Below are 71,086 nucleotides of genomic sequence, written 5' to 3' on the forward strand. Positions count from 1 at the left end.
GACAATTAAGGTTTAAACTTGCAGGTGTTATAGACAATTTGGCATCAACTGTAACTATATAAACATCATGTGAAAAAAAAAAAAGAGAAAATGATCTCCATAATGAAAATACGTACAACAGCATCCAAGTTTTCAAGCATTTATTGTCTAGGTTCCGGATTCAAGTATAGACATGTTGGAGTAGTTCAGTGAGGACTGTTTGTGAAATCTTTTACTTTATCTTTGAGGGAGTAATCCAGATTATATCATGAAAAGGTACCAATGGGTGACTGACAACAGTTGGTTAGCAGCTTAGCTTCAACGAATTAAGGTGACTTTAGCATTATTTTGACTAGTGTTGACTTAAATTCCTTCTAGGATCAAATCAGAGTTATACAAACTAGATTTTTTTGTCTTTGTTTTTTCTTTTTCAAAAAAATTGATGATAGATTTTCTTTGGCTGATCAGCCTGATATCTACCTATAAGGAACCTTTGTAATTATGTTGGCTGGTTGCTTAGGGGATAAATCATAGTTGAACCAGGATTTGTCTAGAAAAAACTGTGAAAATTTTGGCCAGATGATTGAAGGTCTGACTGATTCTTTTTAAAACCATTGGGAGTCCTTAATGGACCCATTAAGTGGGACCAATAGCTCTATGGATTATTCAATTTGAATGGGGAAATAGGTGTACACAGCCTGCTGTTATTTTATTTGATACACTATTTTTCTGAAATAATACAAGATTTTTTGGGCTTGTTTCTTCTTCTACCATCTTATCCAACTAATCAAAGAATGTTGTTATTAGAGGCAAAATTGGTAACTTCCCTTAGAACATGGAAGGTACTATACAAATGGTTTGTAGAGAACCATGTCTAGTATTATTGAAGTGTCCAACAGTGGCTAGTTAAAGTTCTTTACCAGTTTAGACAAGTTTTAAGTCAGTATTTTGAGAGTACTGTTTTTGGCTTTTATTCTTGTATTTGAATACCTTTTATTCTTGAATTTTTAAAAACTTGAAGAAACACTTCTGCATATTTTACATGCTGTAAGCGAGCTAGCAAGTTCTGTAGGCAACTTTTCTTGGTAGATTCTTGTTCAACTGGAGGAGACAACAAAAATTTGGACTTAAAATTGGACTATCTAAGTTGGTGCGTGGACAATCCCTACTTTATTTTGTTTAGGGCTCTTTCAGTGACATATTATTAGCCCTTTAAACTATCATCTTAGTGGTATAAATTCTCTACATTTTTTACTTCCTTCCCTTTTTAGATATTTTAAAAATCAGGATTCTTCGATAGTTGAATAGGTGGTGAACTTATTAAGAAATTTTGGGTGGTATAGGAATCTTGACTATTACATATCCTATTTTATGGGTGAAGTTATCATGTACTTTGTGTTGTTTAAAAAGAGGTTTATTTTTCTAAGATTTCATTAATGGAATTATGTGTAGGAGATGGTGTGGAAAAAGATTGTAATGGGTGGATAGCATCTAGAAAAACTTTTCATGTGCATGTATAAATATACATATTGTAAAACTTTTCATAGCATCATAGTTAAAAGTATTATATCTTGGCAAAAAGGTTTTAAGTCATTGCTTGTTGTATCAGAGAACTATTTACAATTATGCACAAAGTCAAAAGGACATAGCCCTTTGAGATGCTTCATCATGCCCTTTGTTTTGTCTTGCTTGGGATGTATTGGTTATTGCTTGCAAGGTTTTCAATCTCGGGATTGGTACATCTACTGATAGCTTACTGATACCGGTCCGTGTCGGTATAATACACCTTATACCAACCTGGTAGTATAGGCAAGAAAATAGCTATACGATTGTCTATAATGTAGCATATTGAGCCCTCTTACTGAATCAGCTCCTTATTGGGTTGGTATGGTATGCTAAGTATCAGCTGCTGCAAGTCGGTAGGAAAAACCTTGATTGCTTGTATCATTTTTGACTTTGGTTTTCTAAAGGTGGTTTTGCTCTTGCGACTTTAACTTCGGAATATATCTTCTTCTAGAGTCGTTGGGAAAGGTCTCCTACCCTAGGTGTAAAGCCAAATAGACCTTCCCTTACTCTGGTTGGACCCCATTATTTCTTCTAGATAGTTTGACTTCACATGTTCTATTTCTATGTAGAGCATATTTCTTCCTAGATCAATACATATGTAGGCACTATTCTGTCAACGTCCTTCCCATGTTGGATGGCTTCAATTGGAGGAGTTGCTAGGTCCACAGCATCCGGGTTTGCAACAACTACAGTGATTTTGCCAATTGTTGGAGGTTTGCTAGTGATCACTTGACCACCAGTGAAGTCATCACATCTCCTAGGAAAGGATTCTAGCACATTTGTGCCCTCATTTCCATCTCTCAAGGTTACTCAAAAGATGTCTTTATTCACACTAAGCTCCCCAACAATAATGAATAAATACAAGATAGTAGGTTTAGTTTCAGGAGAAATACAGTTAAAATCTCTAGTTCGGGGCAACTAACTATGATCACTTTTTGACTATGATTAAACCCAAAATAAAACAAAATGACCTTAACAAACTCAAGTGGGGCGCTCTTTGTTTTTTGTTCCTCACACCTGTCATAGGTTTTAAGCTCTCAACTAGGGTGCTTTCATCGTTTCTTCCACTTATCTGTCATAGGACATGAGGACTTACAATAGAAATGGGCTGCGTGAAATAAATTTGGAGTACAAGAACTTTTAGAACTGGCAACATGTGGATGAAAACAATTATGTAAGAGAAAAATTGCTTTCGTGACATGCTATTGGTGGGACTAGCTATTTGTCTGCCGTGAATTGGTAGGCTGGTAAAACTCATTGGTGGATCCTTACATGAAAAACAGGATAAACCACTCTATGTAAAACAACCTGATCATGTATGAGAACAAGGCATACCACTTTGTGCCAATGGTATGGTACTTATGATGAAACAAAATGACCTTACAAACTCAACCAAGGCTCTCTTTGTTGTTTGTTCTGCACACCCATCATAGGTTTTAAGCTCTCAACTATAGCGCTTTTCATTGTTCTCATCTGTCATAAGACTCTGAGGACACACAACAGGAATGGGCCGCATGAAATAAATTTGGAGTACGGGAACTTTAGAACTGGCAAGATGTGGATGAGTTCAATTATGCAACAGAAAAATTGGTTTTGTGACATGCTATTGGTGGGACTGGCCATTTGTCTGTCATGAATTGGCAGGCTAGTAAAACCTATTGGTGGATCCTTACATGAAAAACAGGATAAACCACTCTATGTAACACAATCTGATCATGTATCAGGACAAGGCAGACTACTTTTGCTAATGGTAGGATACTTAATGATTTTCTTGAATTATCAAAGTGGCCCATATTTTGGGTTCTACACATGAATTGTAGGGGAAAGGCTCTATCTACAATCAAAAAATATCAGAAAACTGCAATGTTGCATCAAATAAATGAGGATTAGGCTTATTAATGACTAGTGGGGACTCATTGAGGGTCAACCTGAAGGGATTGGAAGATTATCAGTGAGGTGGACTCCTTTACCTGAACTCTGGTGTTCACCTCGAAGAATCTGTGTCTATCATGGATTTTTGAGTTGTGCCAAACTCTTAAATAATCATTAAATTCTTTGCTGGAACTTTTAGAGATCAATGGAGATTTGATCTTTCTACAGCAGGTTTGATCCAACAGTGACATTTGAATAGGCTTCTGCCATTTTAGGAGCTAGGATAAGGATGTGCAGAAAAAAAAATTGCAAGATGTCATGATTCTTGTGTCCATGTGCTATATATGGAGTTTGGTTGAGGATCATGCATATTAGAACTATTTGACGACTAATATGTTTTAGTGATTTCTATTATACAATTTATAATCCCTGAATATATAATTTAGTCAAAATTGGTTTTATCAAAGCTTAGTAGGTCTAGAGGGGCCTTTCTTGTTGTTGTTGGATTCAGATATGGTGGGTTGGAGAAGTATTAAAAGCAAAGTCTGGTGCATTATTTACCGATGACCAAAAATCTTTCAAGGCATCCTTTCAATAGTTGGATGCAAATCTTGAATGCCTTCATATAACCACATGTACAGCCCCCCTTCTTTTGCTCAATCGTGATGACTTGTTCGCATTAAGTTGTGGCCAAGTTTGCTGATTATAGTGAGAGACAGCTAAACTTAGGAGGTCTGATGATGGCATTATTCCAATTCAATTCAAAAACCACATCAGCCAAATGATTAGTGGAATTTCGTTATTGGTCTCTAAAGCATCCTGAGAGTATTATATATATAGTGTATAAGACCATATGAGTCAATTCTTGTAATGAGTGCAAGTATATCAGTAGGGCATGAAACCAATAAAAGAAAAATAAATCAGTAGGGCATGAAACCAATATTTACATTTAAAACATACGTCTAGATCTGCATGACATTGAAGTAGGGGTGCAAGGTTAAAGATACAATTCTCTCCAGACTTGTAGAGAATGAAAGAATATATGTCTCATTTGTGGATAACGTAAATTGCATGGTTATTTTGTCATTTCTATACATGTATTTGGCTGCTTTTCATACGTAATAGAGAAACACAGTAGTTTTGATTTCCTAGGAGGTTGTATGAATTACATATGGATGTTTGCGGTTCTGGGTTGTGTAGTAGTAGTTGCTTGTCAGTGAAACTACAGAGAATATGCTGTCATTGGGCACTAACATAACTAAAACCTCGATAACATTAGCTACTAATTTGATTGCTTATGTTATTTGGATTTGGTTGTAGTGGTAGAAAATTAGAAGTGGTGCATGCAAACAATATAACTGGCAAATACAAGGATGTTGAGGCGGCTGTGGGGCAAAATTAAGAATGGTGAAGCTAGAAACTGTTGCATCTTAGAAAGCTTACTAGCTGGCCTACTAGAAGAAAGAGCTAACATGAAATCATTTTCTTCTTCTTCTTTTTTTTCTTTTCATTGGTAGTGTTTTTTTGGGGTGGGCGGGTTTTTGTTTGGGGTGTGCGCTAAGTTTACAGAATTCTAAATATTACGGCACCTCATAAGGTTTTAGCAAGGTCACTATTATAAACTGTCGTGTTATCCATTTGTTTCTTGGTAAGCTGATTTATCTGTGGGGCTGGCTGTATAAAAATGTGAGCTGATATCACCACATGGCTGTTACTCTTTGTATGTTACATGCTGAGTAGATAATCTTCTTGCTGAATGCGTGAACAAATTTCAAGCTCTGGAAAGTCATATTTGAGGGAATAGATGCAGGTTAAAGTGTTTGTACTTTATAAAACAGTGCCTGCGGTTGGGGCTTATGCCGAATTATAGCACCACCAATCAATTATTAATTGTTCGGTACTGATTCCGCGGGCAGTTTGTACAATTGCTGTATGGGGAAATTCCTATGATGAGGTTATCCAGTTTACAAAGGTGGTGAACTGGGTCATCTTTACTACAGATTGCAGCGAGCTGAATCATTTATCTGTGAGAGAGTGCTGCAATTCTGATCAAGAGGGAATAGATCTGAAACTTTTGACAGCACTTGAATAAATTCTTGGATTTTGAGTACTGAAATTACTTTAGTTTTTCCTGATCCACCAATTGCCCCAGTGAGGAACAAGAATTCCATTTAGGCATTATTCAATACTGGATGCATGAAGAGCAAAAGCGGTAGTGATATTTATTACATGTTAATAGTCAAAGATCTGGAGTATTTCAGATTACCATGAGAAGCCACACGCACAGAAGACACAGGAAAAGATGTTTGTTCTTTACTGTTGTTGTATACGTGGCGGCCGTGCGCCTTGAGGCACCATACAGGATGTGGGCCCCGGTGAGTACATGGATAGCGTTCAATCCAACTGGACCTAAGTTCTAGGGACTTGAAACCGAGGCGTCATGCATCAGGACCTCATGCCACCTCTTGAAATTTACAGCAAAGTAATATTAGTCCAACATGTAAAGTTTTTGGACTGGCAGCCTGCTGCCATTTCGTGCTGAAACCTTACTGACCTTGTGCCATTTGCATCATTGAGGCAATGAGCTCCGGGGGCTTGGACTATGAAAGTTCAAATCATGGCTTTCTGGATAGGAGAGCTGCTATGAGCTAAGCTTCTTTACGTGCCACCATGCAAATTTGATTAATATTTTTTTTAATTAAATTTTTTCCCTTCTTTTGAGACTGGGCTAGGACGTTCCTGCTCGTATTTGGGTTAAATCTTGCAACACTCCAGACTCCCTGGACTTCAATTGATATACGAAGGGAATGATAACTGAGCTGATCTTATCATGATGAGTTTGATATAGGCTGTTGCGATGATTTCAGTGTCCCAGATAGAATGGAAATTTAAAAAACGATATTGTCGGATATGTAGATCTCTCCCTCTTGGGAAAAAGGCAGTTTCAAAGTAAAAATATCGGAGGAAATAGAATGGATTGATTTTTTGTACGAGTATCGCTAAGCAAATGGTCATTGATGGCCAATGGTGGGCCAAATATTATTGTTGACCAGCTTCATGCTACAGTTTTCTCAGCTCATATAATCTAATAAATGGGTACATTTGCATGCTAATTATGAGCTAGATGAAGAGAAATTCTTTGTGGACCCTCGTGAGGAGCATATGCACTAGTGCGTTTAATGCTTTCCAATATCGGACCATGGTCCAGAGAATTACTAATCGAGGGAATAATTTTGGTCAAGTACTATGAGGGTCCTTATAGGCACATATTTAGGTGTATATTATTTATACACTTGAAAGATTTTGGATATTTATACAATTCCGAAGAACTCAAATAACATCTTCAAACTAGTATTTTTGGATGAGATTTTGGATTGTTGTAAACAAATGTGGACATCAACATTTAAAAGTTAGAAAGCCCCAACCTAATTAGTAAATTAGTGTTTAGTAAGATTTGTATTAAGGGCTCAAGTAACTTACTTGCACCGTACCAAACTAGGCTGAAACTGATATATCCCTAATGTGGGCCTTGGCCTAATGTTGTAAGTAACCAAATGCAGAAAAATATTGGTTAGGTAAGTGGGCAAACAGGTCCGTGTTGGTTTAATTGATTGGGTTGGGTATGAATTGACTTGTAGTCTAGTAATGTGATCAATTCCGTTCTGATTTGTGCAGCTATTTATTTCATCAACCTTTGAATTTGAAATCTAATGGCCTAAAATTATGTTAAGCAACAAACAATATAGAATATATACAATACATTAAAGTTGAGATCAGAGCCTCCTCAATACGACAAATGTCAGCTATCCACGAGAGACAGATGGTGTGCATCCAGCATGTAAGAAAGAGGACTGATGGCGTGTATCCAACATGTAGGAAAAAAGTGATGCTTCATCTGAAAAAGAAGATAGCCATCTGGATTGGACGGATCGGAGATGCTCCTAGCGGCTGAGCAAATCGGCTCTGCTCTGGCTCTCCTCTCCCATACTATTCCCTGTCACAAGAGAGGTGCATGCAGAAAAAAAAAAGAGAAGAATGGGATGGAGCTCTGTGTGCAGTGGCTCTCCTTTACCATGCCATTCCTTGTCACCAAAGAGGTGCACACAAGAAAAAAAATAAGCGAGGAATGGGGCGGATGAAAAAAAATTCCAGAGAGAAGATTTTTAAGAAAAAAATAGAAAATATTGATGGCAAAGCATGAATTATCTTATCAGTTTCTTTCCGTGCTTTAACCTATATATACTGAATAGAAAAAGTGAGGTGGGGAGTATTTTTTTTAGTAGGTCTGTTTCTGATTGCTGCTTTTTTTATTTTTCATCAGACTTATTGAGGAAAGATCAAAAAGGATGGCAGCAGGCAAGAAAAATCGAGTAAAGGGAGCTAGAGAAATTGAGTTTAAAGACTTTTGTTTATTTTTTGAGTTTGCTTTTATCAAATATTTGTAATTTTCATTTCCTTATTAGTTAAATTTTTCTTTCACCATAATATCAGAAACAACATTCTATTTCTTATTAGGAATGCAGGGGGTTGCTACCTACATTTTGGCAGCCTTCCACTCCTTTATTTACAAATATCATGTGAGGAAAGAGAGGGACAAAGGGTTGCTATCATGCTATGGTAGCCTTCCTCAATGTCCACATTAAAAAAAAAAATGCCATGGTTGCTGTTAAGATTCGACAACTTTCCAGTGAACAGAAAGAGAAAGGAGCAGAGGTTTGCTGTGAAGCCTTATTTTTGATGAACAAAAGAAAAACATATATGAGTTTTGATGGATCGGGTTAGGGTTCGGTGAACAAGAAAAAGTAGATGGATTAAGAGGGGGAAAAGAAGATACGGTTTAATGGGTTTAGGGATGGATCGCTACTGGATCCATACAAATCAGCTAATAGGCACGTTAAATGGGTCATAGGCCATTCGCTAATAGGTTAACGGATTCAATTATGGTTACGGTTATGATATAGAATCCAATTAGGGTTAGCTATCCGATTAGGGTTAGGGTTAGGCTAAGGGGCTGATTCAGGTTGGGACTAGGTTTAAGTTAGGTTCTGCTGGGGGTTAGGGTTAGGGTTAGGGGTTGAGGCTCGGGTTAGCATTAGGGTTAGGGTTAGGGTTAGGGTAGGGATGCAAAGAAGGTTGGATTGGAGAAGAGAATCCCAAAAAAAATGGAAATATACGATCGAAAAGAGGAAATGAAGAATATGGTTTGAATCAGAACAAAAAGAAAAAAATAAAAAATAATAATAATAAGTGCGAGATTACGGTCAGGGTAGGGTTGTAGAGAAAATTGGATCGGAGAAGAGAACAGAAAAAAACAAAAATGGACGGTGGAGAAGACAAAGAGAGGAATAGGATTTGGGTTTGGAATGAAAAGAAAAAAATAGAAAAAAAATAATAAGCAATAGAATTCGAAGATGGTTAGAAATAATAGATCTTAGAAATGAGGTTTACCTTGGTTCGTTCGGAGATGAGAATGCTGGCATGGGTCAGAGAAAGGTGCAAAGCATCTTCGCCACTCGCCTTAGGGTCTTTGGGGACATCGTCTCAACTGCTCATCTTCGAAGATGAAAGGCAAAAAGGAATAAAATCTAAAATCGACGTCGGAATCAAAAAAATACAAGACCGCCTGTGTCGCTCTCTCTTTCATCCTCTCGATCATGAAATGGCCACTGATAGAGAAAATCCGATGAAGAAAGGCGACAGCGGTGGTCAGGTGAAAGCAGAGGAGTAGAAGAGGATTTGGAAGTAGCGACAATGGTGGGTAGGTGAGGAAGGATTAGGATTAAAAGAAAAATAAATAGATGCATAATAATTCTATGAGTTTATGGTGCATAGAAAGAAAAAAAATTAAATATATGAGGGCATCCTCATAAAAATTGTATAGAAAAGCTATTTTTAAATTAATAGAGTGCATAAAAATTTTATGAGGGTGGCAACACAAAATTTTTTTTAGATATGTCATGCAGATGGTCCTATAATTTTTCTATAAATGAACTAACTATATTTCTGAATTTTTTTTTCTTTAAATTTTTTTATTCAATTTTTAAAAAATAATGTATACAATTTGATTTCTTGCATTTCTATAACTGAATCGGCATAGTTCTTTTTTTCTATTTAAACGAATTTCTCCATTTTTATATTTTTGTTGTTTAATTTCTCGCATGGGGCATAAAAATTTTATTTCTTTCATTTAAAATTTTTTTCTAATGAACATCAATTTGTAATTAAAATTGTGGATCAATCATTTCTTAACCCTCTCTTTTATGAAGATTCTTTTATGAAAAGATATTTCTTAAATTAACTAATCATGGTGCTTATGGAGTAAAGAAACTATAACTCTTCTATTTATTATTTAATCTTCAATTCTTCCAACTATGTATTTGGATTAGGGAACATCAATTAAAAAGATATTTTTCAATTCTTTGATAAATATTTATAATTTATGAATATTTTTATAATTCAAGCACACAATCATTATTTTATGTAATATTTTTTAACAAATATTTTGAAGGTATCAAAAATTGAGAATTTTTTTACTCTGCCTTCCATTTATTAAGCCTTGTAGCATAGTGCGGATTCCATGCTAGTGTTTCATAAACCCTTAACTTTTCATGAACCATGTACCCATTAACGTATGAACTAGCTTTTGAATAAATGAGGTGGGGAGGAGTAAGGGTATCAATTAGCCGGGCCAGGCCAGTCCAAAGTGGTTTGAAGTCCCATATAAGGAAATAGACCTTGTCCTAAAGTTGTATTTGGTGCATTGCCAGATAATCTTGGAAGGTAATCTAGATTGCCTTCAAGATAGATTGTCACTATTAAATTATCAATAATATTGATTACAGTATTTGGTACATATAAGTAATGTTATAATAAAATTATTAAAAATCTTGATTGACATATTTGGTATGACAATCAGATTATCGATAATATAAAATCAAAATTTTAAAATACCTCTTTAACTTATAATAATAATAATAATATTATTATTATTATATATAATAATATTTATATAATTATTATATTATGATATTATAATAAACTATTATAATATAATATATTATTTTAATCATATAATAATATATTATATTATATTATATATTATCTTATTAATAAAAGATATTATTATAATATATTATAATGTTAATATATTACAATATATAATAATATAATAATATAATAATATATTTTTATACAAAATAATATTTATATAATATATATTACAATAATTTATATAATATATAATATTACATGATAATATAATAAATTAATATAATATAATATACTATGTTATTATATATAATAAGATTATATTATATACTATATTATATTAATATAATATAACATATATTATTATAATATATTATAATAATAATATAATAATATATAGTAATATTATAATATAATATAATTTATTGTTATATATAATAAGATTTGTATAATATATATTAAATATATTATCATATACTATATTATTGTAATATAATATAGTAACTATAAAAGTATAATAATAATATAATAATAGCATATTATATTATAATATATTATTTCATATTATTATATATATTAAGGGGAGGGTGAGAGCCATTGAGGGAGGGGGGTGGAGGGATGGATTTTATGTGATTTTTTTTTAGAGATAATTTTGTCTAAAATTTTTTTTGCAACATTGCCAAATAAGTGATAAACTGAATTGTCATATCTCCTCAAAGCAATCTAGATTACCTCTTGAGAGGTAATCTGGATTGTCAAAGCAATCTGAATAAATTGTCAGCTACCAAATGCAACTTAAATTTTAAGCAAGCCCTCTACGTGAGAAGCCTGAAACTATGGAAGCTCTTTTATTATTTTCAAATCTTTGTTGCTGTTATTTTTTGTTCTGATTTTTCTTTTTTGGTAGAAGGGGCGCCCTAAGCAATGAGCATGTAATGCAAGGTACCCCTCTGCCATGTACTCCGACTTCTCTAAATCTTAATGAATGGGCCTCAAATTAAGCCAGCATAGAATTAAAATACTTATATTGGGATAAGGCTGAAGGCTAAAAGCCTATGCTTAAACTCGAGCTCTCAACTTGGACTCATGCTCGATTTATTCCATTGGCATCCCTCACACCTATGAAGGAGCCACTAACTTAATAAGCCCGAGATGATAGGAATCTTACCCCTTCAGACTATACTTCCAAGTATTATGGCAACAATGGACAATACTAAAGACGTTTAATTAGAAGGAGACTTTCTTACTACCATTTTTTGAATCTCTAATTTATAAATTTCAAACTCTTTTCACTATGAATAAAATTGGAGTGCTTTAAAATCTATATAATAGATAATTCAATAAAAAATAAAAATGTCAATTTTTTTTTGTGCAAAAAATACAATCCAGATCCACAGATTCATAGAGTATAATCAGGACCATTGAGGGGAGGGATCTCGTCAGAGGTTCCAAAATTGTTGGTTTTTGTGGTTGGTAATCCTCTTTTTGTTTTTGGTTTTCCCTCCTTGCAAGGGAAAAATAACACTCAAACGAGCATCTAATGCCTTTTTTTTTTTTTTTTTTTTTTTTTTTTTTTTTTTTTTTTTTTTTTTTTTTTTTTTTTTGTGCAAGGAAAAAGAACACTTAAACAAGCAATCTAATGCCCTTATATTTTTTTATATTTTTGTATTTTTTTTTCACATAAAAAGGAAACACTTCCCTCCCATTCGTCCCCACTTCCCCCATCCCCCCCCCTCCCCCCCCCCCCCCCTCCCATTCCCATCTTCCAAAACCCTAGCCCCAGCTTCCATCGAAATCCCGACCTCAATCCAATGCTTACCCTGTTCTGCGAATTTTCGCAGTAGATAGAACACGAATCCACCCCCTGCGCTTCGGAGTAGAAGCGATGTCAGTCGCCACTGCCGCTATCTCGGCTCAAAATTCATCAACAGTTCCTCATCCGGACCGGCTTTACCCCCTGCCCATTCGGAGGAATCCCGTAAAAATCCTTCCTTTCTCCAATTTTTCCCCTTCTCCAGCTCTTTTGTCGCAGGCGAGGTGGTTTGTGTTCACCCAGAGGAGAGCCGTCCCCTGCTGGAAGGCGTCTCGGTGGCAAACTGGTGTCTGGTTATCAGGTCATAGGAAAGCCCTAACTTAATTTTTCTTCATAAAGAAGCAGCAGAGAAAAAGGCTCAAAAATTTATCTTTTTAGGTGAGAGCGTTGATGAGAGTCCACAGAGAGATGTGCCGGGCCAGTTGAGCTTGAATAAACTCCTTTCAGTTGCTGAAGTGCTCTGCATTGTCCCGCCTGCCATCTATTCGATCGGTTGTCTCGTTGGTTCGGTGCTCCCAGGAGTGGCCAAACCATTTCAGGTGTCATTGGGGAACAGGTTTTTTGTCTGTCAGTATTTTCTCTTGGTTAGTGCCTTGGTGATTGGAAGTTTGATACGCTGGAGACAGTGGCAGAGGCTGTATAGGGTGAATGAGAATGGGGTGAATGCTGATTTGGTGCGAAGAGTCGAGAAGGTGGAGCAGGACCTACAGAGCTCAGTGACGATGGTTCGGGTGCTCTCAAGGCAGCTTGAGAAGCTTGGGATTAGGTTAAGAGTCACAAGGAAGGCCTTGAAGGAGCCAATTAATGAAGTAATTTTTTTTCTGTCCACTAAATTGTATGTGGATATATTTGGTCTTCAAATGCAGGTGTTTCATTGCTCTTGCTTTTTGTGGGATAAATCTGTCACACTTTTCAGTGCCAAACATCCTACCACTTCTTCCTTCTGTTCTAAATAGAACTCCTCACCTGACAGTTGTCGGGCTAATGAATTCTTTATACTCTTATCTTAGCTCTGCTGATTACATAGATGCTTATCCTGCAAAGAAATTCTTCCTAATTCTAGTTTAGCATTTAGCCTTATCCTTTTCTCATCATCTAACAAGATATCATCTAGAAACTGCATATACCATGGTACCTACTGTGGGTCAGCGGTGAGTTCAATTGTGATGGGTGAAGACATGCAGGCCAAAGCTGACTGTTGGTGTAGGCCTGTAGTGATTGGAAAGTCTCTTTTCACCACTATCACTTATAATTCCTCATAACTCCTTTATGCATGTTCCAGTTATTTAAACCAGTGTTTTCTGTCTTGATAAACCCTGTATTGGTAGCTTATCAGCACAGACAGTTTGGTATGATAGACCATTGTATCAACCCATGATACATGACTGGAGGTGAGACAGTAAATGTACAGTCTTTCCTGGTCTTTAAAATTAATAGATCTCAATACAGGTAATAAAACATTATTGACGTTCCTAATTGGAAATTTGGAATCCTGTAAAATGATAAGGATGACGTTCTCAATGGTGATATAGTATTTGAATTAAAATGGATTGCAACATTGATTTGAGATTATGGCATCCTGTGCTTTACAGTATCAATGTTTTCACTTCCTGTTTCTTTTCGTTTGAAAGAATTATCTCTGCTAGCTAATGGTGCCAAATCATAATTCTGTAGGTGTCTGAAAATGTATATTGTCCTTGCAGCTCCTTGCATACAAGCCGATTGTATCTTTAACGCTTTGTTATACATTATGCTTGTGATCCTTTGATCACTTTTTTTGTTTTCACCTAATTAGAACATCAACATATGTGAATGACCACTGAATGCACTAACTCTTGGTTTCCCTATATCAATCTTCTCAGGAATTAAATTATACATGTTTTCTAATCTACATTTGCATTCTTCTTTTTTGCATTCTTCTTTTCGTACTAATTAGTTGGACATCTGTGCCTAGGGAAGAAGATTAGAAGTTGTTGTCTCCTCATTCTAGCAGACTTCCATTGTATGATTTTGTCTTTGTTTTACTAGCAAATGTGTGGCTTTATGGAGGTCATGGGTTCCGTAGGGCATTGTGTATATCTATATATTTTGATGGGAACATATGTGGCATAAAAGTGTTATGCCTATTGAATTGCATACCTTGATAGCATTTGTCCTTATAATAGTTACATGGTATGGCAACATGCATTTTATTACTTTAGGCTGTAATGGTGCTGCTTTAGGAGAAAAATCTCAGAACTGGATTACTACTATAATTAGATAAGATCTTCATTCAGGTTTAGAGGACTATTATGCAGTTATGGTCCTGGCAATGGCCCTGGGAGGGGTGGACTGGGATAGAGCTAAGCTTTGGCATTTTTTGCACAAAGTGGCTGCCCCACGACTTGAACCCAGGCCATTGGCCTTTGTCAGCCCTAGCCTTTTACCATTGCACCAAGCAATGGTCCTAAATTATTCAAGTTTAATTTCTTCAAATTTTATTTACTGTCTATATTTAAGAGGGCAAAAATAAGTAATTGTAGTTACAAATTATTGATTTAAAATTGATCATGGTGGTTGTTGTGGTAGCAGTACCTAGGGGGATCAGCAATGTAAAGGTGGAAGCATATGAAAGTTAATAAAGTGGGAGTGAGCTTTTGTAGAGGATACAACACCTAGCTTAGTGGCGTTTTGCATCCTAAAATGTCCAAAATCTGATATGTAGATGCTTTTGCCAACCAATAACAAAAAAGAAAATGATGAAATCATGGACTGTCAGATACTTGTTTTGCTTTTGCCTCGTGCACAAAGGACCCATTATACCCGAGTTTCATCACCATTTTCATGTAGGTCTTCTCCCATTTAATATGGAATGTGTTATGGAGCAAAACTCCACGTCAAGAAGGCTTTGTGGAATGGTGAAGCAAAATTTCTATTGGCGGTTAACTTGGCATTTGCTCTCTAGAAATTGATGCTGAGTTTCTAGCGAAGGCAACTTTAGGCAAAAGAGTGGCCTTCCATGAAATCTATACTTTAATGATCGTAGTTTAAGCTTATGCAACCAAGGGGCAAAGCAGCAAACCTTCAACATTACACTGCACTTGGAAAGAATCTGGATGCAAGGGGAGGATAATAAATTTTGATTTTGGGAACTACAATCATCTCTAAGGCACAGATAAAACCTGAACTTCAATACCTCTATGTTCTTCATTAACTCTACCATGCTATGTTCTGCAAATTCTAATATCATTTGGCATCATTATTTTTTTATCACAAAATTTTTTTCAGAAGCATAAACAAAGTAGCAAGTGGTCATTGAAGGAATGCTGTGGATCCTGCATTCTTGCTGTAAACATTAGACTTCTATGATATTAAATGTGAGAAGTCTTTTTTATTCTCACAGTTGAAGTATAATTGATGCATGCAGACTGCTGCTTTGGCACAGAAGAACTCTGAGGCTACCCGAGCACTTGCATTGCAAGAAGACATTCTTGAAAGGGAGCTTGGTGAAATCCAGAAGGTCTTGTTGGCAATGCAGGTAAGTCTTCCCTGAGCACATACCTTTCTTACAGGTACCTTTATCCCCCAAGTATTTTATGCATTCTTGAGTAATATAATTGTATCCTGCCAACTTACATCCCTCCTGTATCTTTATGTATTTTAAATGTCATGACATTTATCATTCAATTATTCTTATATTTTGGTGGTTTTATGGAAGATTTTCGGATATTGCTCCTTTATTTGGAAAAATTATCAAATAATTCTATGAGAAGGAACCTAGTGTTGGTGGGTCTATATTAAATTTTCAACTGAGTGAGTAATGTTCTTCCCAAGGTCCGGACACCAGTACTGGGAACTGTACTGGTATGTTCCCAGTTCAGTATCATACGATTGGCACAATATAGTATACATCCTATATTGAGATAGGTTCCCAATAAATTTTTCTTGCTCTCAACTATGGTGTTGCTTGAACCCAGGCAGTACAGGTTGGTGCTAGGTGGTTCTGCTCGGATTACACTGGTTTGGCTCATGTACTAGACCGAACATCAGTATTTGTACCAATGCTTTACTGGCATGGTACAGTATGGTCAGTATAAGGCAGTACAAGTTGGTAAGGAAGACCTTGGTTTTTCCATTTGTAAAATCTTCCTACTTATGATATCCTGTTAACAATGGTTGCCTGCTTTTAGTATCATCTAGGAAATCATTGGTAGTGCTACCACATGATTACAATGGCATAGTTCAGTTTCTATGTGATTCTATGCCTTCTGTTTTCAGGAATAACTCAACTAAACCTATAAGAAGGGCAATATTATCAATATAAATGATACTAAATGAAGGCTGTATTTGCTGGACTGGCGTATCCTTGTTAAATAATGGATTTATGGAGCTTCATGAATGTACATGCAATGAATGTATGAAGCTCATGTTTGAGTTTGAAGGCCAGGAAGATAGCATGTCATTTGTGGGAACATTTGAAAATGTTTGCAATGAAGAAGCAGCTTTGATAAGACAGAATGGGGAAGAAGGGTTCTTTATGCTGTCCCTAAATAATTTAAACTAGTCTTGATGGTTGGGGTTATAGTTAGCAAAAAGTCTTTGTGATTAATGGCAGATTACCTAAATAATTATCACATAATAAATCAGTTTTCAAGAGTCTGATTCTTTATCTGTAGTATTTTAATCCATCTGGAATATATCACTAGAAAAATCTTGGACCATATCTGCTCTACTAGATCTGACTTGTGCTACTTGTCACTATCTTTTATGTGGGTAAAGATTATTATATACATCCAATGACACATTATTTTTGCAAATATCCAGTAAAATGATCTTTTGTGGGTCTTATTGCTATCTTCAAATATGCAGCCTATGAACTTGTCTCTGCAGCTTAATTCAATTTTTTTTTTTTTTATTTGAACCTGTAGTATGTAAATTTACTATAATATTTAAGCTAGCTGGGATCAAAATCCACTCTAGAATATTAACTTGGAACTTCAGCTTGAATACCTTTCATCTTCTCTGCTTTGAGTTAACTTTTCTGCATGCTGATGACTGCTATATTTTTACATTCTTTCCCTTGACATTTTTCCACGTTGAGCAATTTCTGTAGGAACAACAACAAAAGCAGCTTGAGTTGATCCTTGCAATTGGGAAAACCGGGAGACTATTAGATAGTAAGCGGGGCTCTGTATCGGAGCAAGACGGCATCGGAACAAGAAATTCGGTTCCAGAGAAGGAAGAAGCAAAAGAGCTGGAATTTCAGGCATGCAGTTATGGAGGAAACAATGACAAAGCCTAGTTTAACTACTCAGCTTGTACCTTTTCCTCTCCAAAGACCTCAAGAAGCCATTTCTGTTTGATGTAACATTGAAAGCAGTGCATCGGTGTTGTTATAAAGAAATAAGGATGTAAACACGGTTCCAATTTGATCTAAATTGCAAGAATCATGACTGAAGATAGTATTTTGAGGGGAAAAAAAATGATGCTAAGAACATTGGAAGGCTCCAAGCTGGAATAAGCTATTCAAACAATATGCAATATTCACTCTTAACTTTTGCTACCTCTGAGCTGGAATGAGCATCCATGGAACGAGGTATCCAGATTACGATGTGGATGCATATGGCGAGCATAGTTACTAGTCTCAAGACTATCTGACCAATTTATTTTTGGTAAATCTCTCTTGGCAAGAGAACGAGGTGACTTTTCGGAGGATAAGATTGAGTTTTTGTTCTAAAATGGAATATTCTTGGCTTTGATTTTAACCAGCTCCATTCCCAAATCATCTAATACGGTGAGCTGCCATTATTCCTCATGATAAAAGCTTTTGGATCAGCTATTGCATGTTGTAAAACTGATACTCCAGTAATTTTTGGACAATCTATTGGCAGTCTTTTTGCATAATTCAGTTGTGGTGTTTTCTCAGAAAACATGGTTGTGTTTAAAAATACTTCCATCCCTTATTGATAATTTTTTTCAATTTTTTTTCAAGTTTGGGCAATTACTCAACAGGCCATGATCTAATCCTGTTCCCAGTATGAAGCTATGGAAGGCATGTATCTTTTTGTTTAGGAGAAATTTTTTGTGCACCACAGATAGTGTAAAAAATTTGATATGGAGTGTATCATTTTATGTGATTGATTGATGTAACCATCGTTTTGTAGTTTTATTTTTTTATTTAAAAATTTTATATGATAAAAATATTTTTATTTTTTAAAAAAAATTATTATATTTTGTGGCATATTATGATTTTTTATACGTAGGATATCAAGTTTAGAAAATTATGATATTTTATGATATATTATGACATTTTGTATCAAATTATAATATGGTTCAAGATATCATAATATAGAAAGAGTATTTTTGTTTAATTATTTTTGAACATATATTTAATGTCTGTAATTTTATTTTTCGTTTGAAAATTTTAGATGATAAAATTATTTTTATTTTTTAAGATATTATGATATCATATATTAAAATTATAATTTTATACACGTAGGATATCTGGATATATCATAATTTTTTTTAAAATAAAAATATTTTTATCATTCAAAATTTTTAAATAAAAAAATAAAATTATATTAAATATATATTAAAAAATAATAACATCAATTACATAAAATACTACGTTCCACGTTAGGTTTTCTATGCGGCCCGCGATGCAAAAAAAATTTCCCTTTGTTTAGACCATCACTACTATCTCCTGATAGAATTGTCTAGACTCCCCCCCCAGTATACATCGCTTTGCCAAAAACACAAAAACTAATCCTTTATTGTAAATCTGATAATGAAGTGAATTTTTTTTTTTTTTTGCAAATCCGCTGTTCGCCAGTCAATATGCCATGAAGCTTATATAAAAGGAAAAGAACAGAAGACTCTAGCATCGTGGCCTTCTTCGATCTCTCTCCGTCGGACGCCAATGGAAGCTCTGCGGAAGCTTGAGAGGGTTCAGAGGATGCTGTCGTTCATGGAGGCTCGAGGGCTCTCCTTCAACGATCAGTTCTCCGACCGCTTCCTCGCTCATTTCCTTCTCTTCCTGGTACTCCAAATCTCTCCTGTCATTCCTTTCTTTTTTTTTGTTTCCCTGCCCCACTTGTGCTTTTTTACTCCAACCATCGGTTGGGAACGCAAAACCCAGAAACCGAAACCTCGACTTGAATCGATACCGTGATCGTTGAAGTGCGAAATGATTAGGGCTTGATTTGGTTTATGCGATCATTTGCGAGGAATGATTGGAGAGGTTGAAATACCGAGTTCGTAGCATTAGATATGTGTTTTTCTAAACCTAATTCGTCAATTATGTCCGGTCATTCCAGTTTTCGTGGAGAAAATATAAGAAAAAGAAGAAACTTTTGAACAGTTAATCGCAAATCAAAATGTAGAAGGTTGAATCATGGTAAATTAATATATGTTTCTTCATGGATTTTCTTTTCTATACGAGCACTACTGAATAAGTTCGACCATTAACTGACCATTAACAGAAAATAATGTAGGAAGGGCAAGGTAAAGGATATGAATGTTTTGCTTGGGCTGTATTACCATATCAAACTCTGGCAGGCAAGTCTTGATGCAGTTTTCTTGCAATGTGCACATTTCTCGAGTTAAAACTAAAAGTGACCTCTTCCTGATTTGCACTTATTTTTCTATGATGTTTTGCTAAGCTTGAAGTCTTTGGTTTATAATCTGTCATAAGAAGTGTTTGTGTTTGACTCTATACCCAATCGAATTTTGTAAAATGAAATGATAGATCCATTTCTTCACTTAGTAATGGAAACAATGTAAGCCTACCATGTATTGGTCTTACGGAAGATGCAAATGAGGCACAAGCCGTGCTTCTTGTGTATGCCTCTTTATGTTATTGTGTGCCTGACTTAGATGGGCTCAGCCATAAGCCTCAGGGTGTTTCATAAGAGCTTGGTCTCAAGGAATGGCATTAGTTAAGCCAGCCATTAACCATACGAGAAAAAACTTTGGTAAAAAATTGTTAAGCAGTGGTTAAATTCAGGATGTTGCAAGAGTGTGCTTAATCTTGTGAGGACAGTGTGATTAAGTTAAATATCTTATACTTTGAGGCAGTTCAGTGATTCTTACAAAATTCTATGTCAGGCTTCAGCATACTGATTTAGGTCCGAGTTTTCTTGTTAAATGAATTTAAAAACTTAACCTCCTTTCTGAAACACAAATCAGAGAGATTTAGTTGATGCATGGATGTTAATACGTTGGACTTGGACCAAGGCTCTCGCAAGTCAGATTCAAAGAGCTGGGTTGCTCCAATTCTAGGCTATGATTTATGAGAGGCACCTCATATGCGAAGGTAAAAATGGCATGAGTGGTGTGCTGGGGGGAATACAAGCATAGCATTCGAATTAGAATTGGAGTCTCCAACTGCTTGATATAATGCACATAAAGGGTGATTTGCTGCATTAGCAACATCCCAACAATTGAGCGATTGAGGGATTAAACCTCTCCAACATTTTATACTTCTTGTTTCCTTCATTTCATTCTCTAACTTGGATAAAGGCCTTCATGTTATAACTTTTCCTCCATGTACCGTAGCCAATCTTCAAGCACCCATAAGGCTGCAGATGCATTTCCAGAAATGACTCGGGCTTAGGCCTGGACCTTGGAAAAACCACTATGGGTGGGCTTGCACCTAGAACATATTATTTGATTTGGGCTCGGGTTGGACATAAACTCACCCTATGTAAGTAACTGACTTGGAGCAGTCTGACTGAAGCCTGTAAAGTTAGTTGCTCTAAATCCATCTTCCTTTTCTTACTTCCTTGCATTCTTGTGACTCATCAAGTGCGTTTTAGTCTATGGATTGCACCCTTAATGAATCATTTTGGCCTTTAAAAACTTCTAACTAGTGAATAATGGAAATTTAAAGAAGTTATTTACTTAAAATTTACTTACCAATTATCGTTCTACATAGAGACAATCGGCACTAGGATTATCTTTCTTTTTTTTTCTCGATTTTCACTAATTTCACATTAATTGTACTATCAGTTCTGGAATTACCTTAATAAAAAGCATTGCGTCCTTAATAGAAGGCATGGCAACACAGGGAAGATCAAGCTAATGATATGTTAAGAGTTAAACTGTGCCTCATGTTCTTCGGCATGTTTTTGGGATGAAAATATTGTTAAAAATCTTCCCTCAAGAAGGATACTTTTTATTATTAAAAAGCAATTTCCAGGCAGACCTGGAAGTTATAGGATCACTTCATGCTTCTTGAAGAACTTGGCATGATATGTTTGCATTCTTGCTCTACAGTTGGTTTAAACTTTAAACTGAGACTTTAGCTTGCTTTTTTTTTTTTTTTTTTAATCCATCAATCATATGTAAATATATTTTGCCTAATTAGAAGTTGATTCCACAAAGGTGCAACCATGTGGTATGGTTAGCTTGGAGAAGAGGTGCGATCTGATATCTGAGCTTCTTCAGAAGGTAAATCAGTTTGCAGGTTGACTTTCTTGTTTTGTTACTATATCTATTAATGAGATTTATTCAGCTGATAAGTATGATGCCTTTGTTTAGCAGATCTCAGCTAAAATGCTGGAAGAAGCACTGTTCTTTGTCACTGGGGAAGGTAATTATATGTTAGAGAACAAACTCAACCATGAGGTGCACCTAAACCTGGTTGTTTTGTTCTATTATCACTGCTGCTACCAAGTGTTGATGGTTCATATGAGTAAGATAAAGTTGCCTGCCCTTGAAATCAAGGTTTTAAATCCTGTGGGATGGGGCTGTCTCGGTTTTCCAATGGAACGGACGTGCCGCCGTCCCGCCTCGTCTGACTTACATTCTTTGTCAATGACTAAAGAAGTCTTGATTCCCCAACTCTTGCTACTAATGTTCGGTTGACTAATAGAAAGGATGTGAGTCTTTACAAATGGTGATGATTTTCTACAAAGGAAGAACATGATTATTGACATTACGTTATCTAGACTTTGTGGGGTTGTTCACTCTAATGGTGTGCAGATGACCAATAATAGAAGACATGATCATTGACATTACATTATCTTAGACTTTGTGGGCTTGCTTTTAAAATGACAGTGGCTGACTGACATTCTTTGTCAATGACTAACGAAGTCTTGATTCTTCAACTCTTGCTGCTAATGTTCAATTGACTAATAGAAAGGATGTGAGTTTTTGCAAATGGTGATGATTAAATACAAAGGAAGAACATGATCATTGTTACATTATCTGGACTTTGTGGGGTTGTTCGCTCTAATAGCATGCAGATGACCAATAAAAGAAGACAGGTGCATTTTGGAAGGTTGTTGGTCAGTTGTTTCTTCTATTTGAGTTGTTTATTTCACTACTGCAACGTAGGTACATCCGATGGTTTATTTTACAGTGGCAGCTGCCTTGTTTTCTACTTGGAATTCACCTATTCTCTCATTCTGGATATATTGACAGATACAATGTCAAAATTTTTAAGAGTTTGGTGTCACTTCTTTGTTTTTGCTTGTTGCTTCCTACTGGTTTTAGTAGAAGATAGCAAACAAAATAGTGAATTATAACTGTATGAATTTAAAACTTCATTATTTATTATTTTACTTATGACTTTCTAAGATTTCCATTTGTTGGTGTTTCAGAGTGAACATTTTTTTTTGTTGGTTACAATTTAAAATTATAGTTCACATCATCTATTGAAGTGGTACTTGTTTCATTCCATAAGTTTCTCAAAGGAAGTCTGGTTGAAATGCAGATAGCCAGCAGATTTATGTTGAGCTTCCATCCCAGTCTTACCTTGAAAATGAAATAAAATTTCATCAATCAGAAGCTGAAGATATACCTATGATTGGACTTGATGCAATGCAACGAGCAAATTCTACCCTTGAAGATTTTGTAAGTAATTCATTATCCTTGAATTTGCATGCTCAAATACATTTGAAAATAATAACGGTAATCTTTCTATGCAACCTCTTTGGTTTGCTTGTGCAGATATTTTCAAGATTTCGTTTAGTTTCCAGATAAATATTGAATTCACACAAGCTTGACTTGGGAAAACTATCTCATTTATCTTAAGGATTTTATTTGCATATTCTCAGATATTATGAAGATTTTTGGTTGTTGAAAAATGCATATCAGAATTCCTTAGTCTTGACTGACACAATTTTCTCATTCCCCACAAAGTTTAGTTCCTTTTAACTTGATGCTTTTCTTTCTCATGTTGTTGGTGCCACCTGTGGTTGGCACTGCAGTAGCTAAACAAACAATGAAAACTCTTGTCTGCAACAACTGAATATAGGGAATGATTCATAGGTTAGATTGTGGTTGGAATATCTTATGTGATGATGAATAGTTCTTTAGCACAGGTAAGGAAAAGAAACAAATTAGTCTAGCATCTTCATGACTGTGTACGTGTTGCCTACAGAAAATCAAAACAAATGTAACTCTACTCTGGATGTTTCATAACATACTCTTGTCGTTTTTCCCTCAGATCGCTCTTATGCATAAATGTGTTCTAAAGCTCCATCAAATAGCTTGATTTTTCTTTTTGTCCCTTGTTATTGGTCATTGTTGATATGATGTTTGGTCTTTGTGGGAGCTAACATAAGAAATTAGGAGATCCAACAAAGGGAAAGTAGTGGATCATAAATTAACATCATAGGTCTTATAACACTCATAGCATGAAATATCTGTTACCATTTTCTGGTTTAAAACCCTAATCTAAAACCTAAGCCATCTAATCTCATTTCAATGTTATAGTTACAGCTGCTGTTACTGGAATTATAACCGCACAGAGTAGAAACAAGGTAATGATTTTGGTGCTAGTTTGAGTATTGGTGCACTTGTTTCATGAAAACTTTTGGTAGTCTTAATAATATGTATGATGTTGGGCGTGGCAATGCACTATTAAATTGGTGCTACTTTGCCATTTATATGGTGCTGAATAAATAATAATATGACAGCATATTATGTTGCTACTCAACATGGCATGTGGGCCCAAAAGTAATCTGCACTCAGAGCCACATTCCTGGGCAGCAGGCCCTCCAATCAGAAATTTTCATTGCAATATTGAAGGATAGCAATGGATAGCATTCTTGATGGCATTGGTACAATATTGTTATAAATTCTGACAGATGTTAGTAAATTGTCGTTCTTATTTTGCTCAAAAGATACTGACCAAGTGGGAACCAAAAATGGTTAGTTGCATTCTGTTACTTCACATTTTAGTCTATTATGTTGAATGTATGTTGTAGAATTTTGAAATCTAATGACTTGCTCGGCCTGTTTACTGAAATTGTTTTCAACTTTCAATATCATTTCTATTTTCTCCCTTATGTGAAAACATTGATAATGTCCAATCTTTTTGATAGACAATCATTCTAACAAGTAATTCATTCGTTTATCTTTTGAATGTTTGTATCCTTTCAGTAATTTTTCATGTAGTTAAATTTGTTGGTGACGAGAACATGCTATTCGCTTTAAATTTTCTGTTACTGATCCTAGAAACATTTTATAATTATTTCAGTCTACTGGATGTTTGGTCAAATAACAGTGCAGGTCTTATTTCATGTTTCATGAGATGGATGTAAACAAACCACAATCTATTTTTAAGTTCCTCCCTGTTCTTTCTTTTACAGAGAGCTACATCTATCAGGTACATTTAGATAATTTTTTTCATGATTTTTTCCCTCTCTGTATCTAGGACAAATTCATGTGCTAACTGATGACCTTTATTTTTCTTGCAACAGCTAGACACACTAAATGAAAAGGATTTGCGTTTGTCATCGCAGGATTTAATTTCTTCAGAAAGCAGATATGATAATTTGGGTTGTATATTGAAGGGAGTAAGCTTAAACACATTCAATCTATTATATTTTTGGATGAGAAATTTATGGCAGATATCCCCTCTACCCATTGTAACTCTTGAATCGACATGTAACTGGTGTTCAATATCACCTGGTGCAGGTTTCTGATCAAAGTGTGTCCAATGATCTTAATGAAGCTTCCAGACCTGATCCATTCGATCCTCTTGTCCATCTTCTTCAATGCCAAGGGCTACTGACAGAGCGGTCTGACATCTTGCCTTCTCAGTATTCATTTAACGTTTGATTAGAGGGAAATATCATTCTAACTCTTGCTTTTGCCTTATTTTTATCTAGAATAAGAACTGAACTCAGATCAGGTGCTGAATATTGGGCTCTTGAGAGGAAGCTTTGTCACTTGTTGATGAGAAAAAGGAAGGTGCCTCTGATATTCCCCTTGATTTCTATGCTTGTTCCCACAGTTGGCTCTGTTCTGCTTAGTAGCTAGATACTCTTAACCAAGAAAACATTCCTACTTTGGAAACTCTTTGGTCTGGCTACTGGCTTGAAGACTCAGGCCAAAAATTTTTAGTCTTGGGCTTCAGTCGTGGAGTGGCAGTTGGGCTTGCGTCTAAAGTGTTTGGCCCAATAATAAATTTGGGCTTGGCCTAAGACTGTTTTCAGATTTTGAGCCTTGATATTAATACTTTTTGATGAATTGCTATTGTCGGATCAGTAAGCTATAACACCTATCTTTTGAGAGTTCAAATGAATCTATGAAAAACCTCTATGGGCCTGTTGAGCAGGTTATGTATGCTGAATATTTTGAACAATAATAAAGTGGTATCTTTGTCCAGATTTGGCCTCCTATCCCTTTCTCTGGTGTTCTTCTTTCTTCTCTCTATTTCCTTTCCCTTTCTTTTCTGATTTAACATTTACTTTTAATTGTTGAATACATGAAAATATTTTCTTGTAATTTAATTTGCAATCTGATTTAAAATATCTCATATTTAATTTGTCAAAATCAGCTCTTGTAATCCTTGAAATTGCATAAAAATTTTTACAGTTTCCTGAAATTTAAGTTTGGGTCAGTATCAAGCTTTTTCTAAAAGCTTCAAAGCCTCTAGATCTAACTTTCTCATGCTAGTCCCCTTACCCATCATCTAAATCTGTAGGCAGACCTAAAAGCTTCCTTATTTTCTTTAATCTGCAAAAATGCTCTCTTTTTTCCCCATGTTTTCTGAAAACTAGAAAACAAGTATTAAAAGTGAGCAAAACATTAAATTCCCTAACCTGTTGGGTCAACCGATGCATATGGAGTCCATCCCCATGTGATTTTACATCACCTAGTCTCCTCTCTGTGCACATGCGAGCAGCATTTGGCAGATTTTTGTTTTATCCAGTCATTCTATTCATATTCTTTCTCATGACAATAAATTAGCCACATTCTTCCCAATAAAAGTCCTACATCCATAGGCACCCTCACTTCTTGCTCTTGTTTGCTACATCTTTATCATCTTGATTTACAAATCTCTGATGTGCATAGTAGTTGTCATTTATAACCATTTGTTGCTTACATAAAGAACTCCCTAGCTCTCTTTTTTTTCTCTTTGGGTATTGATTGGTTTGATTATTGGTGGTATTAAGGTTTGGATGAGCCACAATTTAGGCTAGTGGATTTAGCAGGGGTTGGTGAGTTAAGGAGGGAGATGTGAAGGATAAGAATGGAGAAAGGGCCGGCATGGAGATTTTGACTACAGAATGGGTTAGGATTTAGTGGCTGCTATAATGACACAATTTTAGGATTTAGTGGCAGCTATAATGACACAATGTATTTAGAATGGGCCTCTGGTTAGACATCATTTCGATTCCAAGTATCGACTATTTTAGGGTAGTTCATTATAAATGAGATTCTGGAATGGCCGAATATCAAGAATCAAGATACTTGTAATATTATATATTTGAAGTGCACTTTGTTCTGGTATTGATTTTGTCATCTATGCCACTGTCTATATTCTCGTTTCCCATTCCAAGAATTATATCAGTGAAATGATACATAACCCTATACATTTGAAATTGGTTTTCCCGTTTGTGCTTGTATTCTTCTCTTGTAAAGATTCAGCCTGACATTTAACTTTGGTTCAGATATTAATTGAAGATGTGATGAGAGCAATTCATCTCAAATCTTTTGATTATCGAGTATTGAATCTCTTGTTGTATCAGTTACGAGGTCAAGAGGTAAATGCTTCTCAGTCAGCTCAAGTTTGTTGTGGTTACTGTATGTGACTAGATTTTATTCCATGAATCAAGGTCTTGTATTTTGGTGTTACATGATTAATTTCTATACCTACCTGAAGCTTAGCGCATCATGCACAACAATATTACTGGTATTTCAGAACCTAGCAGTGTGTTTCTTTTTTTTTTTCTTTTTCCAGTCAGTAATTGAAGACCTTTCACTCTGCAATCAAAATGTGAGGAGTCTTGAAGGAAATATTAAATCTTGTTGTTCTTAGATTAAAGTGACATAGGGAATGGAAGTAGGTTTGGAAGCATGGATTTTTAGTGATACTTGTTTCTGTGGTTAGGACATCCAGAAACTTTGCTTGAGCTGCCCGAGTTAAAGGTCTGTCACTGTTGGAAAGCGTAGTGTTCCAAGGGCCCCATGGGAAACTGATATTTAGGAGGATAAATGAGTGTAAAAATGTGATGGAACTGCCTATTTGGTGTGAGGCTGGCGGAAAGTTTAAGAACGGTGAAGCACATAATTTAAGGCACACATTTTCCTTATGAATGGCATATTTCCGTCAACAGGTAGTTGACAATAGTTGCAGAAAGAACATGTAACCCTCTAGTCTGGGGTGGATAATTCCACCAACATTCTGGTAGGATGGTTTAAAATCACTTATTTGTTCATTTCTTGTGCATAATTAGATATGGATAGTGTGCTTCCATTTTTCGTCATATGAGCATTCAGTCGATGAAAGAAATGGAACCATTTTTCATCATTATTGAGTGGATTGGTTCACCATCTCCCACGATCCATTGTTTTGCTAATGGAGAGCAGGCATGGATGATGTTAGGAAATTTTATAGGTTTGAAACAATGAAGTCTTGTTCATTCCTTTGAGCAATATTTTTTATGCAAAAAATAGCCACTGCACGTTGCTATTCTTAAAACTTAGAAGGCACATGCTGTTTTACTGCAGATGCATGCTAATTGTTTCAAGTTTGTTCTGGCCATGATCACAAATATTTTGTAGGATATTGACTGTTGCATGGTCTATTAGGTGCATCTCTTAGCCTATTAGCTTGTTCATAGAACAAGGCATGCCCATGGCTCCAATTTGTGGATAATTCTTATGGAGGCCATGGTCATGTGCAATTGATAGGAAACACTTACCCTCTTTGCAGCCTCACATTACCGCCCAAATATGCATGGAACATCATGACATGAAGAGCATCGTAATTTCTTAAACTATCATTATCTTTATTTGAGCCTCGTGTTGAATTTTATGTATATTTCAACTCAGTGAATCCGTAGGTGCCATGTTTGGGATTTGTTAGAAATATTCAATACTGATATTTGGATTTGACAAAAGTTATTGTGCTTGCCAAAAATTTGATGGTGCAATAAACCCACCTGCTTTATATTGATGAGGTCCATCAAGGTCACTCTGATAATCAGCATGTGATTGTCAACATATTGTTTTATATGGATTAATGTGAACTGGCGATTTATTTTGTATCTTTAAAAGTCATCAGAATATTTACTGCGATGTATGTCTATTGGAAAAATATGTTGACAAGGTATAAAATTTGTATGCTGGCACACATTACCCTATGAGATCCGTTGTTGCCTTGGACCAATTAATAGCTATATCTCTCAATATAGTAATGTCATGGTAATTAACCTAATGTGCCATCACTTGATTTGCATGAGATGAAAGCATGAAAAAGAAGGTTGAGAAGATAGTAATCGTTTTTGAGGAAGTGACAGGATAGTAATCCTGCCAAAGCAACAATGCAGTGATAGAAGCATTTGCACTAGATTGGAGGACTTATTGGTGTATGGAATGCTTGGCAAAATGGATGGAAGAAAATCGATCATTATTTTGCCATAACCTAGTCAGACAACTAAAGATTTTTGCATGATATTCTCCACTTCTGCTAGTTATCAATCTCTAGCTAGAATAGAGTAAGAGTTCACCAAAAAGAATAAGATGATAAGTGCAGTTTGTCATCACACATACCAAAATTGTTCTCATGACTTTCTAGGAGATCTCTCCAAACATAGGAGACATTTATGAGCAGATAATGAATGAAATTTGTATTTGTCAACATGGGCCAAGTTATTTTGCAATAGTATTTGTTCTTTGTTAAGAACTTCCACCCTTCAGACTGTTCAAATGATGATTTTCTTAAACAGATTAGCTATTCATTTGTATAATGGGAAATTTGTCTTTTATGTTAATTAATTCCTCTACACACTTTAATATCTTCCTATTTGCCAAGTTGTTTTGAAGGTCAATGAGTTGCATATGGAATTCCTATCAGTATCAGAATTCCTGGTTGAGGTATCAGATGACTTGTAAGTGCATTCCTTTCTTTTTTTGGTGCAAGTAAATTCCTTTCTTTGATGTAACTGAGCATATCTACCATGTGACATAAATCTACTTCTAAATATTCATCCCTTGTTTGACACTATCAATGCCCCAGCTGTTGAGAGACCTAAATTAGTCTTGAATCATTTGAATACACCTGGTGGAAATGTTCAGAATGCAGTTTTATTTTATTGGTTAGTGCACTCACGTGTCTAGAATGTTGGAATGCATGCTTATGGCTGGAAATAAGATGGTGCTTGTGCATGTTTGGCATAAGACTAGTGGTTGAGTTTTCATACCCAAGGTGACTGCTGCCAATTGGCATTTTGACCACCTATGATCAAAGCTGGATAATACAAACCCTCACTTGACTGCTTGCTTTTCAACTTCAATTTGTGTATTATTTTTCTGGTAAGATATTGTTTTTCTGAGTGAGTGACGTGGTTTCATTTTTCTGTAGGTATGATTATGAGGTGTGCTTCTCTTCATAAGATTGCCTTTAAGTCACAACAACATTGAGAAGTGTCTTTATAACTTGGATTTTGTTTATGTTTGGATGTCATTTCACCTGTATATTGTAGGATGATGTTATAGAGAATAGCTTCAACATATTGCGAATGTTTGTCGGGATATATGGAGCTTCAGCAGCACCAAGAATGTTGGTGAGTTTACTTGAGGCGTATAAGATGTTAGAGCTTCTATACAATGTGCTACTGCCTCCAGATGAATAAACAGCATCTCTTAGAGAGCAAAATTTCGTAGTTTGGTTTAGACATTACCAATTGCAACTGATGTTGGTTTATCCATTGCATATGTTTGGCTGCGTCACGAAGTGAGTTTATACATCTTTAATCCTTAACCATTCATCCCCTGTTTTTCCAGGCGAAATGCATTACCGAGGCTGAAGAGAAGTATGAGCAATTATCAAAGTGTTTGGATCCCGAATTATCATTAAAATACTGGAGAAGATGTGAAGAAGCTACAATGGAAGGTGGATACTAATTCCCATCCTGTTTCAAATCATGCTATGAATAATCGTGATTTAGTACCTTCTACATTGCCAATTAATCCTCATCATCCTTTTGTTCTGTAGGAGGGGCAACTTCGGGTCATGCCTTTGGAACATGGAGTATACCTCCTATAATTGTGGATGAGGAATCCATCCGATTGCAAACTGTAAATAAGAAACCAACCGCACATACTAGTTGAATGGAAATAGGCAAACCAGAAGCATGAAACTTTATCTATTATTAGAAGGAATTTATTTTTAGAAGGAAATAGTATCACTGGCACGAGGCATATTGCAAATAATTTACTGTAGAACTGCAAGCAAATCAATTCAGGTTCAAAGGTATGCCATGATCCACACACAAACTGAATTCAGATCTGACCAATGTGTGTTTCATTTGCATAACCAAGTGGATCTGGTTCGCACGGGCCTAGAGTTCTTTAAAGGCATCGTGCAGTCGGTTAGAACAATTATTTTCAGTAAAAATATATTTAAACTTACACCATTAGACTGGATATTCTACTTGCCAACTTGAAAGAGGAATCTTCGATCTTTTTTTATTGGGGATGTTTAGTCAGGACATCATCTTCACAGGATTTTTTTAATATCACGCGTCGTAGTAGAAAGAAAAAAGAAACAAAACAGAAACACAATCAAATATGTAAATCAGTCAAAAAGTTCATCTTCATAAAGCATGCAAGCTTTATTATGAAAAAGAGAAAATTATTAGAGGAGATCGTATCTTCAATTTTTATACATCCAATCTCTCTTCACAAGAAGCTCTCTTTAGGAAGATTTTTTGAACTTTTGAAGTGGTCGCTGTTGACAGTTTGTGTGAAGTCTTTGCTCCTGTTCTCTGTCGACATCTCTTTAGAATATGTTACTATTCTGGGTCCTCGATCGAACACACCACATTGTGCTCTCCTTTGTTCGTTGCTGCAGATCTGAATTTGAGTTTTGATCGGATATGCACTCCGATTATCATCCGAACATGCCTCTGAACCGATTAAGATTGGCTTGTCCCTGGTCGTTCGATCGTGTTTTATTGCATGCTGTACGTCCGCTGATCTTTTTGGAACCTTCAATAATCGTTCAATCGCGATCGAAATCATCTGTCGCCATTCGATTGTGCATCAGTCCACAAGAACCCATCTTGGATCGTGAGAATCGCCTTCGAAATACGTTCGGTCCATGATGGATTGCAAGAGATCGGATGAAAAATGCTCGATTGGTCCACAGTAGTCCCCATGGACCGTCGGTCCACACATCGCATGTGGATCGAGTGAGGATCTGCGTGGGCCGCGCCCGCACGTCAAGCCACATGCTTGCGGCCAGCCAACGTGTTGCTGCGTGTGCTCGCTCTTTCGCAGCCTCCACCAGCTCGCCATCGACTTTCATCGCTTCGATCTTCGTGCAGCTTCTCTCGCACGTAATTTCACCGTCTGAATTTTGTTTAGACTGTTCTTGAGCTCGTTGGACTTCGTTCGTCATCTTGGATCTCGCTGTGAGCTCAGTGTGGATTGAATCTTGCGGCATCAAATCCTAATAATCTTCACCTCGACTCGACATTCGATCTCCTTCTAGCTCTTAGAGCTTCTAGATCTCCTCACCCCCATATCTTAGGACAATCGTCTACTGATCATGGATGGACAAACATGGGAGTCGAGCCAGGTCGTTTGATCCCATCTCCGTCGTATGCTGTGCTCCTCTTGATTTGAGACCTGTTCGGGATATCCTCCTACAGTAATAGGAATCTCATTCTGTGATATCACTTCTCACCTCCTGAGTCTCGCATCTCGTGCTCGATTCACCTTCACCTGGAGCTCCATCTCATTCGGGACTCCTTCTGGCTCTTGAAGCTCTACCTCTCATTAGACTCCCCGTTAGGTAGTAATATCCTCTCGTCCTTTTTTTCTTTCCAGAATAATCTTATCGTCGTACGTGACCTTCAGGATTCCTCCACCAGGTACGTCTTGTAGCCTTTCAAATCCAGTCTGCTCAGTGAGATAAGATTATGTCTGAAATTGGATATGTATCGGATCTCCCCAATCTCCTCACTGCATCATCATGTGTCCTCCAGCTGACCGTCCCGATGCTTCTGATCGCACAACTTGATCCATCCGGTAGATAAACAGTATCCTCACTGCTTTTCAGGGAGTCAAACTGCTCCTCTCTGCAACATACATGATAGGTGCATGTAGAATCCAAAATCTACTACTGGGAAGAAGTAGATATCTCGTCAGATATCTCCAAGACATCATCTTTTGACTCGCTACTAACCGTCGCTGTAGTAGCCCTTGTTTGATCCCTGAGTTGAGAGCAATCTCTAGCTAAATATCCCAACTCGTCACACCAGTAACATCTGGTTTTGCTCAAGTCCCTCGTCCTGGACTTGGACCGCTCTCGTCACGATCTTCTGTCGCTCCATCTACCGTCTCCTACTCCTCCAAAAATCGTCAAAGCTGAGCTGCCGCCGTCTGAGCTCGAAGCTAGGTTCTCCCTCCTAAAAATCTCGTTCTGGAGAATCGCTGCGGTGATCTTGTCCATCTTGATGATTCTCTTCTCCACTAGAAGAGCGGTCATCAAGGACTCATACGAAGGGAGAAGCGATGCTAGCAAGATCAGCACCCTGATTTTCTTCTCAACTTTCTCGCCAACATGAAGAGGTCGGTGAGGATCTTCTGAAAGTGATTGAGATGCTCCTGCACATTCTGTCCCTCAGTCATCTGCAGCTGGTAGAACTTCCTCCAGAGGAAGAAAGTACTAGTAAGAGACTTTGCTATGTACAACTCTTTGAGTTTCGATCACAGCATCGTCGGAGAAAACTCACCAAGCATATGGATCACCACCTCATCCACTAGATACAAGTGGATCATACTCACCACCTGCATCTGAAGCTGCCTCTAATCCTACACTTCTATGGTAGTCAGCTTCTCCTCACATAAGAGAGCATCGATCAACTCTTGCTGGATGAGCATGTTCTTCATCCTTGCTGTCACAAGAAAAAATTACTCTTTTCTATCGAACCTGTTGATCTCTATCTTGATTGAGCCTATTTTCTCCATCTTCAATCTTGCTCACCGCCGCCGCAACCTGTGTTTCGGTACCGCCTCACTCTGATACCACTTGTTGGGAATGTCTGGTCAGGACACCACCTCCACAGAACTTTTTCGATACCATGCATCGCAGCAGGAAGAAAGAAGAAACAAAACAGAAATATAATCAAATACGTGGATCGGCCAAAAAGTTCGTCTCTACAAGGCATGCAAGCTTTACTATAAAAAAGAAAAAATTACAAGAGGAGATCACGCCTTCAATCCTCGTACACCCAATCTCTCTCACACAAGAAGCTCTCTCTCACAAAAGCTCTCTCTAAGAAGATCCTTTGAACCTTTGAAGTGGCCGCTGTCTGTTGCCTAACAGTCTACCTGAAGCTCTTGCTTCTGCTCTCTATCGGCACCTCTCTAGGGTCTGTTGCTGCTTCGGATCCTCGACCGAACACACCACGCCGTACTCCCCTCTGTTCACTATTACAGACCTGAATCCGAGCTCTGATCGGATATGCACTCCGATTATCACCCGAACATGCCTTTAAACTGTCAGATCTCGATCGGCTCATCTCTGAGCCGTTCGATCGCACCTCATCGCATGCTGCACGCCCGCTGATCTTCTTGAAACCACTAACAACCGTCCGATCGTGACCAGAATCATCCGTAGCCACCCGATCGCACATCGATCTATGAGAATCCATCATAGACCGCGAGAATCACCTCCGAAACGTGTCCGATCCATGGTGGACCGCAAGAAATTGGACAGAAAATGCCTGGTCTGTCCACAGCAGTCCCCATGGACCATCGGTCCATGCACCGTGCGTGGACTGAGTGAGGATTCGTGCGAGCCGCGCCCGCCTGGGCCTGGGTCGCACCCGCATGTGCGCTTGCCTGGGCCATGCACCGCGTGCCCGCACATCCGATGTGGGGCGGCGTGCGCTCACTCCGCCGTGACCTTCGCCGCTCCGATCTCCATGTAGCTTCTCTCGTGCGTAACTTTACCGTCTAGATTTTATTTGGATTATTTTTGGATTTGTTGGATTTCATTCGTCATCCTGAATTTCACTATGAGCTCAGTATGAAACGAATCTCGAGATATCAAATCTTAATATTTTCAAAAAAGATGCAGCATTCTGTATTGATGTACCGAACTCTTATGAATTTGTAAGGCGGTTGAGGCCACGTTTGCAGCTTGGCTCGATGACAAGCTTGTCGGAGCTTTTTCAATTAGAAAAACAAGCCGAGTTCAGGCTCCATTCAAGGCTCAACTCATAAATAAGTCAAGCCTGACACTCTGAAACACAAAAGAAGAAGCAAAGTCCCTGCACAACAGGCACATTCAACCCTGTTTGCCAAAAAAATTGCCAAGCTTGAAAATTGTGCTTATGTTTGGCTCGAGATGGAACACCCATTTCATTTAAACAAGCCAAGTCTGCTGAGCATTCCAAACCTCTACTTGGGTTAGTCGGTTTGCAGGACCAACCATTCATCGATTTCAATTAGATAAGAGACAGGATTTTAAATCCTGCTCTTATCTACGAGAAAGTCCTGCCAAAAGCAATAAGAACTGGATTTAAATCCACATCAATTTAATTAACATGAAGGGACTTCACCAACTCAACCAATACACTCCATATCCTTGGTATGTCCCTGGTAGTATCCTAATTGTCGTAATGGGCTAATAGCAAAATGACTACTCATCAGTAAACTACATGTAAAGCTGTATTACTCATAGCGGCAGGAATACTAAATCATCTTTTTATTTTTAATTTGATTCTCAATCCATTACAAATGGAGTGAGATTTCATGTTTAATAAAAGGGACGGGCACAAGTTTGGGTTTTTGATTTATTTAAATAAATGGACCAGATTGGGATTGACCGTTTTTGATCAATTCGCTTGACCTGATCCATTCCTTATCCAGTGATCCGATAGCCACCCATAATTTATTTTGAGCCAAAATGACCATGCAATGCAACGTGGCATTGTTGGGTGCAATGCCGATGGATTGGGCCCACGTTAGTGGGACCGGGGTGACAAATTCCTTCGCACTTCATAGGCCCCCGTGGGTCTCCGACAACGTACGCCTCCCGTTCTTGGACCTGAAGATTCTCCCACACCCTTGTGGGACCCATGCACCGCTGCAGCCAAGACTTGTCCTCGTTTATTTATTTTGCCTTCTGGACGTACGTCTGACTCCCGAATCAATCCGTTCATCAAGTATGAAACAAAATTCATTTAAAATCAAACTGTTCGTGAATCAAACCTCATCTAAAATTCAACTCTCAAATTACTGGAATATAAAACGAAAATAAAGTGGAAGCTCAAGCTCAGCTTAAGTCATACGGCAGAAAAAACATGATAATGTTGAACACTTGTCATCAAGCTTTGTTCGAGTTAAATGCAGTTCTACGTAACAAACTGAGACTAAATAGTTTAATACATTTCTACCAATATATATATATAGTTTAACACACAGCAAGAAGAAAAAAATTTGTTTAGTGCATGTAAAGAGTCGATGTTGTTTACAATCCACGCAATTTTCTTGTGAGAATTAAATACAACTGCTTATCCAAAGGTAAACTAGTTTGTGTAATGAAATTCATTATAATTATAATATTCTGTTGGAGGTGGATAAGGAGAAATAATTTAGAAAAAAACTTATATATATATATATATATCTTTTGAAAATATTCGGACAAATCTTCCCTTACAAACAGTACTCAATTAAAAGAAAAAAAATGCAACTATTTGCTAAAATAAGGACATTTATGTGTACAAAATGCATGAGGCATCCATTAGCATATCACATCATAACATGAAATCAATCAAAACTAGGCTAATTCTAAAGAAATTCCAGTAAGGGATGAACAACCCCTGTGCCTCCGTGGCAAGCCCTTGAGTGGTTGAAATTTCAGCATAAATGAAAGTTTCTTCTTAAAGCTTGTCTAGAAGTGTTTTTTGGCATTACCCTTCGGTACATCCACTGCCTAAACCCTCCCACCCTTTCACTGAAACACGGCTCCACCTCATGTTGCCTCTGGATTTTTATTTTTGATCTTATTTTATTTTGAGAGAGAGAGAGAGAGAGTCCTCTGTTCGCTGTTAGAAGTGGACCTATCAGGTCTTTCTCATGAGGCTTTTTTTTTTCCTAATGATATCCGAGGCAGCACCCTGTCACTCTTAAGTCTTGACCTGACCCACGCTCAGATCCACGTGCTACGACGCATCACTTTTATTTTATTTAAACTGGCGCTGAATTCTAGCCAGAGCTTCAGTTTTCAAATATTTTGCACAGGGGATATACCGATATAAAGATTTTACCAGCTCACCTCATGCTTAAAGGAGGAAAAGATAGTTATAAAGATTTTTTCTTGGTATATTAGACCTTCGTGCAATGGTAAGATTAAGATTATGAATTAAAAACATAATTATAATTTCTCTGCATATGAGTGTAAGATGTGTATTTGACCTTAGATCCTGCACTAGTAGGAACCTTGTATATTAGACCCCTCTTTTAGTTATGCTTAGACAATTATCTTAAGAAAAAGAAGAGGAAAGGCATTGAGGATAGTGGTGGTAATGTATGCAACTTTCGTCTGAATGTTGTAAGCTATGAAGTTACTAACAGGAAAAAAAATGCAAGAGAATGATTAGAAAGAAGGAAAATTGGCAATCCACAATGAGAGTTCTTCTTACCGAGCTAACATTGGTATAGCATCTCATGATTCAATTAACCAGCCTTAAATTGCACCAATTCATTAATCACACCAATCATTTCATGCTGCACAAGGAACCTTTTATGCGGCTAAATGGCATCACATGGGCATGAATTTTAAAAAGAAAGCAATTATAGGGGACAAAAAAAATCAGATCTAACAATAAATAAATAAATAAATAAATATGAAAGCCACCGCAAAAGACAAATAGTACCCGCAATTACAATCAAAGATTTATGACATGCTAGATGTAGAAAATAAAGTTTAGCGTAGTGGGTTTCTTTAATTCATATATTACATTATAATTAGCCTATATATATATATATATATATATATATATATTTCAATTTCACCGATCAGAGATGATACAGAGAGTACAAACATGGTTTAACTTCAAAAGCATAGCTCCAGGAATCCAATGAAACCGCCTAAAAACTTTCCCATGTATAACCTGAAAAGTTAAATAAGGTTCCACAATTTCATACTAAAATTAAATCCATACGTTACCAAAAAAAAATTCTACCCAGTTACTGAACAATAATGGAACCAACCACATCCAGCCACAAAAGACATATCTTTAAATTAAGCAATTATTGAGCGTTAAGTTCTTGACATATGGTTGCATAGCTCTCTCACTTTTCTTGCACGGCACCAGTTCCATGACCCACCTGTGGAAGATGCTGCTTTCATTTAGAGTAGAGAGAGAGAGAGAGAGACTCAGAACCAGCTATAGCATTTTGTCTCTCTCAGAAAAACAGCTTGCCCTAACAGTTTAACTCTTAGTCCTGAGACCAAAAGGACAAGGCCCCAAGGGTGGTACCGCAACTGACACTCTGCCCTGCCATTTAGGTGATCTCCTCGTGGCCATGACCCCACATATAATGAACCGAAACCTTGCCACAGAAAAATAACAATTCATACAAACAGCACCCTCTCTATGGAATCAATTGGAACAGTGGAATGAAAGAAAGCAACTATAGAACCCTATGCAAATTGTTTTGAATCAGTTCTCTCCTGTAGAGTTTAAAAAGACTAACATTCAGATACCACAGAAAACGCTATTTAAGTACTGAAATTGGTGTTTATCAGGTTTTGACACACCTCCATACCCAAAAGATCAAGCTAGTGCGCAAGGCAGTGCAGTACCGATAACTTGGCTGCATCCATTCATTTCTGGATCACAAGCAAACTGTTTCAACAAATGATTCCCAGCCTGCCTCACCATGTTATGTTGGAAGTAACTTTTCATATACAAGTGATTTAACAATACTCATTGAACAAATACAAATAATTATCCACTAGAGGTATCCTTGGCAATGAACAAAGAGGTCCAAGCACATCAATTTGCTTCATGTAAACACTCAAGTTTACACTCAAACGCATCCCAATCAACATTTCAAAGCAAAGATACAACAGGATTTATAGTAGATCTTAGTGGTTCTAAAAAGCACCAGCAGCAGCATGCGGTCAAAGCAAACAAAGGATGCTCATGGAGATGGAGGCCAATCAAATCCAGCAAAGGTAAGATTTAGCCCACCACCATAGAACCTGACTACCAACCCTTCCAGATCTTGCTCATCATCCCAAACATTATCATGATCGCTCTCCCCTTCGTAGATGAAATCCCACGAGTACACCGAGGAATCTGAGTAATCGGAGCACTCATCGTCCCAGAAGGTCCTCTCGTAGCAGTCCACAATATGAGGTCCCAACACCTTCAAACTAGAATGCCTCTCCTTCAGGAATTTGTCATCAAGCTTCACATCCCAACAGCCCCGCACGTCCAGGTACTCGAGATCCCTGCATTGTGAAAGGATCTCGAGGACCCCATGGGTCGTAAGGAGGTGGTAGGCCATCTCGAGGTGGCGAAGCTTAGGCATGGTACAAGCTATGGCATGAGCCTCATCATCTTGGCAGGCCTTGTCGGCAACCTCCAGCGGGTGCATCCTCCTACGGAGTCCAACAAGGGCCTTGCAGTGCTTGCCAAATGCCTCAAGGGCACGAGCACCAATCTTTTTACAGTAGCTCACATCCAAGAAAGTGATGTTTGACAGTCTTGGTGCAACATGTTCAACAATGGAGTCACTTATTTCACTCCTTGGTAGCTCTAAGGTCTGAAGGGAACCAGCACTTGCAAAACCCAAAAGAAATAGATAGGGATAAAAGAAATTCATAACAAATGACCATCAAAAAAATTCTCAGTATCAGGCCTTCGCAAGATGTTGACCTAATCCTTTATTTAAATTTTAAAGCTGGTTTACAGTGTGGCTCTCTTCAGCATTAAGTTACGATGCAAACCAGGAATTGCAGAGCTCATCAGAGGAATTAGATGCAAAACCTATATGCGTCATTGAAATCCACAAGTAATAACTTGGACCAAAAAGCTCCAAGAGATGATCCCAAATGTTTGCTCTGCCCATAAAGGTTGTTCTTCCTATAAATATTAAAAGGGGATCTGATGACAGCCTAGTGCTCCATTTACAGGAATGCGATCAGAATAGCAGACACTTGGACAACTGAAATAGATTGATCAGACAAAGCAAGTGATGCTAAAACAACAAAACATTCGATGAAAGGGATATAACCGGTTTACACCTTAAAAAAACATCAACATTCTCAGTTTTGAACTATTTAGGCAACCTGTCCATGCTGATCAATCTATTAAGAATCCATCTCATATGACTGCAAATATTTGTTTCATTAACCTAAAGATGAAATGTGAAACGCAAGAGCAAAAATATTTTATATCCCACTGCCATAAACCTATGGACAGATTTGTCTACATCTCCACAATCTAAACCTAGGACTATATTCTATTAACTTTTCAGAGTTGCTAACCAAATCACAAAGATATGAGAGCCTACAAAGAAAAATAAAAATTCTGCCAAAGTTAAGATCACCACTGATACATCATTCGAGAGCCAGCAATCTAGAGTAACAAGAAATGATAAAATTTTGATAAGATAAGTTTGCTTGACTTGCCATAACGTGATCCTTGAAGTTAAGCATTTCAGATGATTTGTTAAGCCAATAACATCAAGTTGTAGAAACAAGAGAACGGGATAATTTTTATTCAGAGGAGTTCTACTTACTGGTCTGCAATGAAGGAAAAGAGGGAGTCACTGGGGAGTCCAGAGACACTGAGCCGGCGGAAGGAGTCACAGCTCCAGGCAATAAGCATCTGAAGCATTCGATCCAAATGCTCCGGCTTGCAGCGCTGGCTCCATTCCTCGATATCGATATCTTGCCAGCAGTAAGGCCCGGAAGCCGCCCGGCGCCAAGCCTTGCAGACCCTGGGCACCACGGTGAGGATCTCCTGAAGCGAAAGGTTTCGAAAGATTAAGCCCAGAGCATCAGGAATCAGCTCGTCCCATCCCCTGAATTCACTGGAACCCTCCATGTTTTCAACAGAGGAAGAGAAGAAGCACCCTGCAGCCCTGCCCAAAACACCGAGATCGATAAGAGAAATAGAGTCAAGATCTAGAACAAAGAAATGATTCAAAAGGGCAGCTAATTCGGATTGCAATCTACTAGACTCAGACAATATTAGAATCCAGAGCAATAAGCAAAAAGGATTTCAAAAAAACAGAGAAATTTGGGGGAAATAGAATAGAAACCACTCTTTGTTCGATGGATCACCACCCAGATCAACAAGAAGAGCCAAAGAAATCGAAACCAAGAAGCAAGAATTGATAATAGGGGAGATCTAGGAGGCAAATTGGTTCCATTTTGGTTCGAAATAGGAAAAGAAATTATCTATGGTAAGAAGGTTATGAGAAATCTCCCAAAACTGACTCCTTTAAGCTCTCATATTCTTGGCAAACGAAAACGATTGGAAAGAAAAGAATTATCATGCAAAACAAAAAAAGCAAGAAATCAAAAATAAATAGGACATAATGGAGGAAAACAAACCGCGATCTTTTAGTGCTCAATCGCTGGTTACTCATAAGAGAAGGGGGCAAACAGATCAAAACCCAAATGCCGGAACGAGCAAAGAAAAAGTGGGGATCGAATTGCTGAAGAAGGGCCAAAAAAAAAAAAAAAAAAAAGCATTTTTTTAGTCAACTTGCCGACGATTCAGCTGAAGAAAAGTAAAAAAGAAGACAAAAAGCGAAATATCAAGAAATCGAAGATCCACAGGGGAGCATTACTTCGAGCACAAGCGAAATAGCCTCCCTTAAATCCTACTCACCAAAAAGCATCAATTCTGTCCAAAGAAAGTGCGGAAAACACTGTCAATCTTCTATGGGCCACTGCCCATGACCCAAACAACAAAGAAATTGGAGGAAAAAAAGGCAAATGAGAAAAAAAGGTTGTTCTTTAGCCCTTTTATTTGTTCAATTTAACGGAAAAAGGAAACCATATACGAAGAGATACCCAAGAAGAGAAGTACAAGAGCTCCAACTTGATCCTTCGTTCGATCTGCAACCAACAGTAAAGGGAGGGGAGGGGAGGTGGAGAGAGAAAGATGGAAGGAGGAGGAGGCACCAAACTTACAAGAAAACGAGAGGCTGCGGCAAAGAGTACACGAGACGACAACAGGTAAAATAAATAAAAAAATGGAGAGCAGGAGAAATTTGCTTCGTTTTTTTTTTTTTTTTTGTCTTTTATTTTGATGAGATTGTGTGGGAGTAGTTGCTCGTGGGTGCGAATCTTGTAGCAGGTTTATTAAATAATGCAATAATAAAAACGGGGTAATAACATGGGGAAAATCGTTAATATTATGCTTCTGTTGCTGTTTTTTTTTCCAAAGGAAAAAAACTGCCGAAATATTCTATATTTTTCATTTAAGATATATATATATATATATATATATATATATATATTTTCTTGAAGCAATGAGAAATGTAGCTTGTTTGTTGCACCATCACATTATTTGATATATTGTCCATTATTTTTTATATCCTTAGGGTTCGGTAGGATTTTCGAATCAGATCAATTTTTGCTATCCCTAAGCTTTGTTATCAGAATTCGACATATCTATTGTACAAACTAGAAGGTTCATTAGCCATATTAATTGGGTTGGTATGCTATCTTCCTCAAAGAATTTAGTGTAGGGGAACAAAATGTGTGCGGTATGTATCAAATGCCATCATTCTCAAGTTTCTATGCAACCTTTGATTTGGAATGTTGGTTATAAATTTTTGCATGATTAGTTTTAATTTTAATGGGGTTTGTATTTTCATTCAGCTAGATGTATTCTTTATATTTCTACATAAATTTAGTTATGAGAAAAAAAAAAAACATGCATGAGCATAAGGAACCCACATAAACATCAAAAGAGAAAAAATGGTTCTCATGTCCATTTATGCACTATTTTGTGTCTAGTATTTCCTCATGTTCTTTCATGCTCCAGTTCAATAACTCTCTATTTGTAGAAATTTACGTTGATTGGTTAATAGAGAAGATTTTAAGTCTGGCTGTAACTAGTTGCAGGGAGGGATGAGCATACACCACATTCATATTCGTTTCAATTCATTCAATTGAATACTATGTATTGGATGACATGTCATAAGAAAAAAGTTAATTGATATAATCTTTATATATGTTTTTAAGCAAGTATGTAAGCTTGGATTCAGACTGAAGAATCCAAATTTAATTCGTAATTAAATGTTTGAATTAAATTAATCCAAGAAATTACATTTCAAATTAGGTCAAGTCAGATTTAAAAATTATTTTATTAACCCATCAAGATTTTAAGGTCGAATTAGGTGAAGAATAATCAAGAAATGACCCATTAAAAATATATAAATTAATTATCTAATTATATCTTAAACATGTGAATTGTGATTTGTGGCTGTTTCAATCATCACATTCTTTTACTTAACAATCAGAAATAAAAATTATACACCAAAATGATTAAACAAAAATATAAAAATGTCAAAATGCATTCTGCATGAGCTTGATTAAAAAGCACAAATATATTATTATTAACATTGTAAATTGATGAATATATAAAATTTATTAACAAAAACAAATCATTTTTTTAAAAATTTATAACAATCATGAAGTAATGTATTAGTTTCTAATCGATTTAAGTTCTGTTGTGGTTCTAATAATGTAGAAGGCATCAATAGTCCTACATCATTTGTGAGTCAAGGAAGACTCGTTCTTATAAGGAGGGAATCATCCTTTCCACTTGAGACATCTTTTAAAGGACAAAATCATGAGGCCCATGGATCAAGGCCGAGCCTTTTTCCAATAATGATGTGTCAGGTATGGGCCGAGATCCGCTTCGACTGATTGTGGGACTCATCGAACTATACACAATCGGAGTCTTCCTTAATTAGAGAGCTCTGTTGTGGTTCTAATAATGTAATGGGTACTAATAGTCCCACATCGATTGTGAAGCAAGAGGGACTCGTGCTTATAAGATGGGAATCATCTTGTCTATGTGAGGCGCCTTTTAAAAAGTAAAATCGTGAGACTCATGGATCAGAACGGATAATACCTCATATATCGAGCCATGAGCTTTTGAGCGTAATAAATTCAAATTATATCGCTTAGCAATTCAATACTAATCTATATTTGAAAAAAAAAATTAAAAAAAAATTCAAAGTTCCAATGATGCCGGTTTGCATTGGACCAGACAAATTTCAGATGCATTAATCCCACATGCAGCCCTACCCACGCCACCTAAAGGGTGCGGGGTGGAGCCTTTTCAGTAATGGGCATACCATGTAACTGTAAAGAGATATATGTAGAAATCTTCAGTGGGGAATAAGTCGCATCAATAGAATAACTCCTGGAAATCTGTTAAGATCAACTATGATATACTGATCGTAATAAAAATGTTCCTCAAAGGACCTAAAGTTCTTAAATTATTGTCAGTGTTTTTACCCCAACCAGATGATTATTTGAAATGTCCTCACATAATAAAATAAACTGAGAAACTTTCAACATTTGCATGAATTTGACAACTTCTGCACAAAATGCTTACGATTTGAGATACTTTCATGGATTCTAAATTTCTGATCCTATCTTCTCTTTTTTTTTTTTTTTTTTCCTTTTTTCTCTCTTTGTTTGTTTGATTGGTTGACTTTGTAATTCTTGGTGATCGTAAGCAAGCTATAAAAATATAACAATAATTTTTTTATTTTTCTTTTTTGGTTTTCTAATTTTATGGTACTTAGCATTTTCAAATTTATAAGTTCATTTTTGAAGAATTCCAAGTTTTCCCCTCAGCCAACTTGTTCATATTTTCAGTTCAACTTCATTTCTCGAGGAGATGCACCAAACTTAAAAAACCTTTTGGGAACTGTTTTATAGACATGGAGGAATGTCAATGAAGCTTTAACCTTGGGGATTCTCATTATTAAGATGGACTGTCAGCAGTCGGCATTAATAAAGCATACATTATGGTCATATTAGAAGACGATGGCGGTCTGCACTGGTCCAACCTGACGAAAGCCAAGAAAACGTAGGAACCATTCCCGAAAATGGAGAACAGTGATCCAACCTTCAGGGTAAATTCAGCTTTGTCAAGTGTCAGAGATGAATACTGAAGGACCTTTCTTCAGCCAACTGCCGGGTACGATTCATGTTATGTGCCTGCGTCCCTAGGTGCACTCCTTTAGTTTCTGAAAAGTAAAACCAGAGGGATGGCATCCAAAACTGATTGAAGTCTGGTTAACAACTTGAGAAGAATGGCTTCGGGCTTCTGCTGAGGGCATCACTCGTAAAAACCCAAGCATATTTTTTAAGCAACTGAAACACTGCTACGGAAAAGAAAGAAAGAAAAAAAAAAAAAAAAGCGCGACTGAAACATAACTATCTATGTGCCAAAACTTATGGCATGGAGCAAAAGCACGGTAGTAATCACCACTGTCTGCTGGGGATACCTTCTGTCACCGTTGAGATAAATGTGAAAGTGTGACCGGTACATGTAACTCCTCGAATGGGGCCCACTCTGCTCTTATTTATCATCTTTTTACCTTCCCAAAATTGGCAGGTGAGATGAGCGGGATGTTTGCAACACTAGAAGAGTGAATAAATGTGCTGCTGACCTACCTACCTACCAACACGCCACATTGTAAGGTCATCTCGTCTGGATTGCTACTGCCACTGATGCGTGGCTTACAATCCCCGTACGCAGGAGTGGCAATTTATACATATAATAACTCGTTAACGGATTCGACATAGGTGAAGGAACCGCAAAACCCGACCCTAATCCATCCCAAATATATATAACTATTCATAAATTTCATCATTAAAATTTAAAAAATAATTTATATTTAAAAATTAATTTCTTTAACTTTATCCGATCTATCCAACCCACCCCATCTAAATTTATCCTAAAACCGAACACAAATCAAATTTGAAAACAAAAAAAATCAAATTTTTAGACAGACCTAAACCCTACCCAAAGCCTAATTAACAATAAATATAGTTTAAATCTGTGATCAGCTCCACCCCATCCCAAGATAAATATGGAATAGGCGTGGATAATGAATGGTCCAAACTTATATCCGACCGTTTGCCATCCCTATCTATCTAAAACACAATGAAGATCTAATTCAAAAGCTTCAATAGAGATGAAGATCACTAAAATGTTCCAGTTCAGATTCATTTGAATGGCTTCAGTGATCCAAGTCACAAACTCTATACCATTCCAGGCCCACCAGGGTACCGGCATGTTCTTCAAATATATGTATATATAAAAAAATAGCAGAAAAAAAAAAGCCTCTTCCATATAGGTCCTTTCATCACTTTCAAAAAAAGACAGACATGTTTTTGTGCTGTTGTTCATCACATGCAGAACCTAATTTTGTTTGTCCCATATCACATATGCTTTGCACAATGCCATCGATGCTTTTCACACAAACCATCATAACCATGCTCAAAGAGGACCTGCATTTGGTTTGCTAATCGTTAGTACTCGTACATTCAGCAGTCTATATCAATGTTTCCATCTCAATCGAACAGGCTCAGAGAATAAGTTTGTATACAAATAAAGATAAAGCAGTAAAGGATATAAAGAAAAGACCAAAGCTTCAGTAACCAAGATTCTTTCATCTGTTAAGAAAGGAGAGGTGCAGGCATGCATGCATCCATTTCACATACAACCCATTCTAAAAGAGGAAAGCGGGGGAAAATTCAAAAGGAGAGGTTCATGCCCAACCCCGATGTTTTACAGTCACCCAGTCATATGAAAGCATGGCACCACTATACAAATCAATTTTCTTGTACGTCTAGGAAACACCTGGAGAGCGTTCAGAAGCTGCCTTCGCATAGTACAACTAATGAAGATGACCTCACTCCCTGTAATGTACGCACAGGAATATAACGTGTTAGAGGTAAGTAACTAACATTAAAGCTAATTAAGAAATCAAGTCTATACGCAGTACAGGAGGTACACAGAAGTAGACAAGTCCCAAAGAAACCACATACAAAAAAGCATTTGGCTGTTCGCATGCATCCATAAGGCCTCCTCTATCATCAATAAATCAATATCTCATACTACCAAAAACAAAATCCAAGTATTCTACAAGCATGCATGCACACATCCATACATACGTGTGTCTGTGTCTGTGTATGCACATAAAAGTTGGGCTATACAGTTTAATGTTAAGTCCTTGGAAAAGGAGTTCTCAATTCAAAATCACTGATGGACCATCCAAATTCAAAATCTAAACTATTGAATATAAGTTATAGCACAAAATTGCCAACAAAACAAATTTAATGTATTTTGATGGTCTCTAACTAAATCATCAAGCAGACATCAAACTAAGAAAATTCTCCAAATGCACACTAGTTATAAAATTAATAAGCTTTTTGTGATCATGCATTACATAAAAATTGCATTAAAGGCTGTTATTTAAATCACCAGAAGAGATGTTGGCATAATTTATTGGAGTCCTGACATCCAGTGACAGATAACAATCAACATCCGTGCAAACTTTATACAGAGCACCTTCTCAATCTAGCATTAAACCAGCAAACTTCATCAATCTCTGAGAAGGGCATCGAATCTCTATTCCCTTTATATCCACCGAGTTATACAATTATCCAAGAACCCAAAAAGAAAAGGTAAGGTCGCATCATATTCCAATGGAGCTGTTATCCTAGTTCTGATTTAGATCAAAATCTATAAAGACCAAAGGGACCACACAAACAAAACAGGGCTAACAAGATTCTCATTTTAAGAAATTCGAAAACAAACACCTCCGAATCTTCTAATGGAGCTCTATCCTTTGTTTATTTCTCCTTTTGCATTGACAGGGACATCATGTGAATCAAGCAATTTTAGATTCACCTAGATACATCTTTATGACAGCTTCCATGACTCAAGTGACCAACATCGTCACCACCTTCTTTCGCTACTCTCCTCCCTCACCTCTTCTTCCATCGGTTTCAATGCCAACCAGTGACATAGGCCATTGCTGTGCAGATGGCAGCATTAGCAGGATGGGAGGTAAGGGCAAGTAGGATCAAGTTAATGAGGGAAAGATGAAAAACGTGGAGAGAAACCTTTTGAATCAGTGACCACTGAAATTTAGAGGCCGTGCAATATACCCACCTCACACAATTTTTTTCCACCTATATGCATGCGTAGATCTTACATTCCTCTTAGAAGTAACTCATCTGCTTTCATTCTTTTTAGCTTTACATTCAATGACAGTCATTAGATATTATTCATTTACTTCGTTTCAAATTAACAATTCAATTTTGATTGAATAAAAAGAAAATGATTACTGTTTCCTGCAATCATTTGAAATTGTTCATGCTATGACATAACTTGCACATCCTTAAGAAACCTGATTGGTTGATATTCTTTCTATCTGAAAACATTTTGAAGACCTATATTGAAGAATCTTATGATTTTAATTTTTCAGCTAACACACTTAATAATTTGACCATTCTCGAGGGATTTGAAATGCAAGAGAGAAAAGAGATTCAAGGAGAATAGAAGTAATTGCTCCACGGTCCACAAAAATTTGATGGCAACAATCCTGATTGGCTCTGGTGTTGAAGGATATTCAAGCTTTCAACTCATGGACTAGACTATCAAAATTCTTACAGATGATAATATGAACAATTAGAAACACTGATGATATGTAAAACTCCATAGATATTTACAGTTTAATTTTGGATTTTTCCTATTTTTAAGTTTTAACCAAAACATTTTAGAGCCATGACCTAAGATTAAGGATTCCATGTTCACAACATTATATAAGATTTTGAGAAGCTATACAGGATGCATTATTTGAATACGTTAGCTGCGAAAAAGAGACTCATTTAAAACAAATTATATCAAACTAATGGTGTGGTGAGGGGAATGGGGGTATAAAGGTCATAATCTTTATATTCTACGCCATATGATTAGTTCGAGGGCTAGGATTAGTTCAGTAAAAATTAATGGTTTAACTTCAAGTTCAACAAAAAAATCCTTGTCCTTTTGTCCTCTTTCCCTTGCCAAAGCTCAAGAATTCACCTCTAGATAAGGATTTATTCAACCCACTACAACCCATCACACCACAATTTCTTTATGCAAAATTCAAATATAAATTCCACATCTGATGTCATATCATATAAAATTGCAATGTTATCATCCATATCATTTCTTCAGTATGGCAATGCATGTCCAAGAAGACATAGCAGAGACAGTAGGACAAGTGGCATCAATGTCATAAGTAGGCAGCACAATGTAAAGATGCTCAATTGATCACATCAAAAAAATGTGTCAGAAGATATTTATGATTCTAAGAGCAAAGGAACCAAAACCTGATAAGAGAAAGGTATGGACACTGAAAGCTTGAACATCAAAGATATAGCAATTGAAGCTTTAGGCATTGATTAATTATCTAATGAGCACAAAATCAGAAAAAATAACCTACCATGAACCTGCAGTCACTTATTCACCAGTTAAACTTCAACTACGGCCAAATCTTGGCTTGAGTTTAAGTGACAAGATTAGGGGCATCATCATCATAGTGTTGTTTTCTTTACCATTCGGTCAAGGTCTAGGATTACTTAAATTAAAAACACATTTAAAATTTAAATTTTAGTTTAATTGGATTGAAGTCATCGTGGCTTATATATGTAGCGGTAAAGCTATTTCCAAGACAAAAAATTTTGATAAAATAATTCAAAAAATTTTGCTTCTTTTGTCTCCCATCCCCTTGGTCCCTTTTTATTCACTTTCCTTGCACCAAGCTTGAGGATTCAACAATAGAGATACAAATCAAGTCCCTAAAATCCTGTGTAATAAGAACCCTCAAGACAACCACCTAACCTAAAAGAATTGAAGAGGATGTAAGATCTGCATAGCAATCATAAGCTATCAAAACATGTAATGCATCACTTCCTCCACAGAAACTAAAATCAACTTTAAGAATTCGTTCTCACTCTTCTAATCTTGCATAAACTCCACATTCCAACCATTTAAATGCAATGTTTTAGAACTCCGACCAGACCAGCTGGTTCAACCAAGTTCAACCTGGACAGTTCTCTGGTCTGAGTTTTTTACAGGCTCGGAATTAGGAAAAAATCAGTAACAACTGGTAGAACCAAATGGACTGGTTGAACCTGCCTGCCCATTCTGAGTTGCCCTCTCTCTTTTTTAAAGTGGTCAATTAGGGATTTAGGGTTTTGGGGGTTAGTTATGGGTGGTCACATAGTTGACTCAACTACTCAATACAGGCAAAGCCGTGGAAGAAAAGAAAATTTCTTTGGCTCTTCTGGTCCTCTCCCCCCTCTCTCTCTCTCTCTTCTTTAGTTCTTCTCTGAGCGCGCTGTGCTCCCAGTGACGAAGAGGTGGATGGCAGCGGAGGTGAAGAAGAGGTGGATGGCAGCGGAGGTGAAGTAGAGGTTTCCACTTTCCAGAATCCAGATCAGGTAGCATTCCTCAGGTTTGTATAGATCTTTTCTTGTTTAATTTGAGGTTCCACTTTCCAAGTTTCCAATGTGTTGATTTGGGTTTGAATGGTGATTTTACAAGCTCTTGGTGTTGGTCCATGGAATGCATTGTTATAAAATAATAGTTTTTGTGAACTGCACAGCTTAATAGTTGATTGCTGTGCTTGCTTGCTCTGTTAATCTATTACTCAAGTTTTTGAGATGATAAATTAAGCCCTGAAGAAATTGGTGGGGTTTCATTATCTTTGTACAGGCTTTGTTTATATATAATTAATTCCTCATGTATTTTCATTGGAAATAATTGCAATTGCTTGCTGAAACTATTCAGCTCTGTTTTGGGCTTTGGCCCCAAGATAAACAAAGCATTCATCTGTAATTCTGTTTGCTGATAGAAACATGGCAGTTTCATGGCTTTTGGTAGGATTGGCCACAGCCTTCATTCAGTTCTAGTTTAGTTAAAACAGAATCCATGTATTTATTCTTTGTTTGAGCAAACAACTGTTTTATATATGCCTTAATGTAGTTGTGATTCAGCTTGAATCCAAACATGCTTTCACCAAACAAATTGTATGAAGAGATCTGAATTGTGCAACTCATATTTAATTATTACATCTTATATCTGTAGTCCTTTTCGTGTGTGTGTGAAGAGCAAATGCCAAAGAAAAAGAGCCGGTTGCAGAACTTCTACAAGACAACTTGGTTCATCCCTGTACATGAAAGTTAGATTACATCATGCTGTAGAGCCAAGCATCATGTATGCTAGACAGAAGCCGAGCCTTGGTGATCATCAATGGCCGCACCCCATCTGAAAGAGCTTTATTCCCTGGGAAATCCAATGCCCAAGGCATCAGCTTGTAACAGCAAGGGCAATTCAGAAGGAATAGAATCACCTGAAAATTTGAGCTATATGCTTTTACTTGAAAAGTGATAGTTTTGATGATCTGAAAATGTTAGATGTGTTCATTAGTTTGTGAGTAAATTTGAGTTCTATGCTTTTACTTGAAACGTGATCAATTGTACCATCTTTTAATGATGTCATGTTTTTGAAACTCCCCACCTTCTAAGGATATATGGCAAATATGGCTGAAGATATACATGATTTGTTCGCACTTTTCTTACTTTTTGCTTCATGTTTCTTGTCAAATATTTTATGTAACGATACTTTTGAATGTTAATTGTATTTTGCACGGTTGAAGCTAAGAAGAGAAAATATGATCCCATCAATTATGAATGCATAGATATGGTCGGGTAGTCGAGAAAAAACCCAATCCAGATTGATTATGAAGAACTAGAAGATATGCTTGATAAAAAACAAGAAAATACAAATGAGGGAGGGAGTTCCAATACACCAAGACATTAGTGCATCGAGTATCTTATTTGATATTTTGGGATTAAATAAATGAAATTTTATTTCAAGCATTATATTCATTTTTGGTTGCTTGTTGGAACTTGGGATGCGAAGATGAACATGATGATGATGATGTGATACTGATTCAAAAAGGAGTTGATCTGTCATCTTTTGGTGGTGGAAGTGGAAAGGTGGTGATCACAATGATGACGATGATTGGCTAGCCCCATCCCGTGAATTTGAGAAGTGATTCGGTTGCTTCAAATGAAGTTCTTGGCTTGATCTTTGGATATTTTATATTTACATGACTTTACAATTTTGGTTTGTAAGATGATGTTTTATGGTTGTACTTGAAGCTTTGGATAGTTTGTGATTATACTTTGAATTTTGGATGGTTTATGTTCTGTTTGGAATCTATTAGATATGTTGTAGACTTAATGGGTAATGTACTTCGGAGTTTGGATGTGTTTTAAGTTTAAATTTTGGAGTGACTTTGTAATTTGGATTTTAAAATGATGCGTTATGATTGTACTTGGAATGGTCTATTTTGTAGATCATCTAATCATTAAATGATTGACTATTTTGTTAGGATTTTATAATTGATTACTTGCAACAAATGTTGCATATCTATTGTTATATGAAGCTTTAAGGTGTGTGTGTGTGTGTGTGTGTGTGTGTGTGTGTGTATATATATATTACATATTTGTAGTTGTTACAAAGCTTGATTTATATGTCTGGAGCTTTATTTGGTGTAAGTTTATTAAAAAATGAGGTAAAATGTATAAATATATTGGATAATTTTTCCCTTTTTTTTCTTTTTTTTTTGTAGTTTGCACTTTTTAAAATAAAAATATATTTATGATGTCAGCATGCTGTCATGCTGATGTCACCAGTCTGACCGGCTGGTCGAACTAGTCCGACCATTGAACCTATGAAACAGCTAGAGAGTCATCCTCCAGTCCAATTGTCAAAACAATATCTAAATGCCATAACTAAACTTAAGACTGGATTTTTTTTAGAAAGAACTTGACAAAAATTTTGCTCTAGTTACAGTTTTTGGCTTTTATTTTATTTTTTAGAGCTAGGTTTAGATTAAAGTAAAATATGGTAATTTAATTCATATTGCCACATTAACTTCATTTAAGTTATGGGGCCCCTAGTTGAGCCAACCACTAACTATAATAGAGAGGAACGGGCAACCTATTCCACCTTCCTAGGCAAGAGACAAATAGGCACCACATCCTACAAGGCATCCTCCCTTTCTCTCTCTTCAAAAACATAGGTTCAGCCAGTTGTAGAGAGGGCTTAATAGATTTTCTTCCTTTTTTTCGCCATTCAAGATGTCTATGGCAACATATGGAGAAAGAAAATATTTGAAAACAAAAGATATTCTATCTCAGAAATAATAGATAACATCTGGAAACAAGTCGATCCTAGACCCATTCAGATCAGCCCTGATCTATGTTGAGCTGCATCAATATGCCCAAAATGTCAACATTATAAAATCATAAAATATCTAAGTTTTCAGGATTGCACTGCTTTGTGCCATCCCAAAGTTGACATATAAATCTTATACCTCTGGTTTGCATCTAAATACATTCTGCACATTTACCATCTGCCCCAAGTTTTAAGGAAACCACTACTTCCAATTTCCACAACTTAGTCAGATGCCCTTCTATCACTTATCAAATTGCTGAGTTTACCTCTTAACTTGCATTAACTTACCTTCAACACCTGAGTTGTAGTTGACCATACTAAAATGATGGATTTTATTTAAACATTTGCATTTTAGGCCTGACCCACCTAACCTTGTTTGCCCAACAGCCCTTGCTGACTGAGATACCCCCAACCCAACTTTACACGGCCCTCGCTTGATTGATTTTGTGAAACACCACCCACCCATTCGCCCATCTCCATATGATCCCCTTCCCAGCCCCCTTTGTCTTTGCATCTGATCTCCTTTCTAGCCCCCCACCTGTAAACACCTTTTCCCTGTCTTGCCACACCTAGATTGGTACAAACCCTAGGTCACACCAACCTCACCACCATCATCTACAAACCCTTTCTGCTACAACCCTCTTTACATCTCCTCTCCCATCCACCACCAACAAAACTCCACCTTCTCACCCCTCTCCCTCCCTACCGCCCCCTCCCTTCTCTTTCTCTAGATGGCATAATGGCAATAGATGAAGTAGGGTTGCTTGGGTCAAGCCAAGTTCGCCCTGGCCAGGGGTTTAGCAGGGCGTGGATTGGGAGGGTTGTCAAGCCCCGAGAAAAAAGGTTGGGACCCAAAATTGAGTTTTGGTACAAATCATCCTAGTTGATGCATAACTATAACTTCATCATGTATTTAATATCTTAAAACATCAAGCATTCTCAATGGGAGCAGTCTTCCTCTTAACAAGCAATTCATTATCTTGATGTCATTCTTTTTCCAATTTTGCAAATTGATTGCTTCTAATCATGTTACAAGTTGTTCTCCCAATCTCCGTGGTTGGTTACCTATGTTTAAGTGGCTTTCCTTGCACACCAAGCAAACACCAAGATACTTGCACTATCATTTGTTAATTTATCCTACACCGAATACTAGATCCTATCTTGATGATTTTAATCTTCTTTGCCTAAATATTCAAACAACTTTATGACAAATCATTTCTTTTACATGAGAATCAACCTCCCATTCCTCCTTTTTCTTTCTATTTGTTTTATTTTTTTAAGACCCTTGCCACAATATTCAGCTAGCATTTCCTATATGAGTGGCTTTTATCAATCAAACATATCTCATCAACAATAATCACAAAAAAAAACTAACTTCTTTCTACCTCTTTCTAACATAGATGCAAGACTTTGCAAGCCAACCTCATGATGCACATTATCTTTGTCTGCAAAAATATACTAGCACCACCCTTCTTGCCAACTTGAGATTTTGCATTATCAATGTCATTATTCCAAGATTAACTAATTCAAAGCCCCATGATCAAGAATATTTGCTAATCTACAAACATACTGTCAGCGGCATCATACAAGCATAGCTTCCATTGACTAATTGACTTTGGGCATCAACAGCACTTGTGAACTCATATATGGTCATGTACTCTTAAGCATCATTTCTCTTAAGCATCATTTCAATTCTTCTTCAAACAAAGCATCAAAACCACCTTTTCTGAAAGCCACCCTTATGCTTTCTTTCTACATTTCTAAAAGATCCTTTTTACAATAATTATGTTATCGTGGCAGAAAATTTCTGTGACAAACTTAAGTTGACTGAGGTTTTCTAGAAAAGTGTCTAGCATTTGGTACATCAGCCATCTTAGTATGGCCCAACGTTCATTTGACACACCTAAGGAGCATTTTTTTGTCTTGTACATCTCCTTCTGCTCTGAGTATTGTGTGATTATTTTTTACAAACCACAACAAATATTATCTACCCCACATCCTATTTTAATAAATTCAAACTTTTTGCAAGGTCAAGAACTCATCATTGCAGACATCTTATGCTGAGATCATCCAAAACAAATCTTTACTTATTACGAAATCTTCACATTATTCTGAGCTCATACACTGATGCAGGGCAAACACAAAAACCATCAAAACAAATCCATAATAATAGTAATGAGCCAAAAACTACATTATATCATAATCACAAATAACTAATTTTATCATGCAGGTAGAAGCAATTTCACATGTGAAAGAACATAAAGTTTCCACTTAAACAAATGCCAAAGGAAAGACGGAAATGGTACCATTTGATGAGCGAACCAAAGAGAAAATGCTGCATGATGGGCACCTTCTCAAGCACCTCAGCCTTATACATCTTCAACATTCCACTGTTCACCTTGCTCCATGTCGGGACCGCACTGATATCATCAAGCATCGGGGAGTGCTCAGCAAATACCCCCTTCTTCACCTTCTTCACAAAGGCCACACAGGCCAAGTACATATACTCATGAGAGAAGTTATCAAGAATGTCCTGGTTGTGAATCGACTTGGGCTTCATATACTTGTGATCAATGAGCTGAGCAGAGCCAAAGATAAAGGGGAGAAAGTGGTAGTCGTCGAGGCCCCAGACACCGTGAGACCCAGCGGGCTCGAGAGAGTAGGTGGTCTGGAGCCTGCGCATGAGTTCGAGGTAGGCGACGAAGACCCGGGTGACGAGGGCTGGGTAGTCCTCCTCCCTGATAAGGCTGAGGCGGCCAAGGCAATAGAGGAAGGCGGCGAAGTTGGTCTCGTGGCCGGTGCCGTAGTCGATGCGGAAGGCGTTGCCGAAGGAATCGAGAAGGTAAGGGAGCAGCTCGTCGGCGGCGGGAAGGAGCTCGTCGGAGGTAAGAATGGGGTAGAGGAAGGCGGGGGCCTCGGCGGAGAGGCGGGCGTGCCAGCACCGGTAGGCGGGGTTGCCGTAGCGGGCGGGATGTGGGAGGGGGGGAATCTCGTCGATCCAGGAGGTTAGGGTTTGGAGAAGGAAGAGGAGGGACGTGAGGGTTTGGGAGAGGGGGGGAACGGGGTCGGAGATCTTGTGGCCACGGACAGAGTGGGAGAGGGCAGCGATGAAGCCAAGGAAGTGGCGGCCAGCGGCGGAGGAGTGGAAGCGGCGGATGTCATCGGGGGAGGAGATGCGCTTGGTGGGGGTTTCGAAGTCATAGGGAGGGATGGCGCGGGGGACGGGGAGGGGCTGGGGGACGGGAGCGAGGATGATGGCGTTGGTCTGGGTGGGGGCGTTGATCGCCGGCAAGCGGATAGGGCGGTACGCCGGCGGGTTGTAGGCGTCGGTCCAGGGAGGTGGAGATGCGACGGAGGCGGTGGGGCCGCCGCAGGCAGAGCACACCGACGGTGGCGGGCTCGCCTCGGCCGCGGTGGCGGTGGCGGAGGTGGAGGTGGAGCAGACGGCGGCGCACGAGACGTCGGCGCAGGCGGCGGAGGAAGGGGAGGAGGGCTCGGTGTCGGCCATTTTTTATGGGAAACGATGCAGGGTTTGGAGGGAGAGGCTGGACAAGAAGCGAGGGGAAAAGGGAGGAGAAGAAACGAGAGAGAGGTGGGGGTGGGGGGGTATGCGGGGGGAAGGGAGAGGAAGAAACGGTTTCTTGCGACACTGATCAGGACTGTTGATCGTTGATCATGGGCCGAATGTAGGACGTGGCCAACCGTTAGGTGGGCTAGCGGACGGGGCTAGCAAGTGGATTACGAATGGGCCTTCGTAGTTTACAAAGACGTCATCTCCAAATAATAAAAGGTGCTTAGAAATTTGTAATTGCAGTTGCTGGGCTAGCCATATTTTTCTGAGTATTGTTTTGTTCTTTGACATCTTAAAGTCTAGTCTTCTTTTTGTAATTCCATCAAAGTTAGTGAAAATAAATGAGCAGTTATCAATTGGCATGTAAGTTGCACTCAAACATCTCAAAAAACAAAAAGATTGCCTTGATTTGATGATCTTATGTATCCCAATTATTTTAAGTTAATGCACAATGTTTAGCTGTAAGTGATCATCTGGTGCATGACATTTTTGACATCTTTCTAGTTACTTTCTCTCCAAATTAGCATTTCAAATGTAACATAGGTCAAACAAATAATTATAAATGACATCATATGTCATGATGAATTCTCTATATAGGATTTTATTATAGCTTGAATTCCATGCCCATATTCTTCCTATGCACCATTTCATGTACGGTGGAAGTGGATCAGATAATATCTATTTTATATAATATTTAAAAAAAATTAAAAATAAATAATTATATTAATATATTATTAATTTGATTTATAACCTATTTATAATATCTTTAATTCTATGATCATAATATTCGATCACCCAACTTATATTCGTATTTCAATTCATAATTCAGATACCCAGTTTGCATCTATAACCATTTTAAAAAAAGATATGGATATAAATTTTTGCATTGGACTAACATCTATCCATATCCATATTCGTTAAATAAAATAAATACAGATATAAAAATACTACTATTCGATAATTTTCAGCCCTTTTTCCCCCTCCTTGCCTAAGTATTTCAATTATGAAAACTTTAATATGTATCAAAATATTTTTTTTTCAAAATATCAAATTAAGTACATGGGAGGCAAATGGCCCAAGCTTGCATTATATTGGACTAAAGTGCATTGTCCAAGCAATAGAAATTCTTTGTGCACCATCTGCAGTATAGAAAATCTGACATGGAGGGCACCATCTTATCCGATAGTCCACGTAGCCACCGTTTCCCAATATACATTTAATATTAGTAGGTCAGCTTTTTTATTTAAAAATTTTATAAATATATTTCTTAAAAATTATGACATTCTTCTTAAAAATTATGACATCCCTTCACAAAAATTATGATACCCCTGCATAAAATAATAAACTCAAGAAGAGTGTCATAATTTTTGTAAATGAATAATATTATTTTTAAGAAAGGATGCCATAATATTATTTTCATATATATTCATTATCTTTTTTTTTTTTATGAAGGGATGTCATAAATTTTAAAAAAATATTTTTATCATATAAAATTTTTAAACAAAAAAGCCAACTTGCTAGTATTGAGTGTGCGTTTGGAAGCAGTAGCTACGTGGATCAATTGGATAAGGCGGTATACTTTACATTGGATTTTCCACACCGGAGGAGGCTGTGCACAAAGAATTTCTCGTCCAAACAAAGCTCCAAGCTTGAGCTTGGGCTCGCTGGTTAGGCACTTTCGTGTCAGGCTAATTACTGGTTTAGTTGCCCTCTCAAAGATCCATTGTGCATTTTCTCTACCCTTTAGAGGTACACAAACTGGCCCGACAGAAATTTTATTTGAAATATAAACTTTGGAGTCATAAGGAGTTGTTCAAATTGCATATTTTGTTTGCCAAGTTAGGCCTAGATTGGACCTTAACCCACCTAGCTTCTAGCTCTTTAACTTAATTAAAGCAAGTGGAGTTTCCATAACTCCTCCCTATTCTCAAAACACTTATCGACGAAAGTTGCAAGTGGAGCTGGCCCTAAGTTCTTCTCGTGCCTCTAAAAATTTATTTATTGCTGGAATGTTTTGATTAGATGCCTAGCTCTTGTCTAGATCAATCCCCTAATGATTTTGGGCAACTCCAAGCCAAATTGAGACCATTAAATGTATATCGCAGTATCAAGATTGCAAAAGCCAAGCCTAAGCTTGACCTATTCCAGGCAAGACGGGTTTATAACTTGTAGGAAAGAAAGATTCACCTTCCTTCATGCGAATCCACCATAAAATCATCCGTTAATCACTTTGAGATATGTGCAGATATCCGAATGCCGAAGTTCAGAGTGCTTTGAGATCCATGCTATGGGTTATCCCATGGTAGATTCATATAATGGAAATCGTTCTTCGGCACGAAAGATACAATCCCAATCCATTCTAGACACATCTAGTCTATTCCAACATCTTCCTATATTATATAAGGCTATCTAAAATGGATCCCAAGAACAGCCCTCCATTCTCGTGACAGAGCTTACTGTGATGCAGACCTTCATTTGAAACTATTCAAGCTGTCTACAAAGTGGATTTCCTGAGTACAGATTTTAAACTCCAGTGGTTGGCAGGTAGGAGTCTAGGAGACTATATGCCTCTCTGGAGCAAATGTTAATGAACACATGGTGGAGAAAGTATGAAGCATTAGGATTAACCTCATTTAGTTTTTCACTATTGATTCAATAGTCCCTAGGTATTGATATATCTAGGATACCATGTTATCGAACCGTTACCGAAGCTATTGATGTATCTAGGATGCCATATTATCGAACCGCCTTTTTGCTACCATATTCACCAGTGACCCTAGGTATTGATATATCTAGGATGCCATGCGATCGAACCACCTTTTCGCTGCCATATTCACTATTTTTTGTTCTTAAACGTGGCAGCTGGCTGACTTCTCATCAAAATGATAGTCATAATGATCAAGTGCTAATCAATGTCATATTACCTAAGCATTTTTATGAATCCCTTCACTTGCTTAAGGGTTTTGGCCTATGATATGGCCCAAATTCAATGCTCACTAAGATCACGGATGCCAACTTGGCCGATTAATGGATGAGTGACGCATGTTGTGTGCAATTAATACAAGCAAACCCAAGACAAATAGCACGAATGGTTACAACTTGACGTGATCTCATAAGACAGATGAGGAGAGATGTGACGGCCCAGGTGGCTGATAAAGAAAGGCGTAATCGTTCATCTGAAAATCTTTCAATCATATTATGATAAACTCTTATCCTCCACTCTATATAAACCAGGATAAGAGACCTCTGAATAAGAAAGAACTTTAACATCACTCTTAGCTCATTACTTGTGCTCTCAAATCTTTTTTGTTCCGTCAAAATTTTATCTAACTTGAGTATCGGAGAGTTCTCACATTCTAACAACTCTTACTTTTCTTTGTTTGTAGCATAGATCCTACATCGTGCAAACTAGTTTTGTCCTAGCAGACCAATCTTCATCAGCGCCAACTCCATGACAACTCCTTTGGGGTGGATTTTGGAAAGCAACAACTTGCACCATTATTATTTTTGTGCAAATTTGAGTTCACACAATATCCTTACATGTCCCACCTCAATCATGCAACCTCCATGAGCTAGGGTAGGAGCCAAGTCAATTAAAGACATGTAGGCCAAACCCTACCTCAATAATGTAAGCTTTTTATTAGCCATATATGCTCCTTCTTTCATCCTCTTTGGCTATCAAACAAGTATGTATCTTTCACCAATCAAGCAAATGCATATAAGTTTCTTCATCCACAGCTGCAAATCAAAGGTTTAGTGGTACAAATCCAGCTTGAATTGTATCTGTTGCATCCCTCTTATAGGACCGCGCTAATCTTCCTCAATCGGGTAAAATATTATATGATGTCTTACCAAAATAATATATCTAAAACATCATTTCTGGAACATATTCTTATCTTGCACTACCCCTTCTCATTCTTCAACCAAATTGCACCGAGCAAGATTGTGTACTATAAGCAGCAACATCAAAGGAGAAATATGTGCAATCACTTGTCTTCACAACTTTCCCATACTTTGTAAGTACTCTATAAATAATCGATTCTTGGTGTTGAAAAGAATTGTTACACAATAACAATATGCTCTCGGCCAAGCATCAAGCAAGGCAAGTTATTGGTGGAAAACAAAATCAAAAAAAGCCACTCTATGCTACATCATTAATTATATTCAGGTACATTGGCAAAGCCAATCTATTCTCATGTGTACCATTAATTGTACAAGTGAGATCAATGATTGAATATATTCTGGTCCTCATCAAGAACATGTGTACCATTAATTGTACAAGTGAGATTAATGATTGAATCTGTTCTGGTATATGGTCCATGCATCGAATGGACAGAAGACCTAACACCCTCGTTGCTACCTCCCCTCTTTCTGCATGCGGTCCAAGAGGCCGTATTATATTTCCAAATGTGTGGTGTGGCTAGACGCCTATGCCGCTATAGCTTCTCTCTTGGCCGTTGTCTTCTGAACCAAGATAGGAACCCAAGGCCAACAATCTCCGGCTATAACGGGACACGGTTCCCATGGCCGGATGAAACGGGTCACGTCCTCTCAAGCCGTATAACGCTTGTTAGGCACCAGATGACATTTCCCAATCTGTGAGGGAACGGCTCACGTCGCTGGAAAATCGTGCGTTATTACTTCATTGGGCTTCCCATTTGCGAGTGTGGGCCTCCAGCTAAAACTGCCGACACCGACCATGGTGCGTCTAACCCAGATGGGCAGGAAAAACTTGGGAATTAGAGCTAAAGTTTAGTGACATGAATTCAAAGCCGAAGAATGTAAAGAAGATCCGGCTTGACCTCGGCATCAAGCAAGTTGCAACGCTGGAGAGCTGATCTAAATTCAGATCGGTGGGATCAGCATACCCAAACTACCATGGAAAAGCTAGGTGATGTCAATCATGTTCGATCTGATGTTACCATGCCCGATCCGACCTATCATAGAAAACATACAAGTCCATTTATTAGGAGGTATCCAACGAGGGATCTTTCGATGCTTAAGTCTGATACTAACCTCAAAGAAAAAAAAGATTTAAGAGGGCGAAATAGCAACATAGCAATAGGATCAAAAAGAACATATCTAGAGGACCATTAGATATGCTTTATATAGGTGAGGGCTAATGCCCATTGCTAAGAAAATCAAGCATATATACTAGCTGTTATAGTAATAGCTGACCTATCTTGCCTGAGAATCATACAAAGAGCCCAGGAAGAAAGAGACATTGAGTGAAAGTGGAGGCAGAGGAGGGCGAGTGGGGGCTGGAGGGAGTCGGTGAAGTAGGTGTTAGGAAAAGAAGGGGGTGGCACTGAACAAGACCCGAGGGAAGAGAGATAGATGGAGTTGTCCCCCTTTGCTGAAGCAATTATTTTTTTATAAAATTACTTTTTTCTCTAATTTGCAGGTGGAAACTTAATCATGGTTAAGGAGCAAAGAGCAAACGTCTTTGGCCTATAGCTTACGTGAATTAGGTGCTGATTTAGCGGCCTTTTATTGACTTTTGTCTATAGCATATGTGGTAGACTATCTCTACCTAAGAATTTCTTTTGGGAGGAGGGAGGAGAAGATCTTTTAGCAACAAAAGTTTCCATATATTATTGCTACCAATAATTGGTTTACCACCCAGGGTGGAGAAAGTAAACAACCTTAGGTCGAGTGTAAAAAGCATAAATTCATCCCAATTATATTTGATACAAAATACATTAATACTATAGCATTATGAATTTTAAACTTTATAACATATTATGGACATAGCCTGATGCCCACAGCCTTAAAAATATCAAGGTTACAGCTATGTGGTTTCCAATGGGAGACTACAAATATGATGCTTAAGCTTAAATCTTTTTAACACTAAAGGCATGCTTTGTTGGAGGGAGTTGGACTCTAAAATGAAAATGGTAAGAAGTCTTCTGTTCCGACCCTGCACCAATAATTCACATTCTGATTTCAATTCGAAACTTAGAGTATGATATATGTGTAATCTCATGGATACCACTTGTAAGGACAACACCTGATCCTGTAAGCTTAAGAGAAATAAGGAAAAATACCAATCATGTCACATATTATTATTATGCAATCTCTCTTTTGTTTTTTTTTTTTTTTTTTTTTTTTGTGGTGGTGGCAGGCGACGTTTTCCCGGTAAAAGAGACCAAAATTTCCAAATTGAAGAGCCCAAGAAACGTTTAAACAATAAAATAAACCATTTTCATAATATTATCATATGAAAAAATATTGGCTATATATTGCCTGGCTCTTGAATGCTAATACAATCAAAAGAGCCCAAATAATACTTTCTTGACTAGTTATTTTGGGTGAGGTCCAATTCCTTTGAGACATGGATGGCAAGTGATACAATACATTTTGAGGCCTACGTTGCAGAGTTGTATTTCCTTATAGGCATCTTACTTCGTTCTTCAGATCATTATGTAAACAATCTATGATTATGTACATTAGAAGTTTTACAAAAAGCACCAGAGTCACCAACTTAAAGGAAAGGAAAAGAAAAGAAAAAAAAAGATAGAAGGGCCCTTTCCTCATTTCACCTTCCCATTGTTCCTTATTCCTGGCCTTACTTTCCTTCAGCTATTGGCTGTCATATCTTCTTTGGAAAAATTTTTCCCAAGCTTTTGGTTGGTGGTGGTTGAATGTTGAAGTATAGATCCATCCTCCATCTAATGGTGCTATCATTGGTTGGCTAAAACAATAGATACTGGTCCAACCTTATCATATTAGAGTTCTCTAAGTTTTAGATGTCTAAAGAAGTCATGATATTAATTAAATAATGAAAAAAAGATGTGATCATGTGAAATCAAAGAAAAAGGAAGTCATCACCTTGAACTCAATTTGATCTCTCTGGAGGACATTCAAGAAACCTACAATATCAAAACGAGCATCGATTCTTTAGAGCGGATTGCCCGTGGAGTGCTAACGACTGCCATAAAAGATGGGCAGCTAAATATCGATTTTTTTTTTTTTTAAAAAGACATCATAAATGCCCTATTATTTCATAATATTTATTTTACTTTACCTGAAAATAACTTACTTTCATTAAATGATAATAACTTACTCCCAAAATTACTCCATTTTACTCGGCTACACTAAATACAATAATAAACCAATCTGCCAACCAAGAACTTTGAATCCAAAAACTATGGAACGTCCTCGTCGCCTCGCTACTGCCTTCGTGCAGTCCACTCCCCCACCATAAGCCAAATCAAGCGTCTCTTTCCATCCGCATCCAAACCAAAAATAACAATATTGGAACAATGATACTTACTCTTTTTTCCTGGTTCAAATATTAATATGCTTTATAATATTACCCAACGTCATCAAGTATAATACTTGAAGACCCCATCCTTATTAATACATTCCTACCCACCTCCACTCTACTTTTGATTACAGTCTTATAGGCTTTCTTTCTTTTCACAGTTTATATATATAATAACAAAAAAAAGAAAAAAAAGTACGGAAATTTTGCACATTTTTGTCCCTGGAGTCTCTTACACAAGGCTGGTACACTGCGATGTCTCCGGGTCCCACATGGCGGGCAGCAAATACTTCCTCCCAGCCAATCCCTTCGCATTATAGCTGGCCCCGGTGGTGGGGTCCAACAACGTCTTGCCTGGGTACCCTGGGTAGGCCCCACTCCCGAACACTCCCGTGCACGCCGTTACTGCCTCTAACGGCGCCGTCGCCGGCCCCTGGTAGTATCCGTCGCCGTAAGGGTTCGTCACGGTCCCGGCTAACAGCGTGGCGAAGTTGATGACCATGCCGTCCATCCCGACGTCGCCGTTGGGCGCTACTAACGGCGGGGTCTGGGGGCCGTAGACGGGCTGGTGGAAGGGCCAGGCGCACTGGCCCGGGCACTGGACCGTCGAGTCGCCGACCCAAAGATAGGCGAACCGGGCCCGGCCGAGACGGGCGGCGGGGGCGGACGCGTGGGTCCCGCACCGGCTCATGCAGAACCCCTCGACGGCGACGTCGGAGGAGGTTAGCACGGCGGCGACCGCCCCGTGGTGGGGCCCAGCGCGGGAGGCGAGGGTGGCGAGGTCGGCGGAGGTGAGGGTTTTACCGAGGGAGTACTTCTCGTCGAGAAGCTGGAGGCCGAGGGAGACGCTGGAGGCGGCGGCGCGGTAGCGGGCGGTGGTGCGCCACCATGATGCGGCGGATGGGGCGGCGGGGAGGAGGCAGAGGCGGGGGAGAGGGAACGGACGAAGTCGGCGAGGATGGAGCGCTGGGTGGCGGAGAAGCGGCCGTACCACAGGAGGTGGACGTGAGGTTACCGGTGAGGAGTGGGCCGTTGTGGTACTGGAGGACCAGGGGCTGCTGCTCGACCAGGATAAGGTTCCTGGGGTCGGCCACGGAGGAGTGAAACAAGAGCAAGAAAGAGAGAAGAGAAAACAGTGGCGAGAGAGCCATAGGGTCTTTAAACCTGGCAGTTTTAGACGGCTGGTACTTGGCTTTGGGTTTAACTGTGGCTTGCAAGTTGAGTAAGCGAAAGCATTTATATAGGGGGAGGGAGGTGGGGAGTAGGGGTGGGAGATGGAGAGTGGGGGACGAGGGGAACAGCTGGAGACCGCGGTAATGAGAGCGACGTAGACTTAACGGAGGGGGGTATATTTTAACAGGGGTTGACACGGGGGCACCGGGAATGGTGGTTCTAGGGAGGGGCCTTTGGGATCTGGTCACCGCACTGAAATGGAGGAGCATGTCTTTCGGTCGGGTTGAAGTTGGTTTATTTTGGTTGCCGGATGCATGCGATAATATTTTGGTGTTCATCCGTAAATTGTCAAGATATTAGGATCACTTGGCCGCCAGATATTCTTTCACAAGTTGTGCACGTGTGAACCAGCAAATTACCAAGATATTAGAATGAATTGGGCCACTAGATATTCTTGCATGCATCTTGTAAACAATTGATTGAAATTAGAATCAACTAAGACATGAAATGCCTTTTTTTCCTAAGATCATGTCTAGATTTTATGCAAAGTCTAATGAAATCTGGTATATTAGTATAGGTATAATCACACACAATATCTAGATCTTTATGAATCATAAAAATACATGTAAAGGAGTTAGTATATATCAAAGCTACCGTACATCTTATTTGCATGACAAAGATGCATGATGCATCGAGCTTATAATTAAGCAAATATAAAGTCCAAAATTAATGCCACAGCAATTAGATAAGATGAACATAATACAGACTTGTTTTAATCGTAACTAGGCATATAATTTTTGTCCAAGCACTAAGTAGTTGGTAATTTCTTAAACTATGAGACCCTTCTTAAGAAATTAGATTGAAGCCACATTGATTTAGATTTATATCAAAACAAGATTTGGCACAGCACAAACTTTTTTCATATTGTATGACTACCATCTCCTGCACAAAGACGCAATACCTTGATTTGGTACCATCAACTTGTCAATTAAGCATTCCTTATGAGCTCTTTATGTCCAGCTTGGAGTTCCCTGGGTAATGGATCTGTTCCGGGCTGGCTAAGATTTGGATCCGGTCGGGGAATCCTTCTACGGGGTCACCTAACGTGTCAGGGGTGACAGCATCCACTCCTCCACGGAGAACGAGAAAGGAGACCCCAACCTTTGCGCAGAACCCGGGGCGGTAGAAATCGATGACGTGACAGCCAAGGGATAAAGAAAGCAGGGAAGTGTGACAAGAACGCCAGTGTTGAAACTACCAGAATAGCCCTCTTGTGCTGACCTATTTACACCTTTATCTTCCCCATGCTTATCATTGCCTCATGGGACAAAACAGATGGGGAGACGTGGCACCAACATCTGCGAGGGTGTCGTACCTTCGTCACCATCTCGTTTAACGTAACAACGTTCGTTTTTTCTTCCTTTTTGTTGCCACTCTCTTCGAGCTAGGCTGTGATTTGTGATGCTAAGAGCGTCTTCACTTTGGGAGGCACCAAGACTAAAGAACTTTAGATAATTAGTGGTACGGTCATGTAGGTCAAATAAATATCTACACTATAGATCTCGTGAAGCTCATTGGATGCTTAACATGACCACAATGTTGTTGGGGACCAGTTAGTTTTAGCTCTAATCCATGATTAGCCAACAGAAGAAAAAAAATATATATTTTTATTCGTCATCATCTCCATCCACTATCTTCTCGGATTCCAATTTTTCATAAATTTATATAGAGAGCATATATTATTAATAGCTAAATTAATTGAGTAGCGAAACCAATGGTAAACTTCAGATATTTTGCCGTGATTTGAGGGTGGTAGCCTAGGCTAGCAAGCTGTGCATTCAATGTTTGTAGCACTGAAATATGATAATATTGGACAAATTATAGAACTGTTTTGAACTAGTTAGAATGCAAATTATTAAAGTCCGGACAGGTCTTGCCACCAAGAAAGTAACCAAATTAAGCTGGCCGATACGTTGCACCAATGCCTGTTCTTACGGTGTGTACTTAATGGTGGGATCTTTTACTTCAAGGGAAAGGGAGGGGGAAAAGCTACCCAATTTATTAAAATTGCAAACAGATCTCATCATCATTACAGTTGGTTATTAGACCAAAAAATAAGAAGATATGATCCCACCAATGGACCAAGAACGGTACCAAGCCAAAGGTGGCCAAACAAACAAATTAAAACGTGGGTGCACGGGGAATCTGTGCGTACTCTGTCTCACATATTTTAGGATACAATCAGAACCTTCATGGTATAAGCTAGCAAGCCATAGCTTTGCCTTCTGCTCCACATAATATAAGATAAGCTCAGCCGACATGGAAAAGGCCAAGCTCGCCTGGACCCCAGCATCATTAAGGGGCGGACCTGGGTGGTCCTAATCGTCATTAAGGATCCTAAACTTTATATACATCGCAGTCAGGCGTGCCACATTCACACACAGTTGTAAAGGTGATGGAGTCGACAAGGAGCGGGTCAAAAGACGGGTGCTGGCTAAAGGACGAGGAGCAAAAGAGGGAAGGGCATGGGAGCGTTTTCGCGCGTGCGAGGGGATGGTGTCGCACGTGGTGGTCCGAGCTCATATTATATTACGATTCTGAAGGGAGAAAGGGACGAGACTGAAGAGGAGACAGGACTGCCGACATACTCTGTGGGACACGTGTGGGACAGGTGTCTAAGATAATGCACAGGTGTGGCGGAGCATGGATTTTCGTGCATATAACTCGCAATTGGATCATTCAGCAGCCATGCGACTTCTCACGTGCAAATCCGTGAGCGTGTGGTCTTTGCAATGGTAGATGTATTTTTTTTTTTTTTTTGTTTAGTGCGACTAAGTCCCGTGTGCAGCAACCTTTGACACGAATCCCGTGCGGAATTCCCTCGATGTCTTCCCTCTTGTACTCGTTACATCATTATATTTATCTAGAATTCGCTGTGTGCATCCATCAAAAGTTAAATAACCCCTCTCGATCCCCACTACTTAAATCACCCATAGGACAAAAATTTTTACCTATTACACTCACGGAGAAGCTATAACACAGCTGTGAATTAGACTGAAGACCGTAAACAAAAAGATGTTATAAGAAAAGCTAAACATTGGTGATGTAGAACTTAGAAAGAGCATTTTGGGCTTTTATGAGAAGGATATGCTTTATAGCAAGCATAAATGTATGATCTAGATAAATAGGAAATGGAAAGGCCATTCACTAGAAAGCCTTGCAACCATACCGTCTACAAAATTTAAGCAACAAAGAGCATGGTAACTGTCCCCCATAGGAGGTTCTACATATGAAACACTCTTGGCAAGTTCAAGGTGAACATTTGCAGTTTAATAACCACTCCCATGGAAAATGTTCAATGCAAACGAAATAATAATTAATCTAACAGGAATATGATCACCACTTTCTTCAAAGCATTGTAAGGCATATGAATATCAGAAACAAGTGATTCATGGAGTTATGTAAGGAAAGAAAAAAAAAAGATTGGTTTATGTTATTCCAACCCAATGGTGTAAAAAAAAAAATAAAGGCTTTTAAAAAATCAGCAGCAGAAAGATGAAAGTTTTGAACCAACTTATTGGCAATAAAAATATTGTCACTGATTCTTTGGCCCTTGATGAATGCTGATTAGCTTCTTATTTAATTATAAATTTATACTTTGAAATTATTTTAATGATACTTAATATCACCTGATTTATGCTGCCATAAAAGAAAAGGTATATATAGTCTGTCATACAAAAAGTCACATGCTCCTGCCACTTCTAGGACATTCTAAATATGTTGACACATCAATCAAGTTCCACCCAATTTTCCCAAACACTTTACAGAGCTTCTCCAACTCAAAGCCCCCAAGTAAAAGAGATAGGCAGATGCATGAGAGCTTTTACCTCATACTCCCAAAATTTTATGCTCTCTTCAGGGAAGAGAGAGAGGAAAAAAAAAAAAAAAACCCGAGAGAAACATCACGAGTAGATTGATCGGCATGTTAGTTAACACTGTCCACTAGATGCTGCCCATTGCTAAAAATGCTATGAAAAATTGGAATAATAGATCTCCATTTTTTCTCGATTAAAGGGACTTAAGAATTAGTTCAAAAAAGTTGATAATGCTTGCCCAAACACATCTTGTGGTAAACCCATAGTTCCGAGGGAGTTTTTTTTTTTTTTTTTTCTTTTTGACAATATTCCTAGGGGAGATCTTAGTATTATAATTTGGTAAGCAAACCCTACGATTCAAATTATGGAACCCGTCGATACTGTTAAGAGCAGTGCAAATGAAATTCTCCTGATCAAGAAAACGTTACAATCATACAACATTATTCTAGCCCATTTAATTACGGGAGGTCAACATCCTTATTGTGCTTCCATTTACATGATAATTATTTTGTTAAAAAATAAGGAAAAGTTCATAAGAGAAAGCAACTATATAACTCCGCTTACAACTTTCTTCTCTATACGAGGGTGGAATGATAAGACGTCATCGGGTCTCAAATTCTACTCATATTTAGTCGGGCCTCGGACCCAAACTCTATTCAGTTTTAGTCGGACTTTGGACTGGATCAGTTTAAAATGTAATATTTGTGTGCCTCAGTCTGGCTTTAAATTCCCATCCTCAAGTTATAATTAGCCCACTGGTCTTATCCACCAAAACCCGGCCCCGATATCCAGGATAAGCCCCTGGCCCAAATATCACCGTACATGCAGATGCCGCCTTTAACGGCGCGTCAGCGGGCAAGGCTAATGATCACGCCGTCCATCCCGACGTTGCCGTTAGGAGTGACTAACGGCGGGGTCTGGGAGCCGTAGACCGGCCGATGGAAGGGCCACGCGCACTGGCCCAGACACTGGACCACCAAGTCACCGCTCCAGATGAACCCGCTCGATCCGGACTACGGGCGGTGTGTCCCGCCCCGGTTCGAGCAGAAGACGTTGCCGGCCACGTCAGCGGAGGTGAGGGCGACGTTGATGTCGGCAGACGACGTGCCGGATTCAGAGGCTCTGAGAGGGAGAGGGGCGAGGGGAAGAGGGATTTGTCAATGGCGTTGTGGTCGTCGAGGAGCTGGCGGCCGAGGGAGAGGGCGGCCCGTGCCGCCATCGACGGCGGTGGTGCTCCACCAGGAGGTGGCGGAAGGGGTGGTGGCTAGCTGCCGGAGGAGGGACTGGTGGAGGTGGAAGTAGGCGACGATGGAGCGTTGGGTGGCGGAGAAGCGGCCGTACTAGAGGAGGTTGCCGGTGAACCCAAAATAATGGAAGGGGTATACAAAAGAAAATAAAGAAAAAGGACAAAAACAAGGGAGAAAGAAAAAGCGCGTGAACCCCAAAAAAAAAAAAAAAATCCATCTCAAAAGTTGCAAATTCAAGTGACAATCCAACCCCTCGGAACTTAAAATTTTGAAATTATTATTTATAATTCGAAGATCGAAAGCTGCCAGAAGCAACGTACCGCCCTACCGGGCCTAACCAAGCTTCCACCACTAAGAACCAAATTCCGTGATTATATCATCATCTAGGATTCCAATACATATAAGATATATTCAAATCACAATGATCGAGTAGGTCCCCTCACCATCGAACCGGATTCGGGCCTTGAACAGTCACGTGGGTTGAGGATGACCAAGAGAACGTACACCCCGTGGTCTCCTTGGCTATGCCAAGCACAAGTTGGAAAAATGTTAATTCTACTACCATCCCCGTGGTTTTAATCTCTATTATCTAAATTTTAAGCATCAAATGAATAACATGAAACAAAAACGTAATTCGAAAATGAATGAAATAATTACAGACAATCTATATCCCCGTTCTTCCACTGCTCTCTTTACCGTATACATCCCCAAACACACCACACCACTCCCACTACACCAAGGTAGAGCAGCTGGACGTTGACGGGTCAAACAAGGCTGGAACTAGGTACTTCCTCCCGTGGGCCCCATTTGCGTTGTAGCTCGCCCCCGTGGTGGGATCCACCAACAAGTCGCCGGCGTATCCCGGATACGCCCCCTTGGCGTACACCCCCGTGCACGCCGTCGCCACCTCCAACGGCGCCTCCTTCGGCCCCTGGTAGAATCCGTTACCGAACGGGTTGGTCACCGTCCCGGC

At 38.2% G+C, this 71,086-nt stretch overlaps 6 protein-coding genes and 1 pseudogene across 12 annotated transcripts in view; 2 read left to right on the forward strand and 5 right to left on the reverse strand.

Annotated features, from left to right (window-relative positions):
• The first annotated feature begins 12,150 nt into the window (after positions 1–12,150).
• Positions 12,151–17,759, forward strand: LOC105058438 (uncharacterized). 3 transcript variants are annotated; one of them, XM_073249476.1, is made up of 5 exons: positions 12,151–12,518; positions 12,596–12,756; positions 12,844–13,083; positions 15,624–15,734; positions 17,310–17,759. In XM_073249476.1, the coding sequence occupies exons 1-5, from the start codon at positions 12,290–12,292 to the stop codon at positions 17,496–17,498; spliced, it is 930 nt and encodes a 309-aa protein (XP_073105577.1). In that variant the 5' UTR covers positions 12,151–12,289; the 3' UTR covers positions 17,499–17,759. The 3 variants fall into 3 exon arrangements, with proteins under 3 accessions (XP_073105577.1, XP_073105576.1, XP_010939682.1); XM_073249475.1 differs by having other exon boundaries at positions 12,596–13,083; XM_010941380.3 differs by having other exon boundaries at positions 12,596–13,026.
• A 91-nt stretch (positions 17,760–17,850) lies between these two features.
• On the forward strand, positions 17,851–30,871 carry LOC105058437 (uncharacterized). Its single transcript, XM_010941379.4, has 15 exons — positions 17,851–17,990; positions 19,029–19,235; positions 21,581–21,646; positions 21,737–21,788; positions 22,914–23,053; positions 24,711–24,812; positions 24,907–25,002; positions 25,124–25,227; positions 25,318–25,399; positions 27,106–27,198; positions 29,483–29,547; positions 30,021–30,033; positions 30,142–30,222; positions 30,443–30,551; positions 30,654–30,871. Exons 2-15 carry the CDS (start codon positions 19,116–19,118, stop codon positions 30,767–30,769), a joined length of 1,239 nt encoding a protein of 412 aa, XP_010939681.1. The 5' UTR covers positions 17,851–17,990; positions 19,029–19,115; the 3' UTR covers positions 30,770–30,871.
• A 7,692-nt stretch (positions 30,872–38,563) lies between these two features.
• LOC105058436 (F-box protein FBW2) lies at positions 38,564–41,874 on the reverse strand. Of its 3 annotated transcripts, none has more exons than XM_010941375.4 (3): positions 41,731–41,864; positions 40,430–40,774; positions 38,564–39,467 (listed from the first exon to the last, which is right to left on the reverse strand). In XM_010941375.4, the coding sequence occupies exons 2-3, from the start codon at positions 40,735–40,737 to the stop codon at positions 38,825–38,827; spliced, it is 951 nt and encodes a 316-aa protein (XP_010939677.1). In that variant the 5' UTR covers positions 40,738–40,774; positions 41,731–41,864; the 3' UTR covers positions 38,564–38,824. The 3 variants fall into 3 exon arrangements, with proteins under 3 accessions (XP_010939677.1, XP_010939675.2, XP_010939676.1); XM_010941373.4 differs by lacking the exon at positions 41,731–41,864 and adding an exon at positions 41,250–41,491; XM_010941374.4 differs by having other exon boundaries at positions 38,611–39,467; positions 41,715–41,874.
• Positions 41,875–46,311: 4,437 nt separating this feature from the next.
• LOC105058434 (uncharacterized) lies at positions 46,312–56,581 on the reverse strand. Of its 3 annotated transcripts, none has more exons than XM_010941370.4 (2): positions 55,287–56,581; positions 46,312–46,598 (listed from the first exon to the last, which is right to left on the reverse strand). In XM_010941370.4, the coding sequence occupies exons 1-2, from the start codon at positions 56,486–56,488 to the stop codon at positions 46,592–46,594; spliced, it is 1,209 nt and encodes a 402-aa protein (XP_010939672.1). In that variant the 5' UTR covers positions 56,489–56,581; the 3' UTR covers positions 46,312–46,591. The 3 variants fall into 3 exon arrangements, with proteins under 3 accessions (XP_010939672.1, XP_010939673.2, XP_010939674.1); XM_010941371.4 differs by lacking the exon at positions 46,312–46,598 and adding an exon at positions 50,761–51,018; XM_010941372.4 differs by lacking the exon at positions 46,312–46,598 and adding an exon at positions 50,761–51,085.
• A 7,227-nt stretch (positions 56,582–63,808) lies between these two features.
• On the reverse strand, positions 63,809–65,032 carry LOC105058433 (protein EXORDIUM-like 2). Its single transcript, XM_010941369.4, is given in 3 exon segments — positions 63,809–64,730; positions 64,733–64,825; positions 64,828–65,032. Coding segments are annotated over 3 exon segments (915 nt in total). The 5' UTR covers positions 64,970–65,032; the 3' UTR covers positions 63,809–64,050.
• A 4,274-nt stretch (positions 65,033–69,306) lies between these two features.
• LOC105058532 (protein EXORDIUM-like 2) lies at positions 69,307–70,818 on the reverse strand (annotated as a pseudogene).
• Positions 70,663–71,086, reverse strand: part of LOC105058432 (protein PHOSPHATE-INDUCED 1 homolog) — a 1,241-nt gene continuing 817 nt past the window's right edge. The window contains 1 exon segment of the mRNA XM_010941368.4: positions 70,663–71,086. This exon segment is cut by the window's right edge and continues 329 nt beyond it. Within this exon segment, the coding sequence (XP_010939670.2) occupies positions 70,844–71,086 (243 nt within the window). The 3' untranslated portion in view covers positions 70,663–70,843.

Source organism: Elaeis guineensis, chromosome 15 (genome assembly GCF_000442705.2).
Source record: "Elaeis guineensis isolate ETL-2024a chromosome 15, EG11, whole genome shotgun sequence".
Lineage (NCBI taxonomy): Eukaryota > Viridiplantae > Streptophyta > Magnoliopsida > Arecales > Arecaceae > Elaeis > Elaeis guineensis.

What these genes read in the sequence shown, in the direction of transcription:
- LOC105058436 (XM_010941373.4), bottom strand. Translation starts at nt 41,284, where the DNA reads ATGAGTAACCAGCGATTGAGCACTAAAAGATCGCG. An exon ending in TTGAGCACTAAAAGATCGCG is followed by an intron (nt 40,775 to 41,249) that starts GTTTGTTTTCCT and finishes TGTTTTGGGCAG; the next exon opens with GGCTGCAGGGTGCTTCTTCT. An exon ending in TTTTCCTTCATTGCAGACCA is followed by an intron (nt 39,468 to 40,429) that starts GTAAGTAGAACT and finishes GGGTTTTGCAAG; the next exon opens with TGCTGGTTCCCTTCAGACCT.
- LOC105058434 (XM_010941370.4), bottom strand. Translation starts at nt 56,488, where the DNA reads ATGGCCGACACCGAGCCCTCCTCCCCTTCCTCCGCCGCCTGCGCCGAC.
- LOC105058438 (XM_073249475.1), top strand. Translation starts at nt 12,290, where the DNA reads ATGTCAGTCGCCACTGCCGCTATCTCGGCTCAAAATTCATCAACAGTT. An exon ending in AACTGGTGTCTGGTTATCAG is followed by an intron (nt 12,519 to 12,595) that starts GTCATAGGAAAG and finishes TTATCTTTTTAG; the next exon opens with GTGAGAGCGTTGATGAGAGT. An exon ending in AGGTCTTGTTGGCAATGCAG is followed by an intron (nt 15,735 to 17,309) that starts GTAAGTCTTCCC and finishes CAATTTCTGTAG; the next exon opens with GAACAACAACAAAAGCAGCT.
- LOC105058437 (XM_010941379.4), top strand. Translation starts at nt 19,116, where the DNA reads ATGGAAGCTCTGCGGAAGCTTGAGAGGGTTCAGAGGATGCTGTCGTTC. An exon ending in TATCTGAGCTTCTTCAGAAG is followed by an intron (nt 21,647 to 21,736) that starts GTAAATCAGTTT and finishes GCCTTTGTTTAG; the next exon opens with CAGATCTCAGCTAAAATGCT. An exon ending in TGAAGAAGCTACAATGGAAG is followed by an intron (nt 30,552 to 30,653) that starts GTGGATACTAAT and finishes TTTGTTCTGTAG; the next exon opens with GAGGGGCAACTTCGGGTCAT.